The sequence below is a fragment of the Mercurialis annua genome, linkage group LG6 (assembly GCF_937616625.2).
Source record: "Mercurialis annua linkage group LG6, ddMerAnnu1.2, whole genome shotgun sequence".
NCBI classification, from domain to species: Eukaryota; Viridiplantae; Streptophyta; class Magnoliopsida; order Malpighiales; family Euphorbiaceae; genus Mercurialis; species Mercurialis annua.
Genome location: NC_065575.1, coordinates 3,834,897 through 3,896,956, shown reverse-complemented (window position 1 = coordinate 3,896,956; position 62,060 = coordinate 3,834,897). Strand labels below are relative to the sequence as shown.

At 29.0% G+C, this 62,060-nt stretch overlaps 8 protein-coding genes across 12 annotated transcripts; 3 read left to right on the top strand and 5 right to left on the bottom strand.

The window, feature by feature from the left end:
• Positions 1 to 15,240: 15,240 nt before the first annotated feature.
• On the bottom strand, positions 15,241 to 16,467 carry LOC130015673 (F-box protein CPR1-like). Its single transcript, XM_056106305.1, has one exon. It carries the CDS (start codon positions 16,465 to 16,467, stop codon positions 15,241 to 15,243), a length of 1,227 nt encoding a protein of 408 aa, XP_055962280.1.
• A 4,845-nt stretch (positions 16,468 to 21,312) lies between these two features.
• LOC126654035 (F-box/kelch-repeat protein At3g06240-like) lies at positions 21,313 to 22,500 on the bottom strand. The gene has a single exon (XM_050348072.2). The coding sequence runs from the start codon at positions 22,498 to 22,500 to the stop codon at positions 21,313 to 21,315; it is 1,188 nt and encodes a 395-aa protein (XP_050204029.2).
• Positions 22,501 to 30,249: 7,749 nt separating this feature from the next.
• On the top strand, positions 30,250 to 32,239 carry LOC126688292 (peroxidase 24-like). Its single transcript, XM_050382939.1, has 4 exons — positions 30,250 to 30,519; positions 30,705 to 30,896; positions 30,992 to 31,157; positions 31,800 to 32,239. The coding sequence occupies exons 1-4, from the start codon at positions 30,280 to 30,282 to the stop codon at positions 32,204 to 32,206; spliced, it is 1,005 nt and encodes a 334-aa protein (XP_050238896.1). The 5' UTR covers positions 30,250 to 30,279; the 3' UTR covers positions 32,207 to 32,239.
• Positions 32,240 to 32,685: 446 nt separating this feature from the next.
• Positions 32,686 to 33,404, top strand: LOC126685789 (heavy metal-associated isoprenylated plant protein 19-like). The gene is made up of 3 exons (XM_050379745.2): positions 32,686 to 32,840; positions 32,937 to 33,018; positions 33,106 to 33,404. Exons 1-3 carry the CDS (start codon positions 32,805 to 32,807, stop codon positions 33,390 to 33,392), a joined length of 405 nt encoding a protein of 134 aa, XP_050235702.1. The 5' UTR covers positions 32,686 to 32,804; the 3' UTR covers positions 33,393 to 33,404.
• A 1,312-nt stretch (positions 33,405 to 34,716) lies between these two features.
• LOC126686436 (wax ester synthase/diacylglycerol acyltransferase 11-like) lies at positions 34,717 to 41,718 on the top strand. Of its 2 annotated transcripts, XM_050380482.2 has the most exons (7): positions 34,718 to 35,015; positions 36,230 to 36,796; positions 37,366 to 37,432; positions 39,555 to 39,649; positions 40,019 to 40,237; positions 40,778 to 40,915; positions 41,435 to 41,718. In XM_050380482.2, exons 1-7 carry the CDS (start codon positions 34,830 to 34,832, stop codon positions 41,594 to 41,596), a joined length of 1,434 nt encoding a protein of 477 aa, XP_050236439.1. In that variant the 5' UTR covers positions 34,718 to 34,829; the 3' UTR covers positions 41,597 to 41,718. The 2 variants fall into 2 exon arrangements, with proteins under 2 accessions (XP_050236440.1, XP_050236439.1); XM_050380483.2 differs by lacking the exon at positions 40,778 to 40,915 and having other exon boundaries at positions 34,717 to 35,015.
• Positions 41,719 to 42,396: 678 nt separating this feature from the next.
• On the bottom strand, positions 42,397 to 44,480 carry LOC126686439 (scarecrow-like protein 3). Its single transcript, XM_050380488.2, has one exon. It carries the CDS (start codon positions 44,026 to 44,028, stop codon positions 42,616 to 42,618), a length of 1,413 nt encoding a protein of 470 aa, XP_050236445.1. The 5' UTR covers positions 44,029 to 44,480; the 3' UTR covers positions 42,397 to 42,615.
• On the bottom strand, positions 44,147 to 48,339 carry LOC126687463 (F-box/kelch-repeat protein At3g06240-like). The gene is made up of 4 exons (XM_050382025.1): positions 48,259 to 48,339; positions 47,188 to 48,124; positions 47,094 to 47,096; positions 44,147 to 44,151 (listed from the first exon to the last, which is right to left on the bottom strand). The coding sequence occupies exons 1-4, from the start codon at positions 48,337 to 48,339 to the stop codon at positions 44,147 to 44,149; spliced, it is 1,026 nt and encodes a 341-aa protein (XP_050237982.1).
• Positions 48,340 to 53,012: 4,673 nt separating this feature from the next.
• On the bottom strand, positions 53,013 to 59,663 carry LOC126686437 (wax ester synthase/diacylglycerol acyltransferase 11-like). 4 transcript variants are annotated; one of them, XM_050380484.2, is made up of 7 exons: positions 59,432 to 59,662; positions 56,301 to 56,855; positions 55,461 to 55,527; positions 55,025 to 55,140; positions 54,065 to 54,283; positions 53,735 to 53,872; positions 53,013 to 53,282 (listed from the first exon to the last, which is right to left on the bottom strand). In XM_050380484.2, exons 1-7 carry the CDS (start codon positions 59,585 to 59,587, stop codon positions 53,121 to 53,123), a joined length of 1,413 nt encoding a protein of 470 aa, XP_050236441.1. In that variant the 5' UTR covers positions 59,588 to 59,662; the 3' UTR covers positions 53,013 to 53,120. The 4 variants fall into 4 exon arrangements, with proteins under 4 accessions (XP_050236441.1, XP_050236442.1, XP_050236443.1 ...); XM_050380485.2 differs by having other exon boundaries at positions 55,025 to 55,137; positions 59,432 to 59,661; XM_050380486.2 differs by having other exon boundaries at positions 56,301 to 56,912; positions 59,432 to 59,542.
• Between the last annotated feature and the right edge of the window lie 2,397 nt (positions 59,664 to 62,060).

The following is a 62,060-nucleotide window of genomic DNA, read 5'->3' as shown; positions in this document are numbered from 1 at the left end:
TTTCATCCAGTTGAGTATATAGACTGGGGCTCGATTCAATGGCGTGAAATCGTAAGGTCTGCTCAGCCCTCCAAATCTCTGTGTCCGAGGTCTCTCTTCTTCCTTCTTTCCTCGGTACCTGGGGCTATCTTGCTTCGTTGTCTCCGACTGCTTTGTTAGGGTTCTTCTTGCTTCGTCTAGTTCCACATATTTGTGTGCTATCAGCATCAAGTCCTGGAAGGTCGTTGGCTTTTTCATCAGGATTTTGTCTCGGAGTTCTTCGAATCGGGTTCCCATCTTCATAGCCTCTATGGCTGTGTCGTGGTTGAGATTTTCGATCTGGACTGCCTCTTTATTGAATCTTTCGACGAAGTTCTTCAGCGTTTCTTGGTCTCCTTGTTTGCACTTTCGCAAGTCACTGGAATTTTTCTGTAAGGGAATGTTAGTCCGGAAACGTGCTTTGAATCCTGTGGCCAAATCAGAGAAGCAACCGATTGAGCCAGCTTTGAGGTGTGAGTACCACTTCTGTGCCGAACCCTGCAGCGTTGCTGGGAACACTCTACAGAGCATTGGGTCTGTCACGTCTTGTAGCATCATAATTGTTTTGAACTTAGAGATGTGGCTCTTCGGGTCTCCTGTTCCATCAAAAGAGTCAAATGTTGGTAATTTAAATCTCGAAGGGAACCGTACCAGTTGAATTTCAGATTTGAGGGGTGAGTCTTCGTCCTCCTTGTCTTCATCTCCTCCCTTTCCTTCCTCTCGAAATTTTCTCATTGCGTTATTGATCTTTTCCTCGATGTCTATTTGCTCCTCTGCTCCTCTTCTCTTGTTTGAGGAGTGGCTTTCTCTGTCTTTCTCTCCGGCCTTCTTCTTTTTCTGCGCTGATACGGCCTCCTTGGACACGCGATCATCGTCAAGGTAGATCCGATTGCTCTTTGTTTTCTCTGCGCCTGCATCCTTCTCTTTGTTCCCCAATTCTCCTTCTTTGTTCTGTGGACGGGCATCCGCCTTATCTTTGTCTGCGTCTTTTCGCTGAGGCACTGGTTCAGATCGCCCTCTCCTCGCTCCTTCTTTCGCTCCTCTATCTTGCGTCTGGGCTTCGAGTCTGCGTCTCTCCACTGGGATCGTAGGTTGTGCTTCCTTCCCTGCATGTCGTTCTGCTGACTGGTTGGCTAGTCCCACCAAGTAATCCTGAAAATCATTAACACTTTTCATTACTGCTTCATGGTACAATGGAGGCAATGGTACGCCTTGCGGTACATATGGCGGAACAGTCGTAGTTGATGTCACCGTCCCTTCTGTGTCTAACGACGGGAACGGAATTGGTTGGACTGGTCTTTGGTATCCTTGGTAACTGGGATAACTCCAAGGAGGATATCCTGGGTACCATCCTGATTGCGGATACGACAGAGGTGCTTGATACTGGGGGGTGTAATAACCCCATGGGGACTGCGTCTGTCCCAGAATCCCCCTTCTCAGGGGCGGTGGAGTAATGTCGTACGGTACTCCTGTTGTTGGGGGAGTGAGGTTGACTCCTGGTGCAATTCTTCCTCCGGTGCTAGCTATAGGGGGAAGAATCGGGCCGCTGCTTATGGGAAGAGCTCCCGTCGTTACCACCACTCCTGGTGGCGGTGGTTCTTCCTCGTTATTCATTCTCTCGGCAAGAAACCAAAATTAAGAATTTTTAAGTACGTAGAAAACGAACTGATCGTTCCCACAGACGGCGCCAAATAATGGTTCTTGAACTGCCGGTCTGAGTTTGATCCAACCTACAAAAGAAGATAGGTTAGAAGGATTCGAGCCGGTGTTGGCTCGAATACCCTCCGATGCCTAAGTCAGATAGTTTGGAGTAGTGTTGAGAGTGAATATGAGTGAAATTAGGTTTACCTGACTTAGGGCTTGGTTTATATACACCATAGTCATTGTGCTGTACTAGGAGTCTTCTCCTTTATTCTGATCTCATCTTCTGGATATGATGAGATGTTCTTCGTCCTTATCCCTGATCTTCAGGGAAGCTGGACTTATCCGAGCTATTAGTTAGTTATCGTTAAGTACTGGGTCAAGGACCTGTGACTGGTCCTATCCGTTCTGGATCTGTGTCATGCCACTGTCTTCTGGTACTGTTTCGGGTGTGATATCCATCACTAACTAAAGTGAAATTTTGAAAAAGTGTAATTTTTTAAATCAGACTTAATTGAGGTAGTCGGTTCGGTCAGTTTTTTAGTCTATTTATTTATTTTTCGTTTGATTTCTATTAGAACCTAATTAAAGAATTTAATGGTCAAAATCAAACCAAACTAAACAGTCATTTTTGTTATTACAATATCAAACTAAATTTGTTTGTGTGGTTCGATTTTGGTCGGTTTTCGAACGACCTTACTTGTTGGTGTGTTTAAGAGGGAAAATTTTGAAATATAACGGTAAATTTATAACGAATTGATGTATGTCGTGGACTATGTTAGGTTTTACATGAGTTCCAATTAATTAAATGTTTATATAATATGTTTTCAATTATGTGTCTATATCATCCATTGTATTTATTATTATTATTCTAACAATTAATTAATAGCAGAATTAGGGGCTGAACTGGAAGGATTCGATCTTTAATATCCAACTATCTTTTTAAATAATCCAACAAGTTGGATTGGTTAATTAAAATTATGATTTTTTTATTAAAATCAACTGCTGTTGATATCCAAATTTCGTTAAACTGATTGGAACTAGTTAAAAATTGGCCAAACCTCAATTGAACCGTTATCTTTGTTTTTGACAATTTTTTTTAATGAATCAAACCGTTGATCATCAATTGAATGATTGAACTCAGTCCGATTTTTATCACAAATAATATTATCATGATGTATATGGTGATTTTTTTATTTCTCATTTTTATATAATTACATAGCTAAATGTTATGTTGCACAAAAAAAAAACATCTCCTAGTATATATTTGAATCATCTAAAGTTTCATACTAATTTCAATTGAGCTAGATCTTATATATTGAAGAATAGAGATGGATGTTAACCTTTCAAGAGATGATATGAAAAGTGAGATACTCTTTTTCTTAATGGTTTTACAATTTATTAGGCTTTATGTAATACTCCCTCCGTCCCAAATTGACACTATTTTATTTTTTTTGTCCCAAATTATAGGCACTAGATATTTATCTCATTAAGTAATTGTCAAACATACCCTCATTAATTATAGGGAATATCTTGAAAAGACAACAAAAATCACTATAAGACAAAATTTGTCACTATATTAAATGAGGGCGAGTATGGTATTTTTTTAATATATTAACTCATTTTATCTAGAGAACTTAAATTTTTTAATATCCATATTTGTCTTAAATTACCTATCAATTTGGAATGGATGGAGTATTTAGATCCTTCCAAGAAAATTTTAAATGTTAGTGATTATGAAGTTTGTTATATATGCATGGAATCTAATTCATATGGAAGAAAGTTAGAAATTTTGAATCATACTAGTAAAATATACATATAACTATTTTGGCTATAGGACATTTGTTTGCATGTTCAATGATTAATATTAGGAGATCTGTCATGTCTATATTAGAAGCATTCAATCCTCTAATTTTCAAGTATGAATTATTGAGAAATTACTATTGCTTAAATCGGATGTTAGTAAACTATACTCACATTAGATTTATTAATTTAAATTCTTTATCAATTTCAGAGTATTGTAAAAATGGGTTCATAAATTCTCAAATTTAATGGGTAAGAAATTCTCATAAATTAGTAATGACAAATAAACATTCAACCACCAAATTTAATGGTCTAACTACTAAAACTTCAAACTTTATGATGGTTTAATTAATATGGAGAGAACCTATCCAAATTATTACGAACTCAAAAATTTTTTTTAAGTAGCTGATGGACACTATAAAAGCAAACTTTATGATAAATGATTTTACTCTATGTTGTAATAATAATAATTAATTTGTAAGATTATGTTACTTTAAAAGGTGTTTTCGTTGATATAAAATTAATAATTTGTTAATCTAATAATTTGGCTGTTGAAGTCTTTTTGCCTGTTGGAGACTTATGTTTATGTTATCCTAAAGATTGGCATGTAGCATTTTTATTGTGCGAATTTAATTTTGAGCGAAAAAGTAACCAAGTGATTAGGTCCCCACATTTTTAACAACTATTATAATTTCATACTATTAATTACGTAATGTTTACGTTATGTAATTGTAAGTTTTGGGTTATTTTACAAACACCCCCTTGAGTTTCTATCAAACTCACCTTTCACCCCTCGAGTTTTTAAAGTCAACTGTGTATCCTCTCATTGTTGACTAATTACACTAGCTCTCATTTCGTCTTCTAGCTTTGTTAGTTGACTCAATTAAAGAATTAAATTATTAAAAATGAAATTTATTTTAATTCAAAAGCTTATGTTTTTCAAATAAATTCAAAAGATGTAAGAATTCACATAAATTTTAAAATAGAAAATTAGTTAAAATTTTAAAAAATCAAAATCAATAATAATAATGATCTAATAAAAAAATAAATATAAGCATATTTTTATATAAAATTTAGTATACAATTTTACAAAAAATAGCAAACATATACTAGTAAACTCTTTCGAAATAATTTTAATTATCGTCAATGTACGGATACCATGCACCTCCAAAAGTAGAGGCGTATTGTTCATAAAAGTTCCCACCTTTTATATTGTTTTCGATTTAAATATATTTTACTACATGTGTTATCTCATATCTCAACTTTTTATTTTTTTCAATTATAAAAAAGTCCAATCTTTATATTTAATATTTTAAAGTTCAGGTGCCATATTTGATGTTGTTTTAGTTGTTTTATACGGTCAATAGATCAATTTTTGCAGAAAAACGTCTAAAAAGGCACAAGATTATAAAATGAAAAGTTTAAAAAGGTTTGTAAGGACTATATTGGCTTAATATATCCATTAATCTCTAAAGTATGCCACTTTATTTTTTGCGACTTTTAAACTAATTTCGTGATTTATTAGACGTCTTAATTCTCATTTTTTGTTCTATTTAACTCTTAAACTTTAATTTTTAGCCGATATGATCCTTTCTGTCCAACGTGACAAAAGCGCGGGTTTTCAAACACTTTGAAGCGCGTGAAGAATAATTAAAATGTAAAAATTATTCTATTTAACTCCTGAATTATACTATTTTGTTCTATTTGGCCCTTAAAATATTTTATTTTCTAATTGCATTTTCAAACTTTTAATTTTCACTCAATTAACCTCCTCAAAAATACAATTATTTAATTTTCAATTGTATATATGAATTCTTACAAGCATATAAATTATTTTATATACGATGATATATAATTTTTTTTAAACTAAATTTATTTTAAATTTTAATAATATTTTTATAAATTGTTGACGACAATAGAAATAAGAAAAAAAGTAAAAAAACGAAAAATATTTAAATTTCTAAAATAAATTTTTATACATGTAAATATTTGTTTATATTTCAATAATGACAAAAGAAGTTTGTCTATTTTTAACGATATTATAAAATATATAAATTTATTATACTTTGATGATATTAAATGAAGGTTTAATTGTTTAAAAAGTTATAATTTTTAGTGTGTTTCACAAATTAAAATAAATTTTTAATCTTAAAATTTTTAAGATACCAACTTTTAATTTTTTGCAATTTCAAACTTTTCAAATCTATTCCGAATATTTCAAATTTGTATTGAAATTGCAAAACACCCTAAATTTCAAAAAAAAATAAAGTAACTAAACCTTAAATGATTTTTTCAAATAATATATAAAATACATCACCTTTTATTTTAAATATAAGAAACATATTTAGACTTACTATATTTTTTGACCCCTAGATTTTACCCTTTTGTTTCCTGTGATCTCTAAATTAATTTTGTGTTTCATTGGACCTCTTAACTATTTTTTTGTTCTATTAACGACATGTCATTATAACTATGTTAGCAATTTTACACACATCAGCGCGCGTTGTTTGCACGTTTCAAATGAGGGGTTAAATAGAATAAAAAAAAGTTAATAGGTCCATTGATGTATTAAGCCGACTATGTTTGATAAAATATGTTTAAATAAAAAATATGAAAGTTGAAAATCTTTTATGGCAATAATATTTTTATTTAAGAAAAAGAAGATATATAATCATGTGCATGCATGCTTTTAATTATGCTAACTTAGTGGTATCTATCGCAAATTAGTTTAGTACTACTCATACTAGTTGACCTTTATGTGCATAATTGTCGAAAACACAATAGTGAAAAGGTATTTTTATTTCATAAAGTAATATTCTGAAATGTTACTATTGATATCAATTATTCCAGTACTGCTTTATAGTGTTAATAAGAATACATTTTTTATTCTTCTGATAAAAAATAGAAGAATAAAAAATGAAGAGATTCGTAAAGTATGATTCATGAACTTTAAATTTGCTTTAAATTTTCATTTTTTTATTGGTATCTAATGTTAAAAAGGAAGGTAATAATAGCAAAAAGAATGTTATCCCATATTAAGTGAAATAAGAATATTATAAAATTTAAGTTTAAGAAGATATTAGAATCTAACATCTCCATTTTTTATTTGTTGGAAAGTTCTGTATTTTATTAGCTGACATACTTTAATTTATCTACTAAAATCATGCCTCTAGACTGTAGAATATTCTTAATTTTGAATACTAAATTCACTTTATAAAATTTTAAATTTTATATATTTTATCTGATTAAATTTTAAGATTATTTTGTGTATTATTTTTCATAAATAATTCATCAAAATAAATTTATTATATTATATTATACAAAGAAAACAATGCAATAATTTGTTTATTACAATATATATTTATTCATCAAAGATATAAAGAGACAATTGAAATGTACAAATATTTATGGCATCATAATAATTAATCTATTTTTCTATAAGATTTTGCAGTTTTGAATTGACATTATTTTTAATTTTTTAATACTTAATTGATTTTGGAAGATTCATTAATCTATTTTTCTATAAGAATTTGCAGTTTTGAATTGACATTATTTTTAATTTCTTAATACTTGATTGATTTTGGAAGATTCAACTAATAATATTTCGAATAAAAATATAATTTTTTTTTGTTGTATACTGGTTAAATAATTATTAGCTAAATGCCTCTTACTATGTAAGTCGGCTAATAAAATAAAACAAGCCAGCAGGCACACATGAGTCCCGTTCCATGAATAAGGTAATGTTTGACCTAAAAACCATTAGATAGGAATGCACATGCATGTTTACTTATGTTTTTTCAAGATTATGTCCTAAACCAAATTCAATTATCAAAAGAATAAAGGGTCAACGCGCCCCTAAATTTGTGTCACGGAATCATCTAATCCAATTTATACTTTTTTAAATAACTAACCTCAAAATTCTTCATTTTCGGGTCAAGTAATCCATAATTATATTTTCAAAACGCGTAAAATACAAATCGGAGGTGAGGGATGTAAAAAAATAATTAGATACTTTCCTAATTGTTGCGATATAATTATCCTAAATATATTTTCTAAAATAAAAATATAAATTATGGGGTTATTTGACCCAAAAATGAAGAGTTTTGGGGTTAGCTGCTAAAAAAAATATAAATTGGACTAGATGACCTCGTGTCACAAGTTCAGGGGGCGCGTTGACCCTTTGTTCATTATCAAAATATTGAAAATTTCATTGTCGACCGGTATTGTTTCACCTCTCTCTCACCTTGAATCTAATAACATGTAATCTTTCCGGTAGAGTGAAAAATAAACGTTACATCAATATCGGTGAAAATCCCGATCCACTCACACGTATTTTTAAACATATCGTTAGAAATATTATTTTTAAATTATGATATTTATATATATTTTCAATATCGTATACAATATAGGTGAATTTGTTTGCTGTTGCAGCTGAATTTTTGCTGAGTTGTAATGCGTTTTGGAGCTTAATATATCACTTTGATACATTTTATCGAAAACAAATATGGTTTAATTGATTTGAATTTTTTTTGTACGACCCCAACTAGTGATGAAATCTAATAAAGAGACAGTAATAGTTAAGGATCTCAATAATGACATTGTGATTGACGTAATGAAAGATAATACTACTATAATAGTTTTAAAGACAACCCGGTACAAAATCCGGTCAAAAGCTACCCTAAATTGATGAATCGAGCGTGGGATTAGATCAATCCAGATGACAAACGACATTAGAAGATCGCTAGTTCAGCGAGACAAAGCTCGAAACCTCGCCCTCCTTTTTCCTCGAGTAACAAAAGCAATGACATATACAAATCGATGGATCAACGTTCCGATCAAGACAGAGATGCAGGACTAGCCCCAATGGCCTGAAATGAGACAAGAAGAAAGACCTTGCGCGCCACTAAACAATTCTCTGTCCAATGTATCCATGTATATCAACGAGCACATCCGTCATTTCCAACCATTAATGTGCTATAATGTCTTATTTTTGCAACTTTGACGAACATTACGACCATAGTATGGAAGAATGTGGGCACTCAGGATAGGAGATTGATCGTCTAATTCGACACTGTCGATTAAAATGTTACGTGGCGCATGAGCCAATATAAAATTTGCAGGACGTAAGAAAGAAAATATTCGGCCAAGGCCGAGTATTATTACGGAAGGAGAAATCCATACCAAGAAGCAAAATGTATCAATTAAATTAATTTTAATTATAGTAATGATTTTGTACTTTTATGAATACAGCTTCCACTTTCAATTTTCTATATCTTAAAAAATGTTTATTTTTGCAATATTTCTTACACTTTCACTTTCTTTTTGATAATTTGGAAGGGAAGCGTTTGTGAGAACAATTGAATTCACGATCTAACCGTTTGTTGTCTAACCCTACACCATTTGAATATTGGTATTTTTATTTTTTTTTCTCAAATGCAACATAATGTAAGTTTCAGTGAATGCTAAATTGGCATATAGACATCATTAATGGATTTGCCAATGACTTTTATCAATAAGAAATAGATAGAGACTTACCGGTGCCCATATTAACTTGAAAAACAGTCCCGCTGACAAAGGTACGTACGATCATATCATTCAAATCTGAAACCTTAATCTCTCTTTTCTATTGTATTTTAATAAGATTAATTTGAAGAAATACATTTCTATCTAATTAGTATAAACAACAACCGGATGAGGGTTTGATTTGGAATGCACAGAGAGGTTGATTGAGTCTGTCTGGCGTTCCCTCGCGTAAAAGGCGACTTTGGCATCGACTCTCACTCATTGGGTAATTATCAAAGGCGAAAGCAGCTCTCTCGAGAGTTCAAAATTTTTATTGATAAAACCAAGTAAATCAAAAAAATTTACTAAATTTAGCCAGATTATCTGTCAAACTGGTTAATTATTTGTATTTTTTTTGGAATTGTGTTGTGTGTAGTTGTCGGAGTGTGAATAAAATTTCCACTCTACAAATTAATACTAATCCAATTTAATGAATACAGAGAGTGAGATAGTTAAACATAATTAATTATGATTAGACAATTTTGAATAACATTTTATTATTATCCATTAAATTACAGCTATATGAAACTACATTGCACCTTCCCCTTGTCTGCCCTACAAACCTACCAAAATGTTTCATATTAGATGCACCGGTCACCACACAATCATTAAATTTATGACCATAAATTCTAACCAGAAGATTTGTTACTGCCTTTGCAATTAAAACATATCCCTACAGACAAAAAAAAAACTCTATTTTGCTTATTGAAGGAACCAATCATGTTTGTTACTGTGATTTAATTTATTGTATTTACTCCTTCCGTCCCGTAAAAATAAAAAAAGTAGTATTTTCGGGGATAAAGTTAAATTTTTAAAACGGCCAATTATATAAAGACTTAAATTTAATAATTATATTTTAAAATAATACAATGGAAGGGTTTTTTAAAAAAAAAAGAAATTGAGAAGGAACAATTATACAAAAATCTAAAGTTAATAATTATAATCTAGTTATTTGCATTTTAAATTTTAATATTTCACGTTGATAACAATTTAACCCCGCATTTTAAATTGTCGTATCAATGTATTCTAATCTTTCAATTTTTGTCATTATGTAAAATATTTTCGTTTTGTAACGGCATTTTATACAAAACGGTGCTTTGTACAATTTTTTAGCTTTAATTTTGGTGAAAAACGATTATATGAAAAAATAAAAAAATGGGATACACGATGCCATATTTTAAAAAATTAAATTAAATTGTTATAAACGTAAAACTTTTTTTTAAGAAATATACGGTTTTTCTATTTCATATATATACTTATTTGTAAAACTTTGTAGGTTGTTATTCGGATGGTTGTCAACAGCATGTGCTAAAATCAAACTCGGGATGATGGATATTATAAAAGACAACATAAAATTGGCAGAAATGTTGACTTTGCAAAAGAAACTATATATGTATTATTTGTAATTCAGAATGTGCAATGTTTTTGCATCTTCAATCTATTCACTTTCTTTCCAAAAATGTCAGTCTTATGTCCACACAGCAGCATAATATGAGTTTTTACTTTTATTTTTTAATTTGAAAAAAAAAAAAAGTGTTTGTGGAAAAAATTAAACCATAACCTGCTGCACATTGCTTACAATTTGATACATAATCGGTTTATTCAAGTTTATCCAACTTTTTTAATAAATTTATTTAAAGCTTGCAAATCTACATTAATCAGAATATTGCACTGCAAATCTATCCAATTTTTTTAATTAATTTAAAAATATTTATACGTAAAATTTTAATATTTTGCGTTTGTAGTAAATTTAAACATAATGTTTAATACTTGACATAAAAGAACATAATTTTTTAGTTTTTGGTAATTTACAATCCAAAAACATTATTTGATGTTGGTTTAGTCATTAAAAACTGTCAGAAGGACATCGTTTGGATAAAAAAACATTTGATTCAAAAAATGCTAAAAAAATGGAAGGTTAGAACTTATTCTGCAAATTTTAAAATTGTGTTTAAATTGTTACAAATATGAAAGATGTAGATTTTATATCTTAACCCTTAATTTAATTATTCCATTCGTTCAACTTTTAAACCTCAATTTTTAATTAAGGCCTCACTTGATTCGTAAATGTATACTTTCCGGGAAATATACTTTTCGGAAAGTTAATTGTTAAGGAAGTTAGTATAAAGGAAATTGATAATTGTTTTGCTTGGTTTACTTACTAACTTTCCGTGAAGTTGTATTTTTGTTTTAATTAACTATTAAATCTACGAAGGAAAAAAATTAACTTTGAAATAAATAATTATTTCCAAAAATTATCGACAATCAATTTTTTAACCAAAATAAATCAACTAAACAAATCAATTAATTCGTACTTGTATATAGTTAATTAATCAATTTTAAATTATACTCCAATTTAATTTAATTTAAATATTTAAGGATTAATACATATAAAATTACCATCTTATACAATAATTTGCAATTCCGACCAAACGTCGTTCACTACTTATTAAATTTCCGCAATTCTATCACTGTTTAAATATCCATTGATTTACAGTTGATGTAACAATTTGAGAAGTACATGGCGCGAGTAATTTAATCATTATTTGTCATTGATATTTTGGAGTCTAATTTGATGTTTTGCATTTTTTCACAAAGATATTTAGTCCAAAATTAAGCTTTGAGCCGAATAATTAATTTAACAACATGATCAATCATTCGTGGCATCTGACTTGTCGTGCCACATCGTTCTCTTATCATTTTGTCAGCTATAAATCACTAGATTTTCAAACGGTGATGCAATTACGAATAATTAAAGGATGAAAAATGAAAGTGATTTAAAAACCGTGATAGAATTACAAATTAATATAAAAGTAGTTTTAGCAGATTTTAAACAAGATCGAATAGAATTGACATATGCACACCCCTATTTTGGACGACCAAACAATTTGGGTCCATCTCTACCCGAAACCTAACATGCCAATTTTACTTTCTATCCCATCATCACTTTGTCTTCGCATTCTGTTCTGCTTCCACTATTTTTTATTATCCAATACCTTATCATATTTTGATTTGTATATATAACAACAAAATACATTTGTTTTATTTCACGTATAAAGTTAATTTTTGATAGTAATTTATGAATGTGGATACGTAATACTTGCATGTACTATCATTTGTATTAATACGTGTCTCATGCTTCGTTAAAGATGATCACGTACTTTTATTTTTTCATTAAAGTACTTTTGAAATTATATCTCAACATTGTAACAAATAGTAAAAAGCAATTTCAATATTAATCAAATGATACTTAATTCTTAAGTTATTTCTTTTAATATTAAGAAATAAATTCCTCTTTTAGCAAAAAAGAATAAATTTAAGAATGATTGGGCAACATATACGTTGGATAGTTTAATGATGGACTCAAAAATTATAATTAGAAGGCAAAATTTTAAGAATGATACATCATTCGACTTGTTATTTAGATGATATATATCATTTAGTTTAATCTTTTCTAAAATTGATAGATTCATTTTATTTCATTTTTCAAAATTAGTTGCTTCAAATTAACTTCAAATTGAATATTTGAAAAAATACATTTAAAAAATATATAATATGTTGATTTTTTAATTTACTCTAATTATTTAATTTATACAATCGAAAAAACAAACTAAATAAAAATAGACTATTATATTAAATCATATGAAATTATTAATAAATTAGTTAATCAAATAGATTAAATTTGGTTAAACTCTTAATTGGAGTTTCGTTTTGATAAATTTATATATAGATTAGAGAAATTGATCTCTCTAAGCTTATTTGTCCAACTCAAAACACAAAAACCAGGAGTTTATAATCATTTCGATAAGTAAGATGTGGAAAGAGAAGGACCCATTTCTTATTTTTTTTCATTGCAAAATCAAAACTTAGCAAATTACATCTCTACAATCAAAGCCCAGCAAACTAAAACCAAAGCTCATAAAGTTTAAGCCCAGAAAACCAAAATCAAAGCTCATAAAATTAGCCTTATAAAATACAAAAATTGTACCCCCACTGGTGCATAAAAGTTTGTCAAAATGTACTCCTGAGTCGCATTCATGGCGTATCGATCAATTATATATGTTAATATGATTAAAGTTAAAACGAATACGATTCATTTAACTGATTATAAATTTAAACCAGATAACATGATTGACACTGCAAACATGACAGAACTAAAAAAATCCATTTAACCTGTAAATTTCTCTTTGAAACCTATAAAATATTAAATTAGAATATTTTAATATAATTAGACTTTATCTTTTTACAAAAATTTCATTTTATATTTTGTAACTCAATCCTTTTATTTTTATATTATTTTAAGTAACAGTCCATAGGTTAAACGTATTTTCATGCTAATCTGTGACACAATTCATTTTTTTGATGTCACAAAATGGATTGACACGCGGTTAAGTCTAAGGATTAAAACTCTATATTCCCTATAGTTCACAAAGTGAAATTCTGCTACTAGTAATTTGCATATTATACAAAAAATCTTCAGAATAAATTTCATGTTTGAAGACTTTGAAGTTGCTTTCTAAAAATAAAATGTGGTCTATAATTAATTAAAATGTCAAAAATAATAAGATGATCTATCTATCGATTCCGGACGGAGAAAATATATAATGTAACATACATAACAAAAAATCTAGATATAGTGTCATACCATAACCACCATCATTAGCTTACATTAAAGAAAAATGAGCAGAAGCTGCGAAGAGAGTAACTTGGGAATCAAGTCATATAAATTAAAAGAGCATAAATATAAGGATAATTATAACTTAAAACAGTGCGTACTCCACACCAAACTAGGATTTCGACAGAAAATAATCCGACGTTCTTTTCAGTGTAAGCGATTTTTGATGTAGAAGTAAGAAGAAAGAGAGAAAGATGAAGATTCGATGAGAAAGAAATTTGATGAAAGTTAAATATTTATAAGCAATATCGATTCAAATTTGTTGAATCATCTATGACATAACTGACATGTAGTAAGAGTTCACATAATGTTCAATCAATTCGAGAGAATCCTAATCATAAAATATCGAGCAAATTACTATGACACCCCTCACATTTGACATAATTCACAGTTTAGTCCCTCTTGTTTGAAAATTAATCAATATAGCCCTTCACTTTTGTTTTTGTCAACGATTTAGTCCTTATGTCCATTTTGGATGTTAGTCAACAAAGTCAACAAAACTATATGGTCCCCCACTTTTGTTTTTCTCAACGATTTCACCCCTCACTTTTGTTTTTGTCAACGATTTAGTCCCTCAGTTTTGATAATTAATTTACCCATAAGTCCTTTGACTTTGTTGACTAACACTAAAAATGGATGGAAGGACTAAAATGTTAACGGAAGCAAAAGTGAGGGGCCACATAGTTTAGTTTTTAAACAGGAGGGACTAAAGTGTGAATTATGTCAAATTTGAGGGGCTTCATAGTAATTTGCTCTAAAATATCACATGTATGCAACATGGCGTCCCCATTAGTGGTCTAATTCATTATCTTTATTAACGTAAGGTACCAATTTGGAACAAAAAAATCATTAAAGCTCAAATTGAAAATCAAACTGAAGATGAGGGTCAAATTTACATATTTAGTCTATTTTAAAAGTTGCCATAAGTCCAAACCTATATCTTAAGAAAGTTTTGGTACGTACACTTATAAATTTTCTATGTGTGCATGACATTTGATAGTTTAGTATATATATATCGATCACATTTGAGTTAGAATTTCTTAATCCTAATAAAATTACATTAATGAAAACATATTATCAACTGCTCAACTCAAAAATATCAAATATCATGTAAACATTGTATGTTGTGCATTCGTTTCGAAACAAACCAAAAACATACATAACCGAATTTTTTTATTTGTTCAAAATCAAATCGAACTAAAATTTTGATTAGTTATTTCAATTCGTATCATATTAGAACGTAACGATACAAATTACGACCAAAATCAAACAAAACCAAAAATCAGAACTTTTATAATATCAAACCTAATCCAGCCGAATTTGTCAATCCGATTTGGTTCATTTTTCGGTTTTTACACACCTACACATTGTAGGATTCATACATGACAAAATAAGCCACAAAATAACTACCAAATCCACCAAAGTTTGTTCAATTCAAATTCATGTAAGTCCTCAAATCCTACTGAACACTATGCAAAAACAAACACTAAAACTAGAGCAAAAAAAGGATACAATCCAAACTCTACCAATGTCTCTGGCTCTCACTGTTCATGATCAGCCTCTGCTTGAACCCCGTAAACCGCGACCGGAACCAAACTAGCGACGTAACTATAAAAATGGCAAGTATAATCGGAATGGCAGATCGGTACAGTCTTGATGGTCTCTTTATCAGGGTTCAAGAACGCTAAATTGACAGAATCTGCAGAAACACGGTGGAACACAACAACTTCCTCATCATCATTATGAACACAAATTGGACAGCCCATTTCAGCAGAACTCAAATCCATAGTGACACGAAAAACTCGAACCCATTGCTTATAGCGGTTAGTATCATCAGCATCACCATAATCTGAGTCAACCCATAACTCGATTTCATTCGCCGAGCTTCCGTAACCCGGATGAACATAAGCAGCAGGATAAAAAACCAGAGCAAGTGAGTTTCTAAATTCAAGAACTTTAGCACAAAATGCACCACTGTTTTCAGGTATATTGATTCTATTGAAAGTTTCACTGCCCAAATCAAAAGAAATTATGTATTTTCGATCCACAGAATCCCCAATTCCATTAGCTAACCAATACAAACACCCATCGTTTAAATGAACCGCAGTTTCCCCTTCAGAAATGGAGAAATCCACAATTTTCTCATCGAAATCAAGAATTCTCCAAGAATTGGTTCTCCATGAGTACACCTCAGCCCTAATTGGCTTATGATCACAATCAAATAACACAATCCTTACAAGTTTATAATCATCAGATTCTTGATTGTAACCAAACCCAGTAGCCGCCATCCAAATGGGATTCTTGAAATCGTCGATTTTAAATTCAGGTCGCGGAAGAATCACATATTGCTCAGTTGAAATATTCCATAAAATGAATTCGGAGCCATGAATCGGCGAAATGTCAAGACAGAGAAGACCATTAACCGAACCCACAATTCTTGGATACCGTTCCAAAGAATGCAGAAACGGGATTGGGATTTCACGAAAGATTGCCGGTTCAGTATCGGAATAATCCATCAAACTCAGAGAAAAATAAGAACCAGTTGGATAGTGAAACCGGCGAACCAACAGTTGATTAGCCGAATTCTTGAGATGGGCGTTGATGAAATCTTGAGAATTGATAATCGAGTAGCAAGATTTCGAAAGTGATTTAAATCTTTTGAGGGATTTGACGGGAAGTTGTAAGAATACGCCTGTGATCATTTCTTGAGTGAACGGAGTTCTTTCTTGATTCGCCGGTGATGATGAGCGTCGTCTGTTATTCGTCATTTGAAACGGAGAGGAAAGAAAAATGAGGGAGTAATTTGGTTTAGTGTGATCAAATTATAATCCAAAACCAACTATATATATTTATTTGGAAATTTGATTATTCGCACTCTACTCAGACTAAAAGGGAATTGAGAATTCTGTTGTCATGCATGGAGAATCTTCTGTCATGCATGGAAAATTATTTGCAAGTGAGCCGTGCTTGCATTTTTTTTTTGGAGCAAAGGGTCATTTTAGCCCCTGATGTTGCGTTAAAATATCAAAAAAGTCTAAAACTCCAAAACCGGATTGCTTAAACCGTATCACTTATATCTTGAAATTGCGTAAACCGTATCAAAAGTACCCTTTTTGCCCTAATTGAAGAGTGGGGTTGCAATTAATCATGCTTAACTACTAGTTAATTATACTTAACCACTAATTAATCACAATCAAACAATAATTAAACGAGGGTACTTTTTGAAATTTTTCTCAAAAAAATGTGTTAATTTAAATGAAGTTTTAAAATTATTGAAATTAAATTATTAATTTAAAAGTTTTATATGTTAATTTAAAAAAATTCTATGTTAATTTAAAAAAATTGAAAATATTAAGCACCATTTTAACCTTTTTTTTATTTCAAAAACTACTTTGAGAGAAAAACAGCCCATAAAACCGGAAAGTGTATCTCACTCTATAAGATGAGAGTAGGGGAGGGCTTCTTTAATACAAAAAACACAACTTCAGGGTAAAAGTGACCATTTTTGAAGTTTTGGACTTTTTTGATATTTTGACGCAACATTAGAGGCTAAAATGACCCTGTATTCTTTTTTTCTGTCCCATTTATATACTTTTAAGAATATTTTTGGATTAACCTATTTTAAGGTGATTTAACTTTACATTTTTATTTATCTGGACTCTAAACTTTTATTTGGTTTTATCTAGTTCCTTAAGTTTACATTTTTTTATCTGATCCTTGAACTTTCATTTGCTCTTATTTGCCCCTGAACTTTAATTTTTGGATTAATGAATTTTAAGATTCGTAAACTCTACGTCTTTAGTTTATATGATATCTAAACTTCCATTTGATTTTATCTGATCTCTTGACTTTACATTTTTAGTTTATCTGATCCCTGAATTTTGATTTTTTTGCTTCCTCTGGTAATCAAATGGATGAAAGTTCAGGGACTAGATAAAATAAAAAATGTAAAGTGCAGGGACCAGATAAGACCAAATGAAAATTCAGGAACTAGAAAAACTATACACGTAAAGTTTAGGGACCAGATAAAACTAAATAAAAATTCAGGGATCAGATAAACTAAAAATATAAAGTTTAGGGACCTTATAAGATGGATTCAATCTTGATTTATCAATAAAATAAATGGATCAGATAAAAAAAGGCTAAATCTATTTTGGAGTTCCTTTACTCTTCACTTTTTTTTTCATCGGGTTATTTTATTTTGTCCTTCTTGAGTCCTTTTACTTTCATTTTCATTGTTATTATACCCTTAGACGAATGAAATGTGGAGAGTGTGCTATACTCTCCGCTAAATACAAAATTTCCGTTAAATATCGATAAAAACAATATGGCTAAAATTCAAGGATTAATTCATACTTTTTCCCAGCGGAGCAGCTCCTCAGAGGAGCTACTGCTCCTCAAAAGCGAGGACCAGATCTGCTTCACGATTCTGACCAAGGAGCGGATCTTCTCGTTGAAAGAGGAAGAGCTGCTCCTCCTCTGTCGGGAATAAAACTTTGTCGAAAATAAAATTTGGGCGGTAGATTTGCGGATACCAGACTAAATTCTATTTCAAATAAAAACTACGGACTTAATTTTATTTCAAATAAAAATTAAATCTCAAACTATAATAAAATTAAATAAAATTTGATGTGGTGGACGGCGGTGATGGGGGAGGAAAAAGACGGCGGCGAATCTAAAATTATGGACAAAGTTTTTCGAAATAAAAATCAAGTCTTAACATAAATTGAATTTAATAAACTTGTTTTTAAATTTACAAATAATTTTAATTATTTATTTTAAAAATAATTATTTGTATATATATAAATAAATTTGTAAAAATTTAATTTAGAATTTGAGTTTGATTTTATTTTATATTCAAAAGTATAAGAGTTTTATTGTATTATAGACTAAATATTAGAGTTTTAATGTATTTTTTTATTATATTTTAAAGTAAAAAAGTCATATTTTCTTTTCAACACTCTCACTAATGGAGAGTGTGATACACTCTCTAAATTCCATCCATAAAAGGGTGTAATAACAATAAAAATAAAAATACAGGGACTCTATAAGAAGAAAATAAAATAAAGAGATCCAATAAAAAAAGTGAATGTATATTTGAAATATTTGATTTCTTCTTTAAAAGAAAAAATTAATTGAGAGTGGAAGAGATTAAAAGAAAGAGATAAATGTATGCACACTTCAAAGAAGTTAAAAAATGCATCATTAGAACAAAATAATGGGCGTTCATTAATTCTCAGCTGTATGTATAATGTTTCTTGCTAAATCTTTTTTTTTTGGTGCCATAAAAAAATGGATCATATCGCTGTAAAAGAGTTGGAGGATATCCTAAGAACACAATATTAAGATGTATTTAAATATGAACAAAAATTTCCTACAAACATAGTTGTAGGAAACTCCTTCAACAAGTATTGAGAAGCTGCCACGTATTATTTATAGAATGGTGAATTTAACATTTGATTTTGGTTAATTAATCAGTTGAGTTCAAGTACTAGATTAATCAATTAATCAGAATTATTTATCAAAAAAAAAATTAATTAACCAGAATCAATATAAACTTAAAACTAAAAGTACGTATACAGCATGGAATTTTTTTTATTGGTATAAATTATGATTAAGGTGCATAATTTGAATACTATTAAAACATCTAACTTAAAAATAATCTAAACTAGAAAATCATATTTATATAATTATGGTCCACTCCAATTTTATCCATAATTAGATATCAAAAAACAAATAATGTACCAAGTAATATATTTAATTTTGTGCAAAACAAAAATTAATTTACACCATGTGATGCCTTGTTAATTTATAAGAAATTGTTAAAAATCAAGTTTTTTATATAATTTTTGTTTCTATTCAATTTATATTATTAATGATATGATCAGTGTATGGGTATCTATAATTGTCTAATTGTAGAATTAAATAAAATTAGGTTAATAAATCAGTTTAGTATTTATTTTGGATCCAATTGATTAGTTAACCAAAATCAAATGGTTAACAAACCATTTTATCAAGGCAAAAGAAAACTGTGTGGCAGCCTCTCAAGACATGCTGCAGGAGTTTCCTGCAACTATGTTTGGAGGAAATTTTTGTTCTTTAAATATAACAAAAGGCTGTAGAAAAGCTTAAAACATTTATTTGAAATTCATAGTTATCACCACATATAAATAAACAAATCAATCTCAGAAGATGAATGCTTCAAAATTCATTTTGACTACCTGAAAATCAAAGTATAAGATATCATTGACTTAACAAATCAATGACATCTTAAAAGATGATATTTTTGTTTTAATTAGGTCAGATGCTGTAAAAAAATCAAACCTTTCACAAAAGTCATGACCTTTCAATTTTGTCGATTTTGGCCAAAAATGGATTATTTGGTTTCACAAAAGTCCTGACCTTTCAATATTTGGCATGCCACATAGGCAAATTGAAATCAAATTGAGAATTTGCCACAATTGAAACCAAATAATTTGTTTTTGGCTAAAATCGACAAAATTGAAAGGTCAGGACTTTTATGAAACTTTTATGAAAGATTTGATCTTTTTACGACATTTGGCCTTTTAATTATAACTATGAGGATCATTTCGAATATTTATAAAAATTTGAAGTATTGGAAAAAAGGTTAATTTGATGCTTATGGGTTTAATTGAAATCAAAAGGTGTTAATTTTAATTTTGAGGATACAATTGAAAGTGAAAGGTCGTAATTTGAATATTTTTGGTGGTTTTACGTGAGGGTGCAAATAAAATAGGGCTAAAAGGTGGATTTTTTTTCCCAGAGGATAAGCCTATTAATATATAGATTAGCTTATTATTAGCTTTTGTTTCACTTGGTTCTTTACAAATATTTTATATTTAAATTGTTTTGCCTAGTATTAAAAATTGTTTCGTGCCAATTAAAACGATGATGTTTTTTGTTATTCGGACTAAAAAGAGCCACGAGTGCACAATAGTTAAGAGACTATTTAAAAGTAAAATATTTGTTAAGGGTCAAATGAAATAAAAACTAATAGTATAGAAACTTTACGATAGGTTTAGCCACAGTTTAATACTAACAATCCTATTAGAGTCGATTCTGATAGTATTTTATTAATAAAAAACATAATTAACTGTGTACAAAAAAAAAATCACATATCAAGTAAACATGGTTATTGATATGCACTCGATTCAAATTGAACCGAACATAACCAAAGTCTGTTATTTGTTCAAAATCAAAACGAACTAATTTTTTTAATAAAATTATTTGCTTTACATTAGAACTTAACTAAAAAAGGTTATGTTTAAAATCAAACTGAACCGAAAAAACAAATTGTTTTTTATAAATACTAAACTGAATCCAAAAGAATTTGTCAATTCAAATTGGTTCGTTTTTCGGTTTAGTTCGGTTACACATTATAGGGTTCACACATGACAAAATAAGCTATAAAATAACTAGCAAATCCACTTAGGTTCAATTCAAATATATAACCATAAGTCCTCAATTCCTACTGAACACTATGCAAAAACAAACACTAAAACTAAAGCAAAAAAAAAATAGAATCCAAACTCTACCAATGTCTCTGACTCTCACTCTTCAGCCTCTGCTGACTCTCACTCTTCAGCCTCTGCTCATTCTCCGAAAACCGTCACCGGAACCAAACTGCTTGTGTAATTATAAAATTGACAAGTATACTCGGAATGGCAAATCGGTACAGTCTTGATGCTATGATTATTAGGGTTCAAGAACGCTAAATTAACATAGTCAGCCGAAACACGCTTGAAGACGACTTCCCCATCATCATTATGAACACTAATTGGATAACCCATATGAGCAGAATTCAAATCCATATTCATATAATAAACCCTAGTCCATTGCTTATAGCTGTTAGCATCATCATCAATACCGCAATCGTAATCTGCATAAACCCATAACTCAATTCGATTCAACGACCTTCCGTATCCGGGGTAAACATTAGCAGCAGGATAAAAAGCTAAAGCAAGTGAGTTCTGAAATTCAAGAACCTTAGCACAAATTGCACCACTATATTCAGGAATCTTGATCCGAGTAAAATTCTCACTACCCAAATCAAAAGAAATCACATATTTCCTATTCACAAAATCCCCAATTCCATTAGCTAACCAATATAAACACCCATTAAAATAAACCCCATTTTGCCCATTAGAAATGGAAAAATCCCCAATTTTCTCATCCAAATCAAGAATTTTCCAAGAATTGGTCCTCCATGAGTACACCTCAGCCCTAATTGAAATATCATCACAAGCAAAATACACAATTCTTACCAGTTTATAATCATCAGATTCTTGATTAGAACCAAACCCAGTAGCCACCATCCAAATGGGATTCTTCACGTCATTAATTGCAATTTTAGGTCTGGGAAGAACCCTAAATTGAACAATTGAAATATTCCATAAAATAAAATTAAAGCAATGAATCGGCGAAATATCAAGACAGAGCAGACCATTAACCGAACCCACAATTCTCGGGTACCGAATTAAAGAACCCAGAAACGGAATTTTAATTTCACGGGAGATTGTCGGTTTTCTATAATCCATCAAACTCAGAGAAAAATCGGAGCCGGTTGGGTTATGAAACCGGTGGACAAGCAGATTATTGAGCGACCCAGAGCGATTCTTGAGATGGGCGTTGATGAAATTTTGAGAATTGATGATCGAGTAGCAAGATTTGGAGACTGATTGAAATCTTTTGAGGGATTTGATGGGTAGTTTTAGAAATATGTTTGCGATGATTTCTTGAGTAAAGGGAGATGGTTCGTTAGTATCCATTTGAATCGCCATTGAAACGGGTGATGGTGAATGTCGTTTGTTATTCTGCAGACGACGAAGAGAAATGGAGTCTGCGCGGTCTCTTATAGTTATAACCCGCTATGATTGAAACTCTATTATGATTGAAACTCTATTTTTAACGGTTACAGTAAATTTTGCTCCAACCACGAATTTTATTTTTAAATTCTAAATAAGTTCTTTTAAAAAAATATTTTAAAAATATATTATTTTAATAATTTAATTCAAATTGAATTTTTTTACATATTTATGTTGAAAATAAAAGCAAATCTTTTTATTAATAATAAAATAATAAAATCTAAATAAATATTTTTAGGGAAAATGATCATTTATACCCTTACGGTTTGTCTACAAGATCAAATGAGCCATTAACGTCCAAAAAGATTCAAATATACCTCTAACGTCTTACAAAGTGAACAATCATGCCCTTATTTTAACTAATAAATGAGACGTTAGGAGTCTGGTTGTCAACATCGGAGGGCCTGAATGTTCATTTTTAAGACGTTAAGGGCATATTTGAACCTTTTTAGACGTTAAGGGGTCACTTGATCCTTGAGTCGAACTATAGGGGCATAAATGACCCTTTTCCCATATTTTTAATCATATAATAGTTCTATTTTACTAAATTAAATTAAATTAAATATTAATATTTTTTAATATGTAAATTTAAAAATTATATTTAAATAAACAGACATACTACCATTGCATAAAAATAATAATAAAACAAAAATCAACATAAAAAAATACAACAATAATAAAATATTACTATGTACTACTAGTAATAGTAGTAGTGATAGTAGTAGTAGTAATAGTATGATTGTTCTTAATTTTTTTTATTATTATTATTATTTATTAAAATATATTTTTTTAATTTTATATAATGTTAATTTATAATATATATGATTTTTTTAATATTTACAATTTAATTAGAAGTCGTATAAAAAGTATAATAATTAAGATATAAATTTTTAATATTTGAATATATTAAAATATAATTATATAAATTAAAGTTAATTGGTTAAACTAGTAATTTGTGAATTTGAAAAAGTATAAAATAATCTTTATAGAGATGCGAATAGTGAAACTCTATATGTAGAGTTAACTATTCAAAAACTCTAAAAAAAATTATAGAGTTTGGTTGGAATTGTTAAATTTTAAACGGTGAAACCCAACACATTTTTAGAGTTAGGTTCAAGATGTCCTTAATAAACGTTTTTTTTTCTTTGGAATTCTCATAGTATGATCAAATTAGTACTATTAATCCTTATCCAAAACTAACTACATTTATTTGGTTAATTTTAAGATTAAGTTGTATGAAAATATTAACAATTTTAGTTTTTTTTTTTTTCAATGTAGGCTTTTATTTTCCTACCAAAGCTATGAATTAGATAGAGTTCGCCCGAAAATATTTTTTGACTCGAATTTTTTAAATTTATAGAAGGGATCTTAAGATTTGATGCTTTAATAAAATTGTGAAAATATATTCACAAGACTTTTTTGGTTAGTAAATTAACCGAATAAACTAACAGGATTAATTTGAGAGTTAAGAAATTTAGGCGAAATTAATATCATAATCACTACTAAATTAAAATAAGTAGAAGATTGCAGGGTAAAAAACACTTAACCTTGTTTTTGATTAATTAATTGAGAGATGAAAAATATAATAATTCTCTGAACTATTTATGACCCTGCAAAATAAAAATCCTAATTTAAGTTCAACTCTTATTCTTAAGAAGAAAAGTCATAATCTACTCCTAATTTTAATTTGGACCATTTGGATCAGAATTGTTAAGTTAAAAAGCTTCATTTGGCCGTTGTCTCCTAAATAAGCACGTTTAATCTTCTAAGCTCCTTTTTGGGCAGATATAAATAATACCCCCAACAAGCTTAAATAACAATTTTGGGTTTGTTACTGTCGGCCCGAGGTCCATCTTAGGCCTAAGGTGTGCGCATGCATTGACTTATCAATACCTCCATGATGCTACGTCAGCAAATGAGCTGTCACTACACTACTCCACGATGTCAAACATTAATCCCATGAACTCTTCGGTTACCCTTAGACTCACTCTTACTAAAAAAATTCTAAGTCATTTTCTCATTACCAAATTTTTTCAAATCTCAGACAATTTCTTCCTTTTAGTTCCAATGGTTGCTCAAAATACTAATCTCGCCTCAAAAGTGAAAGCCAAGATTGAAGACATCTGCTACTATGCTACCTCTATTGAATTCAAGGTATTGTCTGATGTTGGAGAAAACCGGATCTGCGTCGGGCCGATATTGACATCGCCTAGTAAACTATGTGAAGCTGCAATCCTTTCCACGACGGGATACCACCACGATTCGCCCAACCTCACCAATCTTCCATCTAGGTTGATGCCACCTTAAGAAATTGGCCGATAGAATACGCGAGTTTCCAAAAATGGGTAGTTAGACTTCGCGAACACTTTGGTCCTGTCTTGAAAGCAGTGGGCATTTATTATTTCATCGTCATATGCCAAGCTAGTCGCCCCATTACCAAGCATTACATCATGGGTGCTTCCCTTTTCTGGTCAAGCGCTGTGAATTGTTTCTGCTTCAAATCTGGCCCATGACAGTTACCCTACTCGACCTCGCCTTGATGCTGAACATTCCTCTCAACGGCGAACGAATAATACCAAACCTTGCTGCCACTATCTCGAAGTTCATCCTGACAAAGTCCTAGAGAAACTATGGCCCTTACGTTAAATTGTTCAAGGCCGATATCGCCATACTAGACTACAGAGAACACATAGACTTTCTCGCATTCTTCATCGCAAAAGTACGTGATTTGCACGACAGATTTCCGTGTAACCCAAGTGTGTTATCTACTCGCCTTTGTATGAGCTGAAGGGAAACGCTGCAACCTGGCGAGTTTATGTTACCTATCTATATCACGCTTTGAACGACCTCGCTCCTTATGGAGCTGATTTGAAGAACATCGACTCGCCCATCTTTAAAAGGACCTTTAAGTGCCCAACAAGACTTTTTTGTATTTTTTTCAAATTAAAAAAAAATAGTATATCCCTTTTATTTAGTTGTTATTGACGTTTTTATCCTTAAATTATTTAAATCGTCAATTGTACCCTTAATTGGGGTAGAGGTGAAATATGAAAACCCAAAATAGAATATAATTAATTTTTTTTCTAAATCGGGGTATAAATACAAAATTGTTACAAGATGGAGTGTTATTAAAATAGTCTTTCATTTTTTTATAGAAAAATGTATATGCTGTCTTAATCTACATTTGTCTAATAATCAAATAATAAAATCCAAAATTAGATCATGTTTATCAGCACAATATCTTTTAGAGCATTGAATTTATTATTTGGTAACAGTAAACAATTGACTACGAATTTATGAACTGAACATGCTTGAACAATCAGGAAGTGGATGCATTCTTCCAATTCTTTTCTCCATTTACTTTACCTTATGTTATTGATCCTCAAGGAATGCTAAAATTAATGATCAATTTCAATTATTCAAAAATATTAAGTAATTCCTTTCAAAATATATATATTAAGTAATTAAATAACTCCATGAGTTTCGAAAATTTTGGATAATTTTTAGTAACTGTCTATGAAACTTCTCTCTCCCCGAATGTATTTAAACTTTATATCATATTATAATTATTTTAAAATTTATATTTGATAATTTGGTTGTCCACACCGTGAGCTTTTTTTAAATTCATTATTTTTTTGATGGCATATTATTGATTTGATAGTCAACTTTAGGCATAGTGCTTTTAAAAAAAAGGTTTAATTACTTAAAAAACCCTCACCTTTAACTTTTTTTTCGTTTATACCCTGACCTAGAAAAATTGTCACATATACTCATGACCTTGTCTTTATGTTTCACCTCTACCCTCGAGGTATTAAATTTACCTCTTTTCATTTGAAAAAAAGTTTAAAATAGTCCTTCATTTTTAGTATATATTCTAATTACACGTCAATGTTATTAATTATACAAAAATTGAATTTTTTTGTGATAATAATAATATTAGCGGTTTTTAATTTTAGGACTTATTTGAGCGTTTTTATAGATGAAGTATTTGTTTGCAATTTTTTTATTAGAAAAAGGTATAAAATAACCCTTATATTTAGTTATTTTTAATAAATCATCTTTGTTTTGAAATTTGGGGTAGAGGTGAAACATAAAGACAAGGTCATGAGTATTTGTGACAATTTTTCTAGGTCAGGGTATAAACGAAAACAAAATTAAAGGTGAGGGTTTTTTAAGTAATTAAGCCCTAAAAAAAATGACCTCTCAATCAATTTTCGATCCTACCCGGCGTTGAAAACCGGTCAAATTTACCACATTTCACATTTTTGTGTTTCAATTGTACCTTGAAATATTAAATTGACGTATTTTTCATTTGAAAAAAAAATAAAAATGTTCTCCATGTATAACCTATATTAATTGCATGCGTTTAGAATTTATTTAAATTAAATTAAATTAAAAAAGAATTAAAAATGTTCTCCATGCATAACCTATATTAATTGCATGCGTTTAGAATTTATTTAAATTAAATTAAATTAAAAAAGAATTTTTATTAGTTTTAATCTGATTATGGTTTTTAGTTAATTTTTAAAAATAAAGGATTTATTTGTACTTTTTTAAATGAAAATGAATTTAATTTTATCTTTAAACATAATTGAATGATTTTATCAATTAAGTTAAAAATTGAGAAAAATTAAAAAATTGGGGTACAATTGAAACGATAAAATGCAAAATATGATAAAATTGACAAGTTTTCAGAGGTCGGGGTTTTTCTTAAAATACTGAGCCTCAATTTTATGATATATCATCCCATTTGAATCATACCCATACAAAAATTTAAATTTGTATTGAATTTATTAAATATTCACATTGTCGTGATGAGATTTTTTTATATATTAGAATTTTTAAACTTTAATGAGTTAAATAGAATTTTTCTTAGCTTACATGTCACCAAATCACTATTTATTTTAGGTGACATATCATAAAAAAAAAATTAATGGATTGAAAAGGAATTAAGAAAAAACAACCAAGTTATCAAATAAAATTGTTTAAGAATATTTGGGGCATATGAATTAAAATTTGAGTATGGATCTAAATAAAATAAAATTGAGGAACAATATATGCAAATTATCTTGGAAATGCAAGGTCAATTTAGAATTAGAACACATCAAAAATTCCACATAGCTAACCTACAATTGGTTTGTTGCACGAATGACATATGTTGCAACCGTTGCATTCAATAATTTTTCAAATTTTAAACTCTCATTTTTCATTTTATATCTCAAAAATCAATTTTTTTTATATAGGTGGTTGCATTTTTTCCCTTCGGATCTCAAATCATCTAATAGCACTACATTTTTCATCGTTTCTAATCGGTTTTCTTCTCAGAAAACAAAATAAAACCTCAATAAGAGCAAAATTATTTCTTTTCTCATTTGAAGATTTATTATTTCAACTTTTCCAATATAATACTTGCAAGAGCCGGCCGATTTTGAAGGTTCAACCGGCTTTTATGGTTTTTCAATTCTGAACAACTTTTTTTGTTCAAAAAGTTGAACCGGAAATCCGAGTTCTAATATAATAGTGGACTGAATTGGTTTTCAGTTTCCGGTCAAACCGGTTATACCATTTGACTGACCAGTCCGAACTTTAAAACACCGGTTTGTATACTCTTAGATTCAGTTATCCCAAATCAAGGATGGGTCAACTTCTAAGAAGTGAGATTAGATCTTACTAAATACTTCTCCCAGTTAGAACCTTAAGAAAATGAGATCGGATACTCTGATAAATGCATTTAAACAATGATTCATTGAATTCTTTTTAGATAGACGCAGTCTATCACGTCATTTATAGACGAATCTATTATATTATAACACGTCATTAAAATAGTGGTATTATTGTAATTTTATTTGTTACTTCTTTACACCTTTTAATGGAAATATTATGATAATGCCACTATTTTATGACGTGTTATAATATAATGGGAAATTCTTACCTAGTTCCGGTCCATGAATTCTCCATGCACCTACTCAATAAGGTGTTAGAAAATCTAACACAATTTTTTCTTTTTCTTATTATTTTCTCTTTCTTCTCATTTCTCTAACTCCTCATTGGATAGGTCCATGAATTTTTCATGAACCGGGTTTAGGTAAGAACTTCCCATATATAATAGGATTAGTCTATGGATGACGTGATAGATTGAATCTACCTAAAAATTTCTCGGATTCGTTTATACTTCATTGAAAGATCATTTAATAAATTTTAAAAGTTAATTGCAAAACACACTAAATTTTATGGTATGTTTTGCAGTTATCCCTAACTTAAAAAGGAAAAAATCATATAGAGATGATTTATCTGGCAATGAAGCAGTTTCACTTCTTTATATATATGCTATCCTAATCTATATTTGTCTAATTATAATTAAATTCAAAATAAGATCAAGAATATCAGCATAATATCTTTTAGCATATTTGATAACTAAACAATTCACTAGAAATTTATGAGCTGAATATGCATGAACAATCAGGAAGTGGAGGCGTTCATCCAATTCTTTTCTCCATTTACTTACCTTATACTCCCCCTCCATCGCATTTAACTTTGATATAAAAATTAAAAAAATAGTAATTAATATAATTTAATTCATAAATATTTCACTAAATTATTTATGTCTTGTAATTTGTTAATATTTATGACTACTATTTTTATTTATATTGTTGTATTTTTTAATAAATTAATTGGAAGAAAATTTGGAAAAATAGCAATTAATGCTCTCTTGGTATGCTAAAGTGACAAATATTATGGACTAAACAAATTTTTCACCTGCCACAAAACATTATGAACCGGAGAAAATATGTTAAGAAAATACTTTATAACCCTCCTATTTAACCCTACTATATGTGATAGTATTTTATTTATCCTATTCTTTTTCAAAAGTGTATATTTTAAAAACCAATTTTCAAGACATCCACTCTTTTAATATCACATAAATTGTGCTAAATATTATCGATTTGATAGTCAATTTTATGACATATTATGAATCATCCAATTTGAATCATAATGAACCCATAAATTTTTTATTGAATTAATTAAAATATTCATGTAGTCGTGAGATTTTCTATAGATTAAATAGAATTTTCCAAACTTTAGTAGTTCAATAGGATTTCACTTAGCTGACATGTCACCAAATTACTATTTATTCAAGTGACATATCGTTAAAAAATAATTGATTAAAAACATTTAAGCAAAGAACAACCAAGTTATTGAATAAAATTGTTTAAGAACATTTGGGGTATATATGAATTAAAATTTAAAGACGACTATACGAGAAACAAAATAGTTGAAGAACAATAGATGTAAATTATACTAAAAATGCTAGGTCAATCGACAAAATTAGAGTTAGAACACATGTTATATAAAATATTTAGATTGTGCAAAGAAATAATCACCTTTACTTATAAATCACTCGATTTTCTCCTATCTATCCGATATTAAATTACATATATGTATTATCAAAAAAAAAATACATATATGTCAAAATTTAACTGGATTAATTGAATTCGAAGTCGTCAACTAATTAATAAGTATTCAATAATTAGTTAATGAACATGAAGAGAAGTTGTAGGGAAAGCATGTTCAAATATTATTATAGTAACACATAGAGCTCCATGATTGATAGTGTAAGTCCTATATTAAGGGCTACACAACATTAATATTTCTTATAGCTAAAATCTAAGATTATTTTCATTCTATTATAGCATTATGAAGCCTAATAATAATTTCATTCTTTTTTATGTTTTTCTCTTGATGATCGTCAATCTTAATGTTTTGAATGCTAAGGATCAAGGCCGTGGTCATGGCCGTGATCGTGGTCGGAAAGTACCGGATAGTTGCCCTCAGCTCGAAACAATTTCAAGGAAAATTACATGGAAGAGAGTTGCATCTAACCCTACCTTGCCAGCCAAGTTAATTAGGATGCAATTCCATGATTGTTTCGTTAGAGTATGATCCATTTACTCTTTCTTTTTTATTTAACTTTGTGGGTTTTAAATTTTACAGTAATTTTAACTTATTTAATAATTAGTTTCTAGTGATCCTGAAAAATTATTATTCCTTATATGCATTGAGTATAAAAAATTTTAAATTGGAATTGAACTATATATTATAAATTAATTGTTTTTTGTTAGGGTTGTGATGGTTCAATATTGCTGGACTCAACAAATACATCAAAAGCTGAGAAAGAAGCCATACCGAACAGATCTCTATCAGGATTTGATGTAATTGATGAGATTAAAGCTGAAGTAGAAGATAAATGCCCTGGATTGGTTTCATGTGCTGATATTCTTGCTTTGGCCGCAAGAGATGCTGTGTCTTACCAAGTAAGAACACCAAGTAAGAATATGAAAAATTTCAAATAGTTTTTTATATGAATTAATGAACATTAGTTGGTAATAATGTTGTTATGATTATGCAGTTTCGTAGATCGTTATGGCCGGTTGCGACCGGAAGGAAAGACGGACGAGTTTCGTTGGAATCGGATGCTGATAGGGATATTCCGTCTCCGGCGGCTAATTTCACAGTTCTTCTTCAACAATTTCAGACCCTTGGACTTGATGTTGAGGATCTTGTTGCTTTATCAGGTAATTATATTTTTAGCTTCTTCACAACAAAGCTGAGCTTGAACATGAAAGTTGGTTTAAAATCTGAGTGCTACTAATCTTTGGCCTATGTTTCAATTTGATATACTAAGACTTTTTAATTCATGTTAAAGTTGTACCAAAAATTATTTTCAAAATTGATCTACTTCATAAACATTCACAAGTTGAAGGGGTTAATTGATGAAAAGAATAATTTGCTATTAATTGTTCTTCGCATGCAAGTTCATGGAGCAAATTAATATTGAAGTAGTCATTTTTATTTCAGATGATATCTCATTAAATTTTGATATGATATGGTGTTGGAGTAAAACATATTTTTAAAATATAAATTTGCATGTTATGTAATAGCTATCTGGCGTAGCGCCAGTATCATTATATTATTATAAATTTATAATACATTGATACTAATTGTCACATAAACTAACTTTTATCTGAATTTTTTTAATTGTTTTATCTTGAATTGAAAAATAAATTTGCATTATCATTTTAATAGAAATAGAAATGTTGATATAAAATTGAAACATAAAGATTGCAATATAAAATTATTATGTTAATTTTATATGCTTATGTATACGCAAAATGTAGACAATAATACTAATAAAATAGATATTTTATATTTGGCAGGAGCTCACACAATTGGAGTAGGGCACTGTGTAATAATTACAAAAAGACTCTTCAATTTTACAGGAAATGGAGATACAGACCCTACACTTGATAAAAATTACGCAAATTTCTTGAAAAAACAATGCTCAAATCCTTCTCCTAATTCTACTACCACAGTAGAGATGGATCCACAAAGCTCCTTAAACTTTGATACCAATTATTTTGTCGCAATTAACCAAAATAAAGGCTTATTTCAATCCGATGCAGCTTTACTCAGTAACACAGAAGCAGCTAAATTTAGTGGCATTTTTGAAAATCCAGAAGCTTTTTTTCCTAGCTTTGCTAAATCTATGGTTAAAATGGGTTCAATTGGTGTACTTAGAGGGAATCAAGGAGAAATTAGAAAGAAATGCAATATTGTTAATTGATTATTATATAGAATTAGTATTGTTTTTGTAATTGTGTGTATTCAATTGGTAATGTTATTGTCCCGCAAAATTAATCTAGTAACATAGACGTGTTGATCAAATTCGATAAGCTTATTCGGTCGAAAATATCCGATCATTATGATTTTTTTTTGTATGATCTAATCTTTTTTAAGAAATTTATTGTGTGACTAATGTCGCTAAATATATTTCAATTATAATTATAAAATGCTAAAACATTACAATTTTTTCATATGTTCTTTTTATAGGACATTATTTGTACAAATCGACAAGTATGATGACTTTTTTTAACTTTTGCCATTTATAAATGGGGAATGAATTGTTTTTTGCCTTGTTTAAAGTCATAAATCTAGGGAGAGGAGAAAACGGATTAACGTTCAATTTTGATGGTAGTTTGCTAATATCAAAACAAATAATTTGTTTTTTGTTTTTTCTTTTAAGACAAAAGAAAAACAATTACTTGCAAAATTACCCTCTTCAAATCAAATTACTCAAACAATTTTTTTGATTTTGTTCTTGTCTAAACGCCATAATTTGACATTATTTCTCCATTTCTTTGTTTATTGTATATTGTATTGCAATGGGAAATCATGAAAAGAAAAATGAGGATCTCAAAGTAAGGCCAACATTGCATTTTCATTTGTTGTTTGTATAAATTAACATAATTAAATTAAACTTTTAGTTTTTTTGACATATTAACTTAATCAAACAGGTTATAAAGGTGGAATACAAAATCTCCATGTATTGTAATGCATGTGAAAGAATGGTGGCAAAAATCATTTCAAAGTTTAAAGGTGAATAATTAATTTATTGATTAAAATAATTGATTAATATTTAACAATAATTATGACTGTAAATAAAATAAGTTATTTATTTTGTAGGAGTGGAGACATTTACAACAGACATGAACAAACATAGAGTTATAGTAATAGGAAATATGAATCCTCAGAAGCTTTTGAAGAAATTAAAGAAGAAGACAAATAAGAGAGTTGAGATTATATCTAAAAAAAATGAAGAAGATGAAGATGCAGATAATGGTCATAGTAAAAAATATAAGGACCATAATGTAAGTTTACCACAAGAACCATTTTTTGTTGATTTTTTATGTAAAGATGAATTGATTTACGCATTTAGTGATGAGAATCCAAATGCATGTTTTATTATGTAGTCATTATTTTAATTCTTTGATTTGAAATCATTTTTTTTTCTTAAGATTTCTTGCCATTGAATAATACTCTATATTTTAGTCATGCCCTAATTGTGAGGTTGGAAAAAAATTGTTGAGATATATAGAGCGTTTTGCGAAAAAATTTAATCGACAATGAAGATTTGTTTTACTTAAAAATGTGCAATATAGTGTCTATTATATTTTTAAGGCCTAATGGTAAAAAAAACCCAAACCTTTACGATTTGTTGCAATTATATCCAAACCTTTTAATTTTTGCAATAATATCCAAATTGCATTTTTTTTGTTGCAATAATATCCAAATTGCATTTTTTGTAGCAATAATAGTCAAATTGATGGCTAAACTTTTTGTTTTCAATTAAGATATTAGGCTATTATTATGTTTTGATGTATAATAATATAGTAAAAGTCCCAAAAAATGACAAAAAACTCAAAAAAGTTCACATAAAAAGTGCAATTTGGATATTATTGCAACAAAATAATGCAATTTGGATATTATTGCAACAAAATAATGTGATTTGGATATTATTGCAAAAATTAAAATGTTTGGATATAATTGCAACAAGTCGTAAAGGTTTGGGTTTTTTTTTGCCATTAAGCCTATTTTTAATATATGACGTATAAGTATAAATAAATTTTTATAATTTTTTATACGCTGTTTACGTTAAATATATCGCAGACAGTTCCGTTATCGTGACAATATAATGTCGTAGTCGACGTTTCTGATATTCGTAACCTTTTTTTAAAAAAAATTAGGCTTTTTCCATAATTTTGCATAATTCGTCGATATTTTATTTTCTATGAGGTTCGAATTTAAAACCTTTTGAGTTTTGTACCTCTCTCTTAGCTAATTGAGTTGGAAGTTTGTTGGTTTTTTCGGACGATTAGTTTTCAGTGTTTTTTTGTCTTCATAGGTAGATAATTAATAAAATATACTCCCTCCGTCCCAAAATAATAGTTTACTTTCTCTTTTTCACACAATTTAAGAAACACAATAAATGCTCCAATTTTTCACAAATTTATCTTCATTTTTCCTATCATATCCTTATTAAATGTTATGATTATAAGCTAATAGCAATAAATGATACACTTTAAATAAGGATAATATGGAAAATAAACACTTTAAATTGTGATTTATAAAAAAAATGGACTATTGTTTTGGGACAAAAAAAAAAGTGGACTATTATTTTGAGACGGAGAGAGTAATTCAACAACAGACAGTTTATTAAATTGTGTCCTACACTACAACCTCATAATTTTATCAAATAAAACTCTTGTCCCAGAACCCACAATTGTAGACTTTTCTATTTCTAAAAAAAACCATGAAAATTTAAAAAAAAAAAACAAAAACTCATAACTCTTATTAGTTAGACCAAAAATTAGAAAGAAATAAAAATTGTGCGAAAAAGAGAAACATATATGGCAAACGGTGATGATGAAGTTGAAGAAGCGGAGCTAAGTCCAGCCGCTAGAATATTTCACGCGCCGCGCTTCAACTGCCATATTCTCTCCATTATTGGATGCAGCTCCGCCGTGGATCCAGCGGTGATCAAGCTGGGATTGCAACAAACTTTGATCAAACACCCTCGCTTCTCTAGTAAACTGGTAATTTTCTTTAAATTTAATTTTGGATTTTAAATAAATTCGTTCGGAATTGATAAATTCAGATTAGAATCATTAAATTTTAAAAATTCTTAGATTGTTTTAGTTCATTGACTTTTCCATTTCTCTTAACATATCTGAAATTTCTTCTGTTATAAATTAGTTTCATTTGTTTAGATTAGTTACTAATTTCTACCAATAGTAGCGAGTGAAATAAATTTTAATCTGATATCTTTCTAATTGAGAAATTAGTAATTAGATTTAAAAAAATTGAGCCTCAAATTATACCTTAATTTGAATTAGACTATCGCATAAAATTGTTATTAAAGGTTTAATCTAATGATTTTGTGCCAACTAATAAATGTTGAAATTGTGTAACGTTTCTTTACTTGTCACAATAGTAAAAGCATATTACCGACCAATATTCTTGCCACTTCATTACACAATAAGTTAGGGCGGCTGTTTCTAGGCAAACCTTTAAGAGTCTTGGCATGATCCTAATGAAACTATAAAAATATCTAACTAAAACATAAGTATTTATTTTAAACAAACGTCATTTTATAATAAATTAATAAATATTTCCGATAGAGAATTTTTATTACTATTATTTATTTTTTATCATTAAATACTTACACATGATAAACGCCTCATTGATTTGTTATACGAATAAGGTGGCACAACTGTTGTATTGTATAGTTATTCTTAAAACATCGTCTGTTTATAGTTATATGTTTGCTAATTGAATTAGCCGGTTAAACAATTAAAATATTAGTATGGCTCGAATTTTTTTAATTAATATTAGTTTGATTATGACTAAAAATTAAAAAAATTAATCAATCGATTAGATTCATTTTTTAATCTGAAATTTTTGAATTAGCAAAACTTATCGAATTTTTGTAATTTTTCAGAAATATAAGTCCTTATGATTTTTATACAACTTAAATGGCAACGTTATCCTCTAAATTTGTATATATTGAGCAATTAAATTTAAAATCGTTTAATATAAATAAAAATTTAGTTATGTCATTAGTTGAATATCCAATCAAGCAAAATATATTATTTTAGCTCGTTTATAAGTCGATTTGCATATATGTTAGTTATGATACGCTTAAGAAAAATTAGAATAATTTTATTTTAGTTCATTTGATTTGATTGAATGAGCGAACCGACTAATGCACATTTGTATATGACCTTTTTTTCTTTTTTTCAATACAAAGAACATCAAAGGTAGGAAAATGAAATGGATACCAACTACAGTCAATTTACAAGATCATATAATAAATCCAAAAGTGGATCCAAATATGGAATCTCCTGACCGATTTGTTGAAGACTATATTTCCCATCTCACTACAATGACTATGGAAATTACAAAACCACTATGGGAACTTCACATTCTTAATATAAAAACATCAAATGCACAATCTATTTGTGTTCTCAAAATTCACCATTCAATTGGTGATGGTGCATCCCTAATGTCCCTACTTTTGGCTTGTACCCGAAAAACATCCGACCCCGAATCACTTCCGACAATACCCGTGCAAAAGCGGGCGGGTTCTAATACAACGAGCGGGGTTTGGTGGTTCTTTTTGGCTACATGGATGGTGTTGAGAATGATTTGGAATACTTTGGTGGATTTGATTTTGTTTAGTGCAACGGTCTTGTTCTTGAAAGATACAAAAACTCCATTTAAAGGCACTTCTAGGGTTGATCTTAAGCCTAAAAGGCTGGTGTATCGCACAGTAAGTTTGGATGACATCAAGTTGGTGAAGACTAAAATGAACACCGTGAGTTCTTTCTTTTTCGAGCAAATTACTTTAACACTTCTCATATTTATTATAATTCTTTTGTACATTCTTCCTTTTTTCAGAATCAAGCGATGTGGTTTTTAAGTTTAAATCTTGTTAACAATTAGAGTATTATGTAAATCAAAATTTGTTGATATTTGCAACTTAAAATAAGAGTCTGAATCATTGGAATTTTTAAAGGAAATAGACTAATGTATTGGAAAATGTAAAATAAAATAACAAAATTGTGGACGAAGTTACTGAATTTTTTCATCTTTAACGGTAAAGTTAATCATAAAATTTTAACAAAAGACATTTATTTTCGTCATATTATTTGATTTTCAAATAAGAAGAATGCAAATGTGAATTATAGTAATTGTCGGGGGGGGGGGGGGGGGGGGGGGGGGGGGGGGGGGGAGTAACTCAATTTAAATCTCATTTCATCATTTGGATATTTTTTGTTCCATAATAAACAATAAAAATTCCCATTCTTAATATTCTTATAAAAACAAAATAAGATTGAATATTTGTCATAATTTTATGTTTTTGATTATGAATAAATTTAGTAGACGATCAATGATGTGATACTGGGAGTAACACAAGCTGGGCTCTCTCGATACCTCAATCAAGAATGCGGTGAGTTTTCATAAAACTTTTTTGGTCTAATGATAAAAAAGATCAAATGTTTGTTGCTTAATATTAATTTAATCGAACATTTTAATTTTACTAATTTTATTTTGAATTAAAGAATTTTATTTTAAATATAGTCAAATTTCAATAAATTAAATATGAAGTATTAACTTGGGCTTTTTATATAAAATACTGTTTTTTCTCCAACATTTACTTTTTTACCATCCCTTCTAAATCTTTACATTTTACACCAACTTTCTTTTCTTTTATACTACTTTTTGAAAAAAAACTTTACTTTTTAGATTAACTCCCATTTTCCAGCATTTTTTTTCATCATTTTTGATTTTTTTTTCACCATTATATTCATGCACTTAATATTTATCACATATTTTAATTTTAATTTTTTTGATTTTTTTTTATTTTTTTTGAATTTTGACTTTTTTTTACTGTTGATGTTTTCGCCAGTTTTAATATCAACATGAAATCAACACGAAATCAACATATGTAATAAACTAACTAATTTAAATTTGTCAATCTTCTTTTACACTAATTTTTATTTTTTCAATATTTTTTCAATTTCTTTTATTTTATTTCAAATATAATGTGTTCTTTTTCGTTAATGATAAAATCAACTAAATATCAACACAATATTAACATAAGATCAACATTGTAACATTGCAATAATTTAATATCATTATTTTCTTCTTCACCAATACTAAAATCAAGAAAATATCAATCGAAAATCAATACAATGTCAACACTGTAACATTACAATAATTCAACTTCATTATTTGTCTTCTTCCCCGATACTATCATATCATTATCTAGTCTCAATTTAATTTAATTTAATTTTTTAGTTTATTTCACAGACAATATTATCTTATTTGCCAATGTTAAAATAAAAAAAAACGGTTGATATCAACATAATATCAACACAAAATCAACATAAAATCTACAACACTGTGACATTACAATAATTCAGCAATCAATCATCATCAACAAATCGTTCTGCAGAATATAAAAAAACGCAGAAACACAAGAAAAACGTAGAAATAACAGAATTTTATTCCATAAAATCGCAAAATTACTCTACATAACATGAAATGAGTATTAAATTCTTTAAAGATACTTTTTAAACATGTTAAATGGTAAAAAAACAGCTGAAAATGAAAAAAATAACAAAAAATTTCAGATCTGAAATCAAAACGATAAATGAAAAATGACGGCGAGACGAAGACGAAATGTCACAATGTTGTTGAAAGATGACGTCGATCTGTAGATTAATTTGATATTTCGGTTAAGAAAAACATGAATTGAGAGAGATACAAGTTGCGAGAGATGATCTGAGAGAGAGGAGAGAAAAATTAATTGTGATGAGAGAGAAAATTATTTGGTTTATGAGGGTTTGATTTGGAGTAGTATATATATTAGATCCGTAAAAAAGTAATAATTTTCAGCGTATATGATAGTTTTCATATTGAAAACTCTCACCCGTATAAAAGTAATATTTTTACAAATGTTAGATGTTTATGTAAAAAGCCCTATTAACTTTTGCACGTAACAGTCATTTTGTTGCTTTACCTTTAGGATTTATGAATACTCTGCAGGTATGAAATATTTATAACATTAATTGGGTATCTAACTCTCAAATGAATTACTTCCTCCCTACGAAATTGATACACAATTTGAGAAAATCACAAATGTTAAAATTTTGAATTTATTTAGATAAAATAAATTAATTTGTAAAAAGAAAATATTACATCGACTCTTATGTATTATAGTAGTAATTTTGTCTATTAGTTATGTTGTTTTTAATGCATTCAACCATAATTAATAACTACGTACATGACAATTGAATATTTAAATAATAAACTACCGCCTATGATTTGAAAAAAAAATAAAAATAGAAATAGTATAATTCATTTTTAGAACTCATACATGAATATCATTAATATCTTTGGGAATGTTCTCTATTTTTTTTTAATTAGTTGATTATCCGGGTCTCAAATGAAATGAATTAACTTATACAAGTGGTTGTTTAATATTTTAAGGAAAAACAAAAAATATCTAGTATATTCAAAATCATTAAGATCATTCAGATTTTTTTTTTGGTTGAATAAAAAAACAGGTGAGAATGACAAAAAGGGAGGAGAAGCAAAGCAAAATAAGATTAGACTTAGGGCAACTGTTCTAATGAACTTAAGACCAACTCCAGGAATTCAGGTAAACTAAATGTAGTTTATCTTAAACAATGTCGTTCAAATCAAACCAATAAATTGAACCAAACCGACAAATTTGGCTTGGTTCGGTTTGAAATTGTAAAACATCTGATTTTTTAGTTTGGTCCGATTAGGAACAAAAATGTTTCCAATTAAGTTTTAGTGGAGACCGAACTGAAAAAAATAATCGAACCAACAAATCAACGGAATCGGCTGGTTTTATTTGGTTCAATTCCATTTGGAATTTTTTATGTCTTTTTAATTTTAGTTCGGTCGATTTTGTATAAAAAAAAAGTAAAATTTCGATTTGGTTTGATTTGAACGGAATGCATACCGCGATATACACATATAATGATGGTGTGTTGATTTATAGAGTTTGGCAGAATTGATGTCAAAGGAATCAAAGCAGACAAAATGGGGATGGGGTAATAGAATAGGCTACATTGTTCTGCCCTTCAAAATTGGCATACAAAAAGAGGCATTAGAGTATGTTCGTCAAGCCAAAGCTACAATTGATCGAAAAAAGCTCTCTCTCGAAGCTCCTTGCACTTTCCGAATCGCCAAGCTCGCAGTCGACATATTCGGAGTCAAGGTACCTATCTACATTTCTAAGTTTATAACATTTTGACTAAATACATTGATAAAAGAATAAGTATTAAATGGTTTATTTTTTGTAAATTTAAATGAGTACAAAATAGAGGTTGAAGGAGAAAATAGTTACAAAATGAAGTTTAGGGACTATAATGTATATTTGTTAAAGGACCGAGTTTGAACGAGCTTTACATTTAAAAATGAAAATTCAAGCCTGAATCATGTCCAGTTCGGACAAAATATTTAGCTAAATCATGCTTTTATAATAGTTTTCTCGGGATCGGATCGGGCTATTCCGAGTCCAGATTACAACAAAATATACGCGCAAAGTCCCCCCTAAACAGACGAACTTAATACGGGCTTGATGCAAAAAATAGTGTCCAGGCCCGTCTCAAGCGGATCGGGATTTGGCCGGGCCAAGCGGGTACCCTCCCCATTATATAAAAAATATATTTTCAGTAACCAATTCCTTTGAAAAGGAGCAAAAGTAGGCTAAAAAATGAATATGTTATTTTGTGATATATTATGGTAAAAAATGCAGGTAGCTGCAGGTATAGCACACAGATTTCTATCAAATACTACAATGGCATATTCAAATGTGGTTGGTCCTCTTGAAGAAATAAGCTTTTATGGTCATCCAATTCTATTTCTTGCCCCAACTGTTTATGGCCATCCTCATGTACATACCCTTCTCACCTTTGTCTTTAATTAATTTAAATTATATTCTTGCATTTATTTTTTTCAATTTAATCAATTTAATCTATCACAAAAACCGTTTTAAAAATAGTACCGGACCGACTACTCCGACTATTCCATTCAAAGTAGGTTAAAATCATAAATTTAAATCATTGATAGATTTTATTTGATTTTCGATTGATTTTGATCGTTTTGTGCTGGACTTATATTGATTTAATCATTAAAAACAATTTTAAATACTAAAAAAATGAAAAACATCGGATCGATAGATTGAATTGGTCCAATAGGTCGGATAGTATACCGACTGTCCTTCGGTTCAGCCACTGATTAGGTTGATCACTAGTTTATTGTGTTAGCTTTTGACAATGAACTGGTCCAATCGGTTGGACACCAAACCGACGGTTCTCCGGATCGGCCACCGATTGGATTTTTACAAGAACAATCACTAATTTATTGTGCTAAATTTTTATAATGACAATGTTTACAATATTAAATTTCACAGGCATTGACAATTCATTATCAGAGCTATTTTAATAAGATGACAATTGTGGTAGCAGTTGATCCAGATGTAATCCCTAATCCTCACAAGCTTTGTGACCATCTTGAGGAGTCACTAAACATTATTAAGAATGCTGCTCTTGACAAAGGACCTGATGCTGCCTAAGCTCATATTTTTGTGTGTTTAATTTGTAATTATGGTGGTGTATGAACTTTTATATCTTCTAAATTAATATTTCGACTTTGTAAATATGTATCAATTGAGTGATTTTAGTCATTTTTCGATCATCGGAATACTAAAAGGCCAACAATATTACCTTTTTTTTTCATATTATAGTTTGTCATTTTGCATATAGGGAAGTATAATATAGTATACATTTTAGTCCTTTTAGCGTATCGGTGATTGAAAAACAGATAGATGCACTTGTTAGATGTATCTTTAAAATAGTTGAAACATCAAAGAAATAAAGTTCAGAGATTGAGATAACAGATTAAAAAAGTCGAGACATCATATATGTAATTTTTTTTCCTTTTATTTTCAGTACCATTAACTTGATTAGTTGTCGATTATTATACGTATAGTCATAGATATATTTGTAATTACTTCCAATATTAATAATATGTAACTGTGACGTAAAAAGAAATGTTCGGATGTATTTCTAAAGCAACAAATGGCAGAGCCAGAGAACCATATTTTAGTAAAATCAACCTCTTTTATTGACAAAAATATATGAATTCAAATTAAAAAAAGATAAAAAAATTACTCTATTCCTGTTGTTGTTTTGAAAACTGCAAAATATTTTAATTTTAGTGTTAGAAATACAGTTGATATTTGGCGATTAATGTGTTGTAGCTACATAATTTTAGTGCAAGCATTAAGCCATTTTGGTGCTATCGATTGAAAATGGCATGACCATCAAGTTGCAGAGAAATTATAATATAGAATGTACAAGAAATTCACAGAAGTTAGAGAGAAAACACAACTCCATTGATCACCAAGTAATACAAGTTCAAGCCTTGACATAAATCAGTATTTGGTTATACATTAAATGTAAAATGAAAATACTAAAAACATATCAAGAGCAATATGTGCATCAAGATGACAATTCAAATCATCTGAAACTATAATCTATTTCATACAATCAAAAACTCTCTAACATATTCCATGTCATCAATCTTTTGATCTTACTTTCTACACCTCCAAGCCGATAGCGAAAATAGAGTCCGATCGTGCCAGCAAATTACGACACATCCATTTTCCTCTTTAATCCTATAACCATCACAACCATACATTTGCAACAATCTTCTCGCCTGCAACAATCCTCCGTAGCTCAGAGGCGAATTTCCAAATCCGGCCAAATCGAGCCTCTGAAACCACCTCTCGAGCTTTTCATGTCTTTCGACTCTCTCGGTTCCCTCGCATGATATAATGTTGTGTATTTCTTTCCCAAAAAGCATCTTCTCCACCTTAAGTCGCTCGATGGATGTTCGAGATACAGTTGATTCCAAACAGTCGAAGAGAGCAGCGTACGAGTACAATGCCTCCAATAATCTCTCCATTAGAGTCGATCCATTATGATTAGAGTCTTGTTCCATTACCACCATGAGCTTTGGTGAAAGACTCCATAGAGCATTGAGAAAATAATCCATCTTCGTCGAAGATGTGGGCGAAAGTGGCGATGATGAGGCTGAGTCGGAGCTAGGGCTATATCCATTTACCAAATCTTTCTCGAGCAACTCTCCCAATGTGCCTTGGTTCAATTGAAGGACTTTCTGCAAGTTCATTCCATTTGCATTCCTTGATGCAACTGGAGATCTCTTCCTCGTTTCATCGTCCGAGGCTAAAAGAGTATGCAACTGAAGAGTTGAACTAATCGCTAAAGCTTCACCCGTTTTAACACGCAACTTTTCAATATCAAGATTCTCTAATTTGCTAACAATAGGGTTGAACTGAAACGGAATATCCAACTTTTCCGCTTCTTCGATCAATTTATGAGCCATCTGATCAAGAACCTCCTTTTGTTGATGGATACCAGTAATCCTCAAATGCGGCGGCCCTTCCGGCCGCACACTTAAAGCTTGAAGAAGCGCAAGCCACTGAGCAGGCTCAGCTGCATTCAGATCAATAATATGAACCATCTTCTCCTCTTCCATAGCTTCAATTATAGCTTGATTCGTCAGAACAAACCCGACTTTCAAAAATGGAAACATCTCGAAAAACAACTTCCGAACCATCATTTCCTCAGAAACCAAAATTATGTTAGTAGCATTAAGAGCCCTATGAACACCAGGCCAGGCTCTAATGATCCGATTAGCAAGCGCCTCCGTAAAATATGCAGCGATTCTCTGCATAGTATCACCTTCAGCAGAGGCTAGCTGAGAAATCTGGCCCAGAGCAATCTCTGCATTCTCAAGACTACCAGAAGCTACATGGTTTCCACAAGTGAGCAATAAATGAATCAAATATAATCCTCTCTCCTCAGATTTTAGCTCTCTAAGCCATGGATATGGTGATCCCACACCAGGTGACAGAGACATCATAGAAAAAAATTGTAAAGGTGATGATGTTACTGATGATGATCCATCATCTTCATACATTGGTTACCCAAATAATCAATCAAAGTAAAAAAGGTTAAATAAATTTCAATTATCCAAAACTAAATCTCATAAAGAATCAAACTTGATCTAGAGAAACTTAATTATAAAAATTCACTAACTAAGCTGAATTGCAGAAAGGAAAAAAACAGCAAAAAAAACAGAGCAAACAGAACTTAAAAAAACAAAGAAATTAACTGAATTAATGAAGAGGATTAAGAAAATCCTTACTGGGTTTTGTAATTGATCAAAAACCCAAATGAAACCCCATAAAAATTTGAAGGATTATGACTAGAATCTCTGTAAATAAAGAAAAGAAGTTTCTAGGTTTTTATGGGTTTTGGCACTGTTTTTTCATCAGAAAGATATAGAGGAAAAAAGTGAATTGGTTCAATTAAATTAAAAAAGATTTGAGCTTTGATAAAGAGTTGCTAATCTTGTTATTAGTGTTGTTCTTAATTATGTTTTGTCTATATGTGCAAGGGATACTTTTTGTTGTTTTGTTCTCTTCTTCTTGATTAAATGGAATTGAGCAAAAGAGTCAATTCGGTCCTCCAATTTATAATTTAGAATCAAATAAGCTATTTTAAAAAAATTGGATTAATTAAGAACAATACTCTCAATTGTTGGATCAATTAAAGATAATATGAATAAGTTTAGAGACCAGAATGATCCAATTTTATCTTTAATTGGCGTAAAAATAGAAAATATCGTCTTGAATTGACCTAACAATTGAAAATATTTGTCTTTAATTGATCAAAATTATTGTTGAAGAGATTTTTTTGACCCTCAATCACAAATTTAATAACTGAAATGATTACTTACTCAAATAAAATATGGAATTCATGAGAAGATGTGTGTGAACAAAATTTTTTTCTTCAATTGAGTTAATCAACTTTTTCTTTTTTAAAGAAAAATTACATTAATAATGTATGAATTCTTCTGAATTTACCGTTTCAATATCTAAACTATTATTTTTAAATTAATATTTTAATTTTTGGACAAATATATCAAATATATTTATCCATTTTTTGGTCGCTAATGTGCTAATAAGGCAAAAATGAAAAATAATTCTCATATCTACTTGACTTTCATTCCCATAATTACAAATGATATATTTATTTATATAAAATTAAAATAATAAATAATAAATTATATTTTTATAACTAGAATAAAAATGTTGTTCGATTGTATAAATAGGCCCAAATTATTAAAATTAGAATTTTGGTTAGATTTAAAAAAGTCAAAAACATTTAATTTTTTAATCATAAAATCCTTTTAAAATATTTAATGTACTAATTTAAAAAATAATAAAAGTTTAAACACTAAAATTGCACTTTTATAAAAGTTCAAACACCACAAATATAATATTTCTTTAATTTCTTCAAGTAGACCTTGTTCATTTACTCAATTTTGTCTTAACATTAGGTGGCTTTTTGTCTTAACATTAGGTGGCTAAAGAATAAGTCAGAAGAGTTTTGCCTTGAAATTAGAATAAGAAAAATAAAATTGTTATTAATATTCCAAAAGAAAACAAAAGTCCAAACATGCCCTAACAAAGACGAACAAAACAAGAGCACCATTCCTCAAGGTTTTGTTTGTTAGTGAGATAAAGTGGTGTTGGGAGGAAATTACAAGAAAGAAAAGGACTGTAATGAATGAATACTTCCAAAACTTAAGTTTTGATTTTTTGTTCAAAAGCAAAAACCTTACAATTTGGTACTATTACTATTATCTTCTTTATATTAAGACAAAGAGACAAAGTGGTTAAGGAAACTTCCAAATTTTTGATAGTTACATTTTTTGTTTTCTCTTTCTTTAGTTGGCTTTTGTGGAAACTTATAAACTAACCTAACACCACTTAGTTCAAAAAAATTATTTTTTCTTACTAAAGGGTTTTTCAATTTTTTTTTAATAAAGAGTGTTAGGTTGAATGTTGGTAGACTTATAATTTTAACCTGGATTTAATTGGAATCCATAAAATGGAATGGTGAAATTAATTTTTTAAAAAACTGAAAAATTATTTCTAAAATATAAAATTCAATATTTTTTTAATAAATGAATAAATATTTATAATCTTATAATTATATTCCTCCTCCATAGAAAATATGCTGATTTTTCATTTTAAACATTCCACGTTACAGGTTTGGCTCCATTTTTTAAAATTGATAATTGGACAAATATTTAAAATATCCTCGATTGAATTAGTGTAGTCAACCAAATTAAATCGATCATAACTTTAGTAACAGCAATAATTAATAATTTTTAACAATTTCAATATCTAAAATAATTGTGTGTGTATTTGATGATTCACTTTAAACTATTATTTATCTAAATTGCACCGGAGAGTCGAACGCATTAATTATTTAATAAAAATATTATAGATAGTTAATATAAATTAAATAAATTTTTTTAATATGCCTGTAAGTTAAATAAGCATATTTTTAGTGGACATAGAGAGTATAAAGCTACTAATTTTGTTAATTATTGTTATCATCTTCAAATTATTGTTATTATATCTTCATTAGGTTGGGCCTAATAGTTTACAGCCAATTTATTAAATTTCATCCAATTTATATTTTAATAAGTTTAAATTTAAATTCACTGTATATGATGAAATGGACCATATCCGTTAATTCTTTGGGCCCGAAACTGATCCAAAACAAATGCTCGCATTACATTTTCTCTATATATGAAAACGTTTTTTTTTATATAATACAAATTTTAATTATGTTAAAAAAACATAATACAGTCTGCACTATATTTGAAAGAAATAAAAGTTAAAACATGGATATTTAAATTAAACCAATATAGTTTACTATATTAGTAACTAATGTAATACTTCATACAATCAACTTTTTTTTTTTTTCAAAAGCGTGTGGAAAAATTCCTTGAATCCAATGAAAATTATAACCCGACTCCTCTACCAAAAAGAGGAAAACCAATTTACATATCATAGATAACCAGAAGGACACATTCATAAGAAATAGGTCAGTATCAAATAGCATTCTAAATGATATTAAATTTGGCTAAAAACATGTTTAGAATTAGACTAGGCTATTACTAACTTCCTGCGAAAAGAATAACAATCTATATGACCATGGCCACAAAAAAGACACCAAAAACCACAAAATCAGACATCAATTTGATACTTTTAAGTACTTGGTTGAATCAAATCTATTCGTCGATCGGAAGAAGATGATGCCTCGTTCGCTTCTTCGAACCAAAAAAGACTTTCGACACATGTAACCAAAGCAAACGAGTATGGAAATCCTCTCAAAAAATCTGTCATTTTTCTCGTCACTGGATTGTAGCAAACAAGCTTATGATCTGGCATCGCCAGCAAAACAGCAGAATTTCTGACTGCAACTATACTTACTGCACATTCTTCCAAATTCTCAACTTTGTAAAGTCTAGTCCAAGATTCTACCACACCATACTCTTTCATAACCCAAACAGAAAATTCTCTTGTATAATTATCCATCTCGATAAAACATTTGTCAATTAAAACCAATGTAAGCATTCCATCAAGTACAGAAACAGATGAACCAGATTCATCAGAGTTCACTCCTTTCGGACCAGCCATTTCAGTAAACGACTCGTCCTTCAAATCAAACAACACGATAACATAACACGATAACATATTATTGCTATAATGCCTATGATTCATTGGCAGAGTACCAGCAACCCAATGACAAGCTCCATTCAAGAAAACAGATCTCCGAGACTCAAACGACTGACAAATACGTATATCGTTATTAACAATACTCCAGCACTTCTTATTCAATGAGTAAACCTCAACGAAAGGGCCATCCTCATGGCACATTACACGAACTAGCTTGTAGTCATGTGCGCAAGAACCAAATCCGAAACCAAGCGAGTAATCACGGCGTTTACCCTGATAGTTCTTAATTCCATCAGGGAATGGAATATTCAGAATCTTTCTAATATAAGGATTCCATAGAACAACGGCATCATGAGAATAAAACAAACAAACAATACCATTATATGAAGAAAAATCGTAATCAATCAGGCTAAGAAAAAACGGGTGATCGGAAATGGGGGACATGGGAGATTCAAACGAACTATCATCTGGGCCCTCGCAAAAACGAGGTTCATTCTTTAAATAACGCCTAACTATAGCTCTGCTTCCTTTTTTTTTGGGATTTTTGGAGATGGAGGGTTGTGAAGGAAGGGCTGCTGATTATATCACACCATGATTTACAAACGCACCTGAATCTCAGCAGTGATTTTACTGCTAAGTTTGACAGGATTTCCGTCACCAAGTCTTCCTTCCCCGATATAATATGACATTTTTTTCTTTCAGGGTTTTCTAAACCTAATTTTGAGGGCTCTTGTTTATGCTTATATACATCTCTCTCCAATAATTATAAAATGAAATAGTTACTATTTACACCCTAACAGGTTCTTATGATTTTATAGAAGTTCACTATTTTTCAATAACGTTTGACTTGAATTCAGTAGTATTTCTTTCGTCAGTTAAAAAATATTTTTTTTTCAAAATTAAAATTTAATTTGGCCTATAAACTATTTTTCTTTCAAAACAAATTATAAAAATCCAAATATTTATATAATTTATTTATAGTAATTTGATAAATTTAAAATATGTTTTATAAAAATTCAAAATTAAATTCAGTTATGTTTTAAAATAAATTAAACATAATGTGTTTTGTTTCAATCATATTTATAAATTTTACACTACAATATGTTTTTTAGATAACTTCACTTTGAATATTATATTTTTCTCTGTCCCAACTGAGTTGTCTATTTATATATTATAAAAATATAATTAATAATATAAAAATTTAAAAACAAATTATAATTTTTCTATTATATTTTTATTTAATAGAAGAAATTTTATAAAGTACACTATTTTTTATTTTATTTAGGCTTAATTTTTCAAAAAAACCCCACCTTATATTATTTTTTTTCGTTTATACTCTAACCTTGTAAAAACACCATTTGTACCCAATTTTGAGTTTTTATGTTTTATCTATACCCAAAAGCATTAAATTGTACTCTTTTTATTTGAAAAAGAGTTTAAAACAATCCTCCATTTTTAACTTATATACTAATTAGATATTAATGTTATTAATAGTACAAAAATAACATCTTCTTCAAGAAATTAAAAATAATAATAATTGTTTTTATTTTTTTCAAAAATATTTCCGAATTTTTTTAATTTTTATTTTATTTTTTAAAAAAATATTTCCGAAAAAAAATTAAAAATAATAATAATTTTTTTAATTTGTTATTATTTTATAAAATTAAAAAAATTAATTAATTAATTAATTATTTGGATGTATTTGATTATTTTTTAAGTTTAAGGATTTATTTGTATTTTTTGAAATAGAAAAAAGTATATTTTAAACTGTTTTCCAAATAAAAAAAGTACAATTTAATGCTTTTGGGTAGGGATGAAACATAAAATCCCAAAATTGGGTACAAATGGTGTTTTTACAAGGTAAGAGTATAAACGAAAAAAATATAAGATGTGGGTTTTTTTAAAGAATTAAGTCTTTTATTTATAAAATTATATCTTCTTTTTCCTCTTTTCTTTTTGTATCTTTTTTATTTTTTAGGTTTACCTTATTCGATTTTTTATTTACCAAAATAACTGCTCTCTACTTAACCATTTATTTTCTTATTTTCCTCTCTTCTCCGACTTTAACCCACCGATTTCTGTTCATTGATTCTTCTATGTATATCATTTTTTCTTATATTATTTTTTATATGCTATTGAATTGTTTATTTCAAATTCCTCTTAACCAAAATTTGAAGAAACATGTTTCTGTTGATGGAAGTAGTAGTTCTGATATTTTGTTCTTGCATTTTACATTACTAAATTTGAATTCGGTGATGGAATTGAAAAATAGTGAGAAGTCTTCATTTAATATGTCAGCTTTTAAAAGTCGTGTTTAAAATGAAAATAGTTATAAAAATCGTGATTTTTTTATGAAATTAATCCTTTATAAAATATCATACTTTTAAAAAATAATTTCAATAATTTTAGCCATAATTATCTAAATTTAGGGGTGTTCAAACATGAGGATGTAACCTATGAACTTTGCATGGGATAGTAATTTTAGCATAAAATTGATCATTCAAAAGTTTTTTTTTAAAAAAATTAGCTTAATAAAAATGAGGTTTTGAAAATTCGTAACTCACAATAACCCAAATTAACTAAATTTCCCTCGCTACAACATTTGACAAAATAATTTCAAGTATGACCTTTTTTTTAATTAGGACTTCATCTTCCCTCACACTCAGCCGCCTCTCATTTTTTCTTTCTCTTCCTCTATATTCCTCTCTTCTTTTCTTTCTTTATGATCTACGAGCACAGAAAGCCACCGCCTCTCAAATTCACGAGTACAACGTTCATCGTCGTCGTCTTTCTTCAGTGATTTCATCGTCATCGTATTTCTTCCGATGGCTTTATCAGTGTTGTCTTTCTTCCGCCTTTTAGCTTTTTTTGACTGTTTTGATTTTTTAGATTTTTTTTACACGGATTATTTTAGAACTCTTGTTAATATAATTGTTCTATTTTTCATATAAATCTATCATTATTTTAGATCTCATGTTACTATCCTATATTCCAATTTATTTTGATTTAATTTTGTACACAACAAATTCATTTATGGCTTTTTTGAAATAATATATCATAAATACACCAAGTGTTGGTGTATTTACACTAGAAAAACTATAAATACACCATTAAAATACTATAAATACACTGTAAAAATACTATAAATACACTATAAAAACACAAAAAATACAAAAAAATGATAAAGAAAAAATATTAAACATAAAAATAAAAGTTGTATTTTCAATATTTAAAAACTAAACAGAATTATTTTGATAAATAAAAAAGATATGAGATGAAAAAAAATCAAAAAATCAGGTAGCGCGGTAATTAAGTTGCAAAGGTATCATGGAAAATTCCCTCTTATTTAAATCTACTAGATAATAATTTTTCAAATAAATATACTAAGTTATATAATATTACTCAGATATCATTATGCTTTTAAATGTTAGCTCATCGTCATTAGTAATCAAATAAATTTAGGGATTATTCAAAAAAAATTAAAAAATTAAATTGGATTAATTATATTATTTAATTCCTAAACTATACTATTTTATTTCACCAAACTATTACTATAGTTATTTTTTCACTTAACATCTTAACTTTTAATTTTGTTCTATTTAATTCCTCAATTTTAACTTTTTTATTGATCCGACTTTTTTTTATCCAGCGCGGCGAAGTATGTGTGTCACGACTCAAATCAAGCACATGATCAACACATAAAGCTTTGAAAGGTTTAACTTTCAAATCCAACATAAGTCTGGATTACACATTTCTGAACAGACGATTAATATAATGATAATTATACATATATTATTCACATGATTAAAAACATAACTGAAAAGTTATTACATGCTCATACAAAAACGCAGAACAATGTTTTACTGTGGGTTTCAAAAATTTAAAAATACAAGAACATCACAAAGAAGCTAGTTCTGAGGGGAATTAGACCTTAGTGAGTAACCAGTTGATCGGTTTAGCGATTCATGAGAGTATTCCATCTAGTTTGGTGCCTTGGATTTTGCTTGATATGCATGGTGTATCGTATGATAGAGGCGCTTTATCTCTTCTCTTGTATCAAAAATAATAATGATAAAAAACACGCGCAATTTAGAAATATATAAAATTATAAATATCTTTCTTTTATCGAATTATAGTATCATTTTCCATTTATCAACCACATCACAACAATGCACATAAAACATTGTTTATATTTTAACACAGAATAATAATATCAACAATAGCTGCCACAATAATAAGAAAATAGTAGTTATAGTATTAATAATATTAAGGGTTAATTTCATAAAAAAAATCACGACCTTTACACATAGTTTCATGTTGAAAACGACTTTTAAAAGTTGACATAAAGTATCACGACCTTTCATTTTTTTTTTCAAATCTATCACCAAATTAAAACTCTGTGTATTTTTGTTGACTAAATTCTTCATTAAACCATCAATTAAAAACCTAAATTATAAATCGACATCAAATTTTTTTCTGTTTCAAAAACATACACCGAATTTCCTTTGGTTATATATTTGAAAATAAATTAAAGATCATGATTTTATATGTCAACTTTTAAAAGTCGTGTTTAAAATGGAAATAGGTGTAAAATTCGTGATTTTTATGAAATTATAACCTAATAGTAATAGTAATAGTAATAGTAATAGTAATAATAATAACATTACTTAATGCTTATAGGTTTGACCATATTTTAAGGCTATTAACTCGATTGGATAATATAATTGTTGGTCATTTACCGCAAGTATACGGTACTGCAACTAGTAATACTAGATAAGTGCGAGATCAATTTCACGAAAAATGAACAAGCAATGATGAGAATATATTTAAATGTTATTCACTTCGTTTAGTAAGGAAATAGCATTTGTTTGGTTTTCGATAGGTAAAAGAACTAAAATTAAACAAGTATCATAACTAAATTAATAAACTAATTAAACAATAGATCAACAAACTCATATTTAAAGAAAGATATAAAAGAGTGCAAAGATTGCTAACTAAGGCCGACAATATCTTAGAAGTCAGGATTGCTAAAAGGCGCCGTTTTTGGGTCAAGCTATTCTAAAACTCTAAATTCCGCTCTCTCGAGTCAAAAACTAAAAAAATTGCAACAAATTAACTAACTGACATCTAAATTGCCCTAGCGTAATTAGATGTCGACTAAGCTAACAAATTACAATTAAGGAAGCAAACTCTAAAAACCACCTAATTTCTAAACCGCCCTCGCGTGATTAGATTTTAGGTTTATGGTTGGTCAAATCTGTCTAATTAATTGACTTTCGCCTAATTAATTAGACTATAATTCTAGATTAATAGATCACACTAATCTAGACATTAGAAACATCAAACCACAACAAAACACAAGTCAAGCACAATACCAATTCTATTCAACTAGCAGGCTTCCATTAACAACCTCTAAACAAAAAAAAAAAGAATAGATTTGTGTCAAGTAAGAAGTCTTAAATAATTTATGTTAGGCAGCATCAAATCCTTTGTCAAGAACAGCATTCTTAATGATGTTAAGGGACTCCTCAAGATGATCACAAAGCTTGTGAGGATTAGGGATTACATCTGGATCAACTGCTACTACAATTGTCATCTTGTTGAAATAACTCTGGTAATGAATTGTCAATGCCTGCGAAATTTAATAAAAAAAAATTAAAACAATAACATTAGTGTTTTTTCTTTTAAAAATCCAATCAGTGGTCGATCCGAAAATTGGACCGATTCATTGTCAAGCTAACATATAATCATAAACTATAGCGATCATTCTATTAGAAACCTAATCGATAGCTGAACATTAGAACCATCGATTTACTATCCAACCGATTGGACCGATCCCATTGATTATTACGGTCTAATCAATATAAGTCGATCAGGACCATATCGAATCAAAATCAATCGAAAACCAAATAAATCGACCGAAAAGTTTACGATTTTAACCTTCTTTTGATTGAATCATCAAAGAAATCGGTCTAATACGATTTTTAAAACAGATTTTGTGATAGCCTTAATTGATTAAATTGAAAAACAAACGCAAGAATATAAAATAAATTAATTAAAAAAAAAGGGGGAAAGGGTATATACATGAGGATGGCCATAAACAGTTGTAGCAAGAAATTGAATTGGATGACCATAAAAGCTTATTTCTTCAATAGGACCAACCACATTTGATAATGCCATTGTAGTATTTGATATAAATCGATGTGCCACAGCTGAAGCTACCTGCAGTATTATTTAAATTTATAGAATAAAATTCATAAAATACTTAAATTTTTATCGAAATATTCAGATAAAAATTACTTAAGAAACTAAGTAGCACGGATAATATATTTAATCAACGTTTTTTACGTCGAAAACTTGACATTTTAGACATAAAATTTAACTTTTACCGAATCCGTTTTCCTGTTTGCATACCTCGGCTCCGAATATGTTCACTATGAGCGTGGCGATTCGGAAAGAGCATAGAGCTTCAAGCGAATCTTTCTTTCGATCAACGGTAGCTTTAGCCTGCCGAACATAGTCTAGTGGCTCATTTTGTAAGGCTGTTTCGAAGGGTAGGACCATGTAGCCGAACTTATTACCCCATCCCCATTTTTTCTGCTTTGATTCCTTTGACATTAATGTTTCCAAACTCTATAAATCAACACACCATCATTACTACAAATATGTGTCTATTGATGTTAGGAAAAAAAATCAAAAACTTATGTCTCCAAATTAAATAAGTACATTTTAACCATTTTTTGATAAATTAGATTCTAAAATTAGTGTTTTGGGGGGGGTTAAATAAGTCATTTCAAGTTATTTTTAATTTTATCAGTCAAATAAGTCTCTAAATTATCTTAGTTTATGTCAAATAAGCTCAAATTTATACACCTCAAACGTATAATTATTTAACTCCCGAGACGTATTTGAAGACCTAATTAACCAAACTGATCTATTTGACCCCGAAACGCAAATTTAAAAATCTATCGATTATGAGACACAAATTGAAAAGCCGAGTTGATTCTTTATTCATTAATGTTATTTAGGAGTGTGCATTGGATTATGATGGAATAAACAAAAAATTTATTTTATTTTTCAAAATCAATTTAAAATACAAATATATAAACTTTTTCAGGTTGTACTAAACAAGGCAGTTCAACTGATTTTTTCTATTCGGTCCAGTTTTTTTATTCAGGTTGTAATAAATTTTAACAGAATTTATTTTATTTTTAAAATTGAACCAAACGGAAAAAATAAATAAATATATTTTTTATATAATTTGAGTGAATTGAACCGAATTTGTCAATTTGATTTGATTTTTAAAATTTGGTTTGAGAGTTGCACACTATCAATAACATTGTTATTAATTATGACAAACTACATTTAGTTGACCTGAATTCCCGAAGTTGGTCTTAGGTTCACCATAAGAGTTGCTCTAAGTCTAGTCTTCTTTTGAAGATTTATCTTCTTTTGCTTTTCTTTTTCTCCTTTTTGGTCATTATCACCTGCTTTTTTTTATCCAAAATAAATAAATAAATAAATATGCTAAATGATTTGAAAAAACACTAAATATTTTAGACTCCATCTTACAACACTTAAAATTAAAAGTTTATTCATTTTAGAGTCGGATATTCAACTAAAAAAAAGCAAATATATTACAAAAAAATTAAAATTTAATTAATTCAATTAGGATAATTAAATTAAAATAAAATTTTTCAAATCGGGTTATAATCAACAAAAAATATAAAAGTTTTATTATAATTTGTAAAAACGTCAAATATATCAAATTGTTTTCATCATTAAGGTAAAAGGGTTTCATAAAACTCACCACATTCGTGATTGAGATATCGAGAGAGACCGGCTTGTATAACTCCCAACATTACATCATTGATCGTCTAATAAATTTATTCACAAACAAAGAACACCAAATTATGATAAATATTTAAAAAATAATTATTTTTATGAATATTAAAAAGTAATAATCTATTTTCTTATTTTGAAATGCAAATTAAATTAGAAGTAAAAAAGAATCTAATTATTCAATATCCACCTTTTTGATAGTTTTTAAATTTATACCATAACCTTGCAAAAATATAATTTATGCCTAATATTAGATAAAACATTTTAATTAGAGTTAATTTCATTTTAACCACGCCCTTTAATAGTTGTTATATAAATTCATCATATTTCATTTTTTTATCAAATCTATCACCAATGTAAAAATTCGGTGGCTTCCTCCTTCCAAATAAATACCATAATATGATACGTATCCTAATTAAAGCAAAAACACTTTCTTCTTCCTCTTTTTTTTTTTGATTCCTGTTGTTGAGTCAGCTAAAATATACCAAATTTGCACATCCAGTGAATTTATATTATAACTTTCAGAGGACGTGATTAAAATGAAAAGAACGTGTAAAAGTGGTGATTTTATATGAAATTAATCCTTCAATTATAATAAAGTAAACTTATTAAGTCAAATCATTTCTATTTTTTTATTTATTCTTATTTTTTTTTTCAAATGAAAGATGCTCATCAAATTTAAATTACCCGTCATAAATGAAAAAACAATGTTAGGAATTTTAAAAGGTTTTCAAAAAATTAGACATAAAAAAGTAACCGAAAATATGGCATATTTTTGAATGATAAAGCGAAGAAAAAAAAAACTTACAATATTCATTTTAGTCTTCACCACCTTGATGTCATCCAAGCTAACTATGCGATACACCACCCTTTTAGGCTTAAGATCAACCCTAGAAGAAGAGCCTTTAAGTGAAGTCTTTGTGTCTTCCAGAAATAAAATTGTTGCACCAAATAAAATCATATCAACAAAAGTATTCCAAATCGTCCTCAACTTCATCCACATGAACCCGTTAGATGCGTTAGAGCCTGCCCGTTTTCGCGAGGGTATTGTCGGGAGTGATTTCGGATCGGATTTTTTCCGAGTAGAAGCCAAAAGTAGCGACATTAGGGATACTGCATCGCCAATTGAGTGGTGAATTTTGAAAACACAAATAGATTGTGCATTTGATGTTTTGATATTGAGAATGTGAATTTCCCATAATGGTTTTGAAAGATCCATAGTAGGTATTGTAGTGAGACGAGAGACATAGTCTTCAACAAATTGGTCGGGAGAATCCATTTTTGGATCCACTTTTGGAATTATTACATGATCTTGTAAATTCACTATTGTTGGTGTCCATTTCATTTTCCTCTCATTGATGCTCTTCGTATTTTAAAAAAAGGTGTGTCCATCAGCTTGGACACCCAACATATAATCGAACTATAATTGAAATACATCCAACCAAATTATAAGCAAATAAAATAAAAAATTACATTAAATTTGATAAGAGCAAATTATTAGTCGCTCCGTCTTAATAGAGTTCTCTACTTAAAAAAAATCAAAATTCTTATCCACTTTCAAAAAATAACTAACTCTTACATTCAATTCTCCAATATTACCCCTATTTAAAATCACTAATAAGTAAATTAAAAGTAAATTGCAAGTGTATCCTATATTAAATAAGGATATGACAAAAAAGTAAGAATTTTACAAAATCCATAAACAATAATTGTTTTTCTTAAACTGTGTGATAAAGATAAAGTGGATAATTCTATTGGGACAGAGAAAATATGAACTTCTCCATATTTGCCACAATTCATATTATAATATGTTCTATTTGAAAATTAAATAATATAATCCTTCACTTTTGTTTTTATTAATGATTTAGTCCTTCCGTCCATTTTTGGTGTTAGTCAACCGAATCAATAAAACTATGTGATCCCCTACTTTAATTTCTTTCAACAATTTATTTCTCACTTTTGCTTTTGTCAACGATTTTGTTCATCATATTTGAAAATTAATTTACCTCTAAATCCTTTAACTACATTGACTTACACTTAAAATAGATGGAGGGACGAAACTGTTGATGAAAAAAAAAGTGAGGAACCATATCATATGATTTTCAAACAGAAGAGATTAAAGTGTGAATTATAACAAATATGGAGAGTCTTATAATAATTTGCTCTTCAATTAATCAAATTTCATGAACACTAGTTATTAAAAAGTAAAACAAAAATAATACATTACATGAAAATTCAGAAATGAAATTGATATTTAAATTTTATAAAAATTGACATTAAACTCCTGGAGATTTATTTATATAATATTGTGTAAATATAATTCAGTTGTTTCGGTCCGTTCGATTAATACAAAAAATAATTCAAAAGATAATTCAAAATTAATTTCAAAATTGTTTCGGTCCGTTTGAATAATTATAATATCACTTTTAACGAAATAGTTTCACATATCTTATTGATTTGGTGTAATTCACAATTGATATACATTATGTGAAATGAACAAAAATTAGGCAGCAGGAAATTCCTGCAGACTGTGTGAGGCTGCCACCACACAGTTTTATTAATTAGAAAAAAATTGGTTAATTAACCATTCCAATACCTAGTTAATTACTAGTGTTCATGAAATGATACTACTGTTTGGTGGTGGACCGGTGGTGGTTCATCGGATTTTAATAACATCACCAGTTGTTGTTGTTTCTATTCTGATATTCATGATGTTACAACAGTTCTTGCATTGGACAAGTAATTAAGAATATTGAGGGTTAATTAATTAGGGATTGGAATGGTTCATTAACCAAATTATTTTTAAGACTGCCACCACACGGTCTGCAGGAATTTCCTGCTGCCTAGGTAGCAGGAAAGTTTTGTTCATGTGAAATTATCATTCGAATTCTTAATCCTAGTCAAAGTAAAATTAATACTGAACTTTAACTAAAATTTTAATTGGGATATAATTAATTCATTTATAAAAAAATTATAATTATCTTTATATAAAGTAAATAGTGATATTTTACTCTTAAATTTAATATTAAAATTTAAATGTATTATTTTATTTATTACTTTTTTATTTTTATACAAATTAAATCTATGTTAAAAAATTTAGTTTTATACCCTTTACTTTTACTTTAAAATTATAATATAGTCAAATGTATCATTAGTTTTGCATATTAATCTAATCCAACTTATTTAAAGTGGCATTCATTTAAAAATTATAAAAAAATAAAAAATAAAATGGAATAGAATATAATATTTATTTAATTAATTAAAAATGACGTCGACAATTCTAAACAAAAATAGATAAAATTTAGTAAAAAATTACTCAAAAACCAAACTTTAACTAAAACTTAATTTGGATAAATAAATTCATTTATATTATGTTTATATATATTAGGGTTAATGTTACCATATAGCACAACCTTTAGCGTTTTTTTCGATTTAAACTCAACCTTTAAAACGTCTCAATTAATAGCACACCTTTCATTACGTGTCATATATTAGTATAAATGCATAAAACGACGTCGTTTTGGGCGTCCGTACGACAAAAAACGACGTCAATTTAACAAAAAAACAGAGCATAAAATGCATACCGGGTTATAAAATGAAAAGTGCGGAAAGGTTGTGCTAATGGAAGAGACGATTTAAAGATTGAGTTTAAACAAAAAAAAACGCTAAAAGTAGTGCTATTTTGTGAGATTAAATTAAGTAGTAACCTTCTACTCTTAAAATTAATATTAAAATTAAATGTATTATTGCAATTAATTGTAAAAATATATTCTGTTTATCACTTATTTTCTAAATACATTTTTTTTATATATTTTATGTTCTTATTTTAAAAATATTACATAGTTAAATTCATCATTCATTGTTACATTAATATATCAAACAAACTCACTAATATTAAAATTAAAAAAAATTATGATACTAATACAAAAGTTACATTACCAGTTTACTAGAGAAGCGAGGGTGTTTAATCAAAGTTTGTTGCAGTCCAAACTTGAGAACCGTCGGATCCACGGCGGCGTTTAATCCAATTATAGAGAGAATATGGCAGTTTAAAAGCGGCGCGTGAAACATCCGATCACATGGACTTAGCTCCATTAATCTCTCCTTTTATCAGTTTCTTTCTTATTTTTTCAATGAAATGATAATGTCTTAAATTCAATTTAATATCTAAATATTCAAATTGCATCAAAACGTTATCCTCCACTATCCACTTTTAAAAGAAAGGCAAACCACCCAATTTGAATGTGTCATATAGTAAATGATTATCTCTCTAAAAATAAAAGGCAAACAATTATATATTAATTTGTTGAGGAATAATTTATTTATGAAATTTTTATTATCATTAATAGAAGTTTTAGTCTTTAATAAAAAATAAAAAAAAATCCCATGCAATTCTATATAAAAGTTACATTTCGTTTTAGAAACTTTGCAGCTTAAACATTTATTATAACATTAAATCATTAAGTATTATAATATTATAAAATAAAAAGTGGAGACTAACTTGATAAATTTTATATTTTTTCTTCATTTATAATAAATGGTATAAATTAATTAAATATAATATATTATGTTCGATCAACTTGAGAGGATCGTATCTATATTATTAACTCAGTCGCAAATGAAGTGGTGGATTAAATCTACATAAAAGTTTATCTTCAGATTATTTAAAGGAATTATTTATAAAATACACCACTTTTGAAAAATAATCACAACAATGTTGGCCATGTTTGCCTAATTTTTTTCGCTATCATGTTTGGCAAAATAGTTTTAAAAATGACTTTTTTTTATTAAGGTTTTATTCTTTTTTTTTTTCACACACAGTCGCCTTTCTCGTTTTCACTCGCATTCCTCTCAAATCTCTCTTTTCTTCTCTTCCTCTATGATCTACGAGAAGAAAAAGCTACCGCCTCTCAGATATACGAGCACAATATTCATTGTCATTGTCTTTTTTTTCGATGGTTTCATCGTCGGCGTCTTTTTATAAACTACTCAAATGCTGACGTTTAGTGACGGATGCAAATTCTGTCGTTGAAATCATATAATAGCGATGGACAGTGTCCGCCACTTTAGCGACGAATATTTCGTCACTAATCCGTTGCTAAAATGGCGGGATGTTGGAGGGAAAACTGACCGCCAAAATATTAGCGACGGATGTTTAATATTGGTCGCTAATTTTAATTTTACTAAACGTTGCGTTTACGGCAATGATATTAGCAACGGATTTTAACTATCCATCGCAAAATGTGTTGCCCTAAACGCAATGTTTCATTTAACTCGATTTTAGCGAATTATTTGAAAACCGTTGATCTTTTTTTCTCTCCCTTTTTTTCCCAGCGCCGTTTCTTCTCCTCTCCATCGGACTGCTCTTCTCCACCAACCGTGCCGTTTCTCCTCTCCACCGAACTCCTCTGTTCTCCACCCACCGGACTGCCGCCGTTTCTCCACCCACCGAACTACCTACCGCCGTTCCTCCACCCACCGAACTGCCACTGTTTCTCCACCCGCCAGAATGCTCCTCTCCACCGCGCCGTTTCTCCTCTTCACTGGACTGCCGTCGTTACTTTTCCTCTCTCCACCGCTAGCCTCCACTGATTCTCAGGTAAGCTTTTTTTGTTTTCACTTATTTATTATTTATAGTTTAAATGTGAAATATTAATGTAAATTAGTTTTTTTTAACAGCATGTTGCCTCCTGTGTCCGTCCCGCTGCCTCCGGTGACCGTCCACCTCAGCTTCCTCCAGTTCCGGTAACTTTCAGTTTTAATATTTATTATGTTATTTATTAATTGAATAGATTTATTTATTACATTTATTAGTTGTTAATTAGATAATTGATAATAAATTAAGTTAGTTAATAAATAATTATTTAAATTGAGGTAGTTTTAATTAAATATTTAAAATTGAAATTTAATTAATTTAATTTATAATTATTTATATTCGTAAGTATTTTAACTAATTGTTAGATAAATTAGTTTATTAATTAATCAATTAGTTTAGATTATATTAGTTGGTTATTAATTAGATGATTTAGATTAATTAATTTTAACTAATTGCTTTCATTAGTATATAAAATTTAATTAGTTTAATTAGAGTTAAATCAAATAATTTAATTTGTTTAATTAGTTAATTTTTACTAATGTAATTTGTTTTAATTTATTGTTATTATTATTCTAAAAATTAGGTTAATTTTGTTTATTAATTAATTTGGTTTCTTAGTTAATTAGAGTTACAATTGGTTAATTAGTGTATTTTTTAGATAGAGTTGGTTAATTAGTGTAATTTGGGTTAATGTGTGTAATTAACGTAATAAATGTTAATTTCCATGTAATTGTATTATTGTTGGTTTGGATATCGAGGACGTCAACAAGAAGCATCGCGTGTACGGACTTGGTTCAGCGACCAGTAGGTACGCGGTCACGAGTAGTAGGGCCTGAGGCAGCTCCTCGCGGTCACAACAATCAGACCAGGAGGTCGAGCGCCGTGTTGAGGAGCGGATGGCCGCACTAGAGTGTTAGCAGCAGGCCGGCTAGGACGAGTGGATGGCCGCTCTTATCCGTGGAGCTCGCAAAG

What these genes read in the sequence shown, in the direction of transcription:
- LOC126686437 (XM_050380484.2), bottom strand. Translation starts at nt 59,587, where the DNA reads ATGGAGCTAAGTCCATGTGATCGGATGTTTCACGCGCCGCTTTTAAAC. An exon ending in GACCAACTTCGGGAATTCAG is followed by an intron (nt 54,284 to 55,024) that starts GTCAACTAAATG and finishes GTTGATTTATAG; the next exon opens with AGTTTGGAAACATTAATGTC. An exon ending in CTGTTTATGGCCATCCTCAT is followed by an intron (nt 53,283 to 53,734) that starts GTATATACCCTT and finishes TAAATTTCGCAG; the next exon opens with GCATTGACAATTCATTACCA.
- LOC126686439 (XM_050380488.2), bottom strand. Translation starts at nt 44,028, where the DNA reads ATGTATGAAGATGATGGATCATCATCAGTAACATCATCACCTTTACAA.
- LOC126654035 (XM_050348072.2), bottom strand. Translation starts at nt 22,500, where the DNA reads ATGGCGATTCAAATGGATACTAACGAACCATCTCCCTTTACTCAAGAA.
- LOC126687463 (XM_050382025.1), bottom strand. Translation starts at nt 48,339, where the DNA reads ATGTCATATTATATCGGGGAAGGAAGACTTGGTGACGGAAATCCTGTC. An exon ending in AAATCACTGCTGAGATTCAG is followed by an intron (nt 48,125 to 48,258) that starts GTGCGTTTGTAA and finishes CGTTTTTGCGAG; the next exon opens with GGCCCAGATGATAGTTCGTT.
- LOC126688292 (XM_050382939.1), top strand. Translation starts at nt 30,280, where the DNA reads ATGAAGCCTAATAATAATTTCATTCTTTTTTATGTTTTTCTCTTGATG. An exon ending in TCCATGATTGTTTCGTTAGA is followed by an intron (nt 30,520 to 30,704) that starts GTATGATCCATT and finishes GTTTTTTGTTAG; the next exon opens with GGTTGTGATGGTTCAATATT. An exon ending in GAGATGCTGTGTCTTACCAA is followed by an intron (nt 30,897 to 30,991) that starts GTAAGAACACCA and finishes ATGATTATGCAG; the next exon opens with TTTCGTAGATCGTTATGGCC.
- LOC130015673 (XM_056106305.1), bottom strand. Translation starts at nt 16,467, where the DNA reads ATGACGAATAACAGACGACGCTCATCATCACCGGCGAATCAAGAAAGA.
- LOC126685789 (XM_050379745.2), top strand. Translation starts at nt 32,805, where the DNA reads ATGGGAAATCATGAAAAGAAAAATGAGGATCTCAAA. An exon ending in AGAAAAATGAGGATCTCAAA is followed by an intron (nt 32,841 to 32,936) that starts GTAAGGCCAACA and finishes TTAATCAAACAG; the next exon opens with GTTATAAAGGTGGAATACAA. An exon ending in AATCATTTCAAAGTTTAAAG is followed by an intron (nt 33,019 to 33,105) that starts GTGAATAATTAA and finishes TTTATTTTGTAG; the next exon opens with GAGTGGAGACATTTACAACA.
- LOC126686436 (XM_050380482.2), top strand. Translation starts at nt 34,830, where the DNA reads ATGGCAAACGGTGATGATGAAGTTGAAGAAGCGGAGCTAAGTCCAGCC. An exon ending in CTCGCTTCTCTAGTAAACTG is followed by an intron (nt 35,016 to 36,229) that starts GTAATTTTCTTT and finishes TTCAATACAAAG; the next exon opens with AACATCAAAGGTAGGAAAAT. An exon ending in GACCAACTCCAGGAATTCAG is followed by an intron (nt 39,650 to 40,018) that starts GTAAACTAAATG and finishes GTTGATTTATAG; the next exon opens with AGTTTGGCAGAATTGATGTC.